This window comes from Lissotriton helveticus, chromosome 6 (assembly GCF_964261635.1).
Source record: "Lissotriton helveticus chromosome 6, aLisHel1.1, whole genome shotgun sequence".
Taxonomy (NCBI): domain Eukaryota; kingdom Metazoa; phylum Chordata; class Amphibia; order Caudata; family Salamandridae; genus Lissotriton; species Lissotriton helveticus.
The window spans coordinates 1,691,971,233-1,692,043,321 of record NC_136067.1 but is presented as its reverse complement, the minus strand read 5'-3'; positions in this window follow the sequence as shown (position 1 = coordinate 1,692,043,321).

The window sequence follows — 72,089 nt, the reverse complement described above, 5'->3', positions numbered from 1 at the left end:
ACTCGTGCAAAAGCACGTGAATACATTTTCTTAAAGCAAAATAATAATGCAACATAACACAACAGTCCTCTTTCATAATGTGTGTGATAGTGTATGGTGACACATCTATAGCACTAGTGAACTGCTCCTTTCGCTGCAAAGAATGCTGGATCTCTGAGGATTTTGAAAAAAAACCTGTTGTGCCATTCAAGGAATTGTAGGCAAACACCTAATAAATGAGTACTTACATGATTTGTGCGATTGGGTCCTCCATGCACTTGTCCCCTCCTCACATGCACTGTTTACTGCTCCTGTTCCTCTAACACAAGTGCGTGCACTGGCGTGGAATTAAGTGCATCAGCGCACTGTTTGTAGAGCAGCTACAGCCACCGGGCCCGGAGCTGCTGAAAAATGGACATTGCCAAACCAACCGAATTAAGACACGTGAGTATTCTTCTTATCTGCGCGATGTCTTGTGAGGCGTGAACAGTGACACTTCATGCCAGGGGTTGGTGGTCTGGGGAAAGGATGTGAAACCATGCGCGGCCCGGCGGCGGGGTGCTGCCCTGCGGGCCCACCCATGCCCCTTCGGTCTCGTTCCAAGTGGGCCTCTCTGCTGAGCTGCATCCAGCACATCTCAAAGGCTCGGTGACCTCAGCTTCACCCTTTGTGGCGGGGGGACTCTGTGCAGCTCGCCGGCTCAGCGCCAGTCAGCAGGAAGGGTCCAAGACCCCTTCAACCCGCTGAAGCCCCTCGGCTCCTGTCAGCCTACGGGCTCACTTCCTGCCCAGTGGGTCATTCCTTCTGATGTGGGTGGGCTCCGCTTCAGTTCTTTTGCTCTCTACGGGCTGCCAATGGGTCAAAGAACCAGGCTCTCCCCCCCCCATGCCGCATCCTCACTTCACTCACTGCGCGGGATGCTGGAGATGGTGCCGGAGACTGCTTGCATTCCGGGCATTCCGCAGCACCCGTGACATGGCTGGAATGATCCACGAGGTCAGAGCCGCCGGGACCTACCTGGGCAGGGGTGAATGGGTTCCCGGAGCGCACTCGGTCTCCTGCAGGTCGGTGGGGCTGGCCGGAGCTCCCACAGACGGCAAGCGCTCCTCTGCAGGTCGAAGTGAGGTCAACGAGCTGAGCAGGAGGAGGAGACTGCACGGAGGAGCAGCTGCAGCCTCAGGCCTGAGAAGAGAGTGAAAAAGAAGGCAGCACCCTCAAAACCAGCCATGAGAAGCGAACGAGAGAGAAGGCAGCACCCTCAAAACCTTCCATTCACTGCACCTCATTAACAAGCATTTACAATGCAATAGGTCTCGCAGTTACCCGAGTTTAAGCTAATGGCATTGTAAATGACAATAACTTTTATTTATGTTTTTAAAACGAAAACAAAAATAAAAGGCATTGTTATTTGCAATGTAAAAAGCTGAAACTCACATAAATGCGAGACCTATTACATTGCAAACACTTGTTACTTCAGGTGTTGGGAGATTAAGTGATTTGCCCAGAATCACAGGATGGTTTCCCACTTTCAAGTTAGCCCCGGGTTGGCTGTAACGCCACCTCCTTTTTAGTTTAATAAAAGCTTACTAAAGGTTGCTTCACAGAGAGGCCTATGCAAATGCACACACCCTCCAGGAAGGCTTCTCTTACTTCACAACCTCATGATCCCTCCATAGCCTCAGGGCGAGGGCCTTGCATGGAAGGGGTCAAGAAAAAGGACACAGCTGCTGCTGCTCCAAGGGGGGCTGAGATGTAGAGGGCCATAGTCAGAGAATCCTGGACCCCCAGCTAGGCCCCTGCATACTCCCATCCTCCCTGGCCCATCATTGCTTGAATGTGATGGTCTGGCTGGGGAGGCGTCAGGGGAAAGATGCTGCTTCTGGGTTTAGCCGTCCCCATGGGGTAAGAATGACAAAACAAATGGAGCAAAACAAGGCCCCCAGTAAAGGCGATGATGACACTTACCAGTTACCACCCTCGTCCGCCCACCATAGCCTGAAGTGCTATGGCCTGACATGGCAGGAAAGAAGCAGGGGCCCTGAAAGAATACGACCCACGTATCAACCTTAGGCACTAGTGCTTTGGCCAATGCCTGATTGCCCACATTCCCAATCCGACCCTGGTGGTGACAAAGAGCTGCTTTTTTTGGTTCCCAGGCTGGCGGGGATATGTCCTTGTCACTTAGGTGCTCCCACGTCCATGGCTTTCAGCTTCTGCAGGACATGGCAGTTTGATAAATCACAAGAGATAGGGTGTGTCTGGTCTCCGGGGCTAGGAAGAGAACTTCTTGCATTGGGAGGGAGCCCTCAGAGGAGCCTAGTTATTGGCATAACAGCATCGGTAACGCCCATGGCTGTTCCACAAAAAAGCACACTGATGTCAGAGCACAGCTTGTCAAGCTCGAATTTAATGGATAAGCAAGTCCAACCTGAGGACTGTATGCACGGGCAAAATGGTAGACCCTAGCTTAAATCCGCTTTGAGGAAGCCTTGGCCGCCACAAGGTCCTGGCTCGGGACTCTGTCCAACTTTCCTGATCTCTGGGACTTTTAAAACTGGAACTGCGTAGCTTGTTTTTGACACCCTCTGCTTTTTGCTCCACCCGCAACCATTTGTCATCTTGCTAACAACTCAAACAGGCAAATGAACACTATATGGGCATTATACTATGCGACAGTGCATTTAACACTCACACAATTGAATCGCTATTGTTTCAAGTACTTCAATAACATACCTGATAATTAATTACATTCATATTTTATAACATATACATATAAGCCATACATTGATTTATTAATAGAGGACTTTGGATTAATTCTGCATTGGTTGCTAGAGTGAGGTCTAATATTGCTTCACCTCCCTCTTACAGATTCACTCAAATATTTTCATCACCTAAGTGTTCAGGCTACTCCTTTGGGAGCAACTGTTTATGTTGCCACTCCAGAAACCGAAACCAGTGATCCAAGGGCAGAGGCCCTGCAGATGGCACACGAAGTGGGGGAGCCCAGTCATGTGCACCGGGGGGCAGCGAAGTGACAAGCACCACAAAAAAGGTAACAAGGGCACTGAATAACACAGGATCTTCTCTTTGTATCTGGCAGGAACAACAAAGTTAAAATGCCCTAGTTCCAAAATCTAGAATTAGTGCTACAAAGAACTTCAAGAGGACCTGCGATGGATGGCGCTTCTGCCTCTCGTTCCCTGGAGGCGGCACATGGGTCACGCGGTACAGTCATACTGAGGTGGGACGCACACTCGTTGACCTCTCATGGCAGTGCTCCACACTTCGGGAGGACGCTTTCCATTAGCTGTGTTTTCTGATGACGTGTCACGCCGGCCCAGTCCAACAACAGAACTCCTTTAGATCCAAACAGACTCTTCCACTCTCTCACCAGAAGTGAAACCAGGCCATGCGGACACTTTCACAATACAACAACCGGGAATGCCCTTTTCGGTAAAAAAAACACATTTCTACCTCCTAATTTATCAAATAAACGACTCACTGAAGAACAGGGGCCAGCTTTGATCGGTAAACAGCTGTTACAATGACTTTTTTACTTTGCGATACCACGAATGCGTTGTACATCACAAAGTCATTACTAAGCATTTTTTTAGAACACATGGTCATTTACCACGCATGCCTTTACAACAAATTTTGTTGTAAAGGTATTTATGGTAAATGACCATGCGTTCCCAAAAAAATGTAGACGATCCACGTTGTTGTAAGGAAACAGATGCTGTTCTGTTTCCTCAAAAAGACGTGCACCGCCCCTCAGAGACGACGTGTAGCAGGAACCACGAGGAAAGAGGAACCACGAGGAGTGAGAGGTAAGGGGAATTGGGCATGGGGTGGGGGTTACTTTTCTAGGGTTTAGGGTAGTGCAGTGGGGTTTGGGTAGTGGAGGGGTTGTGCTGGGGGTAGCGTTTTAGGGTTGAGGGTAGTGCAGTGGTGTTTGTGTAGTGTAGTGGGTCGTGTTTTAGGGTTTAGGGTAGTGCAGTGGTGTTTGTGTAGTGTAGGGGGTCATGCTGGGGTAGATTTAGGGATTTAGAGTAGTGCAGTGGTGTTTGTGTAGTGTAGAGGGTCCTGCCGAGGGTAGTGTTTTAGAGTTTAGGGTAGTGCAGTGGTGTTTGGGTAGTGTAGGGGGTTATGCTGAGGGTAGTGTTTTAGGGTTTAGGGTAGTGCAGTGGTGTTTGTGTAGTGTAGGGGGTCGTGCTGGGGGTAGTGTTTTAGGGCTTAGGGTGTGCAGTGGTGTTTGTGTAGTGTAGGGGGTTGTGTTTTAGGGTTTAGGGTAGTGCAATGGTGTTTGTGTAGTGTAGGGGTCGTGCTGGGGTAGTGTTTCAGGGTTTAAGGTAGCGTAGTGGTGTTTGGGTAGTGTAGGGGGTTGTGCTGGGGTAGATTTAGGGTTTAGGGTAGCGCAGTGGTGTTTGTGAAGTGTAGGGGGTCATGCTGGGGTAGTGTTTTAGGGTTTAGGGTAGCGCAGTGGTGTTTGTGAAGTGTAGGGGTCATGCTGGGGGTAGTGTTTTAGGGTAGCGCAGTGGTGTTTGGGTAGTGTGGGGTAGTGTTTTAGGGTTTAGGGTAGTGCAGTGGTGTTTGGGTAGTGTAGGGGATCGTGCTGGGGGTAGTGTTGTAGGGTTTAGGGTAGTGCAGTGGTGTTTGGGTAGTGTAGGGGGTCGTGCTGGGGATAATGTTTTAGGTTTTAGGATAGTACAGTGGTGTTGGGGTAGTGTAGGGGGTCGTGCTGGGGTCATGTTTTAGGGTTTAGGGTAGGGCAGTGGTGTTTAGGTAATGTAGGGGGTCATGCTGGGGGTAGATGTGGGTTTTAGGGTAGTGCAGTGGTGTTTGTGTAGTGTAGGTGGTTGTGCTGGGGGTAGTGTTTTAGGGTGTAGGGTAGTGCAGTGGTGTTTAGGTTAATGTAGGGGGTCATGCTGTGGATAGTGTTTTAGAGTTTAGGGTGGTGCAGCGGTGTTTGGATGGTGTAGGGGGCCGTGCTGGGGGTAGTTTTAGGGTTTAGTGTAGTGGAGTGGTGTTTGGGTAGTGTAGGGGGTCGTGCTGGTGGCAGTGTTTTAGGGTTTAGGGTAGTGCAGTGGTGTTTGTGTAGTGTAGGGGGTCATGTGCACATCTGCTGTCTGGGCGCGTGCACATCTCCTGTCCCCCTTCAGAAGAAAAATCGACTACAAAAGATCTCGCCAAGCCGGCAGTGCATGCGTTGATCACTAGACGAGACCTAAAAATCATTGCACCAAGATGGCTGCCAACACTTCCTGGATTGAAGTGTTGGCAGCCAAGCTTGCGCTTGTGTAGGTAGGTCTCGCCCAGATATATGAAGATTTTTTCCTTTAATATCTCAAAAGCTACTGAACGGATTTACACCATTTTAAAAAAAGGTCTCTTTCCGAACCAAGGGCTACCTTTTTGCCCAATTTTGTGTAATTCCGTTTAGTAGTTCGGGCTGTAGCTGTGTCTAAAGTTTCCTATGGAGAATAACATGGGGAAAACAAATTTTTGGACCCCCCCCTTTTTTCTCAGATCCCGCTTGTCGAATCACCCCGAAATTTTCAAGACACAAGCTGACCGGAGCGGGCCACTAGTTTTGAAGATTTTGCGAAAGTTCGTCAACCGGAGCCAAAGTTATTGGGAAAACAAAAAACGATTTTCCTACGGAAACTAGGTCCTAACTATAACTACCTACCGGCAACCGCCAGTAGTATATGACCTACTGGCAGTTGCCAGTAGATAGCTATAGGTAGGTCTCCATAGATGGAGTGTGGTTTGATTTGACAATAATTTTAGCCCTTGTCAGAAATGTGATTTCTGGTTGACTAAGGCTAAGGCTTGCACCAAAGCCAGGCAGAAACCACCACTATAGTCAGGGCAAGGGAGTTACACGCTGAAGATAACCCCTGCTCAACCCTTTGGTAGCTTATTTATTTATTTATTTATTTAAACAGTTTTATATTTTGCGCTGGTTAGACTCAAAGGTATCAGAGCGCTTTACAAGGGTTGAGAGAGGAACAAATTGCAAAATAACATTAGTGTGAAAAGGTAATATGCTAGACAATAAGGACAATATGCAAAGGACCATAATTACATGAACAAGAAAATAAGGCAAACATTTAGGCCGAAACCTGGACATTAGTAGTTAAGCTAGCGTGGGTGGTCAGGGATGAGGGGGGGACAGTGTGGAGGTAGGGGGGAAGTGAGGGGGTGGTGGGAGAGGTGATAACATGTGGGATTAGACGGTGAATATAAGAGAACTAGTAGGGAGAGGGTGGAAGTATATGTAAGGAAAAAAAGAGGAGGAGAAGTAGGTCAGGTCTAAAGTGGCGAGAACATAGCACCATCTTGGGCAGGATGTGAACCCCTGTTTGGTGGCAGGATTACGGATCCCAGTATTTGTTTAAAAGGTGCCGCTTGAGCTCTTTTTTGAAGCTGAGGTAGGAGGGATTGCAGCGTAGATCTTTGGGGAGTGAGTTCCAAACAGTGGGAGCATTTCCAGAGAAATAGCGAGACTGGGTAGCTTTCTTTTTTACCAAGGGCGGTACTAGCACAAGTGTATTTGTGCTCCTCATTTCTCTAGTGCAGCCCGCTTTGTGGAGTTTGTCAGACAGATACAATGGGGTGTGATGATGCAAGGCTTTATGCGTAATGCAAGCATTCTTGTAGGTGGATCTGCCTTCAATGGGGAGACATTGGAGATCTTTGAGGATGGGAGAGATGTGGTCAAACCGCTTGCAATCCGAAATAAGCCTTGCCACAAGGTTAAGGACAGATTTGATTGGAGCTAAGTGGGCTTCCGGTGTTCCAGTGCATTACCATAGTCCAATCTAGAAAGTACTAGTGATTGAACAACTAATTTGAAGTCTTTAGCAGGAATGAAGGGTTGAACTTTCTTGAGGTGGTGTAGAGTGACGAGAGCGCCTTTGGACGTGTTTCTTATGTGGGGAGAAAAGCTGAGGTTGTGGTCAATGCTTATTCTGAGTGATTTAACTGAGTTAGAAGTGGACAGAGAACAGTTGAGAGCTTTAAGATCAGAGATCCAGAGTTGGATGGGGAGCCGGTTGTTTTTAGGAGCAAAGAGAATGACTTCCGTTTTTTTAGGGTTGAGCTTAAGGTGATTATGCTGGAACCAGTGTTAAATCTTAGTCAGGGTATCATTGAGGTGCAGAATGTCAGCTTGAGATTTGATCCTGTAATACAGCTAGGTATCGTCAGTATAGAGGTGGTATTTAATTCCTGTTTGCTTGAGAATGAGGGTGAGGGGTGCCATGAAGAGTTTAAATAGGGGGGAGAGAGAATAAGCCCTGGGGCACACCCAGGGAGACAGGAATAGGTTTAGAGAGGCAATTGCTGATTTTAATTTGTTGGGTTATGTGCGGAAAGAAGGAGGTGAACCATTTAAGTACTAGACCATTGAAGCCAAAACGAACTTTGAGGGTGTTGAGTAAGGCGGAGTGGTTAACGGTATCGAAGGCTGCAGAGAGGTCAAGAAGAATGAGAAGGGAGGCCTCCCCTTTCTCGAGAGAGTGATGGATGTCATCAACAATGTTGAGCATAGCAGTTTCTGTACTGCAGCCCTTTCTATAAACTGACTGTAATGTGTCAAAAAGGCAAAAAAAGTCAATGTGCTTGTCCAGTTGGAGCAAGGCGCATTTTTCGAGGGCCTTGGATAGAAGAGGAAGATTAGAGATAGGATGCCGATTGTTAAGGTCGGTGGGGTCGGCAGTAGCATTTTTGAGGAGAGGAGTGATTTGGCCAAGCTGGAGGGAAACAGGGACACACCCTGTGACCAAGGAGGAGTTGAGAAGTGTGGAGAAGTGTGGCTCTATGGTTAGAGCGGCAGACCTTGATGCAGAGCTCTGGCCCGGGACCAGGGTTCGATTCTCGCCTCGGCGGGTCTCGGGCTCAAATTCCTCTGACCGGATATTCTCGCCTCAGGGCCTATTCTAATCATGGGTCCCACTCTGCAACTCTGGGCAATAGCTTGCTTAATCTCCACAACGGCCCCAACAGTGCGAGGATGCCTGGTTTCACCATGGGGGTGCCCAGGAGTGGACGCTTCACAAGGAAAACCAGGAAGGGTTCCTTAGTGGTATGAGTACAAGCACCAGGAGACCCGGTCCGGGTAGCTGCGCGCTATACAAGTACAAAAGCATTTACATTTGATGATGGTGGTCCAATACGGAGCAATGATATGCTTTAAATCTTGAACAAGGTTAGCAGGGAGAGGGTCCAGGGTATGAGAGGAGGGTTTAAGCTTGGTGATGATGTTGAGGACTTCACGCTCTGTAAGTGGGGTGAAGTTAAGCCAAGATGCATTATTTTTTAGCAGAGGGCAGGTGAGGACATGTTCAGGAGGGGAGATAGTGGGAGGGAGATGAACAGGGTCAGGCGGGGACAAAGGTGGAAAAGGAGACTTGGATGGGAGGTCAGTGAGGGATGAAGAGCAGTGTGGAAGGAGGGATAAGGCAAAGGATTGGTCAATATTGGAGATTTTTTCAGAAAAGAAGTTAGCAATTTCATCGCATCTTTCGATTAAGACCAACATTTTGGGGGGGAGCAGATGCTATTTGATTTTTGATAATGCTGAATAGTTCCCTGGGTCGATGTTTAGCCCGGTCAAGTTGAGTGCTGAAGAAGGATGCCTTTTCGTTGAGGATGTGCTTTTTGTAGTCAGCCCTTGCAGTTCCGAGGAGGGCAAGATTTAGGGGGGAGGGATGATGTCTCCACATGCGTTCGACCAGCCTGAGTGAGCGTCTCTCATTGTTGTGATCAGCATTAAACCAGGATTTTGGCGGGATTATTTTTATGCAGTTTTAATTTGGCTGGGGCAATCTGATCAAGGAACTCGATGATAGATTTGTTGTAGTGTTCGGTAAGGTCATTCGCATTTTGAGAGGGAGGAATTAGTAGAAATTTTGCATTAATCTTAGTTCCCAGTTCGCCAGGAGGAATAAGGTGAAGAATTCTGGTTAATTTCCTGTGTTTGCTGTTTATAGGCAACGGGGGTACTGAGCAGTTAATCGTGAAGAGGATAAGGTGATGGTCTGACCAGTCAATGGGGACAATGCGGGAAAGGGAAGCCAGGTCTTTGCTAGTAATGATAGTGTCAAGAGTAGCCCCTTTGGAATGAGTTGGCAAATGGCAGAGTTGATTCAAGTCAGTAACGTCGAGTAGGTCATTGAGGATGTTAACCGAGGGATCATCCTTATTGTTCGAGTGAACATTAAAGTCGCTGAGGAAGAGGTTAATGGAGTAGGAAATCGAGGCTTGGGAAAGCATGCCAGACAATTCCTGCACGAAGGGCAAAGGGTCACCAGGGTATGGTAGAAGCACAAGCAGTCAGGCTTATCCCAGAGGCAATGTGTAAAGCGTTTGTGCACCACACAAACAGCAGCAACAAACTAAGCACACCACAAAAGAAACTCCACACAAGGTTATATAAAAAATAGCCTTTGTATTATCATAAACACATTAGAAACCTAATCACACATTTACACTGTGCCAACTGGCATGGGCAATATTCACAGGAGATTATATACAGGACCAGGCCAATCGGGCTACGGTCAGAACCATCAGAACAGGTAAGTAAATGTAAAACACAACCAATAACTACTGGTACCATAATGATCTAAGCATTATCACATTAGCATTAGACCCGATCCTGAAATATCATAACATGACTTTAGGCAAAAAATCATATTAGGCCCAAACCTCCTAAGCATAAACACATTACGCACTAGGCTTTACCAGCATGAACATAAGTCACATTAGGCATCACTCAGGGTGCATAAATCACATTTCCTGCGCACCACATAAATCACATTAGGGCCTTGCGCCCTATCCATCTAACAGTCCCCCTGGCCAACTGGCCTTCTCAGAGGACTCAAATGCCCTATGTCCCAAATGTCAGGGCTTGGGCTGCCAACATCAAAAAGGGTGCATTTGCTCAGGCGTAAACATTGCAGCTGTCACTAATTGCTGTACAGCTGTGAAGGTACTGGGGACACTGGCACAAATCCCAAATGGGCACTGGCACCTCTGTGCCCTCTGGACCCCCACTGGGGCCCTGCAGACGATGTGCCACCCAAACGTTGCAGCTGCCTGCACTCTAACAGGACAACTGGGATCAGCAATGCAAACACAGGCACCACTGTGCCTCTGGACCCCCAGTAGGGCCCTAAGATTAGATTATGGCCACCGTTGCAACTCCCCGCTACTGCGTTGCAGCTGTGAGCAAACAAAGAGCAGGCACAGGCACCTCAGTGCCCTCTGGACCCCCACTAGGGCCCTAGGAACAAATATGCCCACGTTGCAGCTGTCTGCTATGGCGGCGCAGTTGTGAAAACATCTATAAAGGGCCCGGAACCATCATGCCCTCTCTGGACCCCCACGGGCTCTAAAAACGAATATGCCCCCATCGGTGGGGCGGCCCACTTTCTCTCGGGACCGCCCTGACACTAGAACTGGCACTGTGCCTCGCATCGATTCAAGCCCCACTCACCGGCTCTCGGTGAGAGTTTGCGCTCCTCTTTGCCCGGTCTGCACTCAGGGTTCCATGCTGCGCGCGGGGCTCTCTCCTCCAGTCCGGGAGCCCCGCCTCAAGTCAGGCACTGAGTTCCCTGTCTTCCGCTCTGGTCGTGCAGCAGTTGCCAGCCGGAGCAGCTTCCTCTTCTGGCCCGTTTCAATTGGTGGGCCTGGACTTAGGCCCGCCCATAATCAGGTAACGGTGCCTGTCTACCGGGTCGCGATAGTAGCGGCCCGGTGGATCCCTCAGGCAGCGGTGTAATGCGGGGTGGGCACCTGCCATCAGAAAGACACAACACAGTGGGGTAGGTTCCCATTAATCTCAAAATAAAATTACCAATGCGGGGTGGGCACCCGCTCATCGGCACCATAAGTGGGGTGGGCTCCTGCTCGGTTACAGGAGCACAGGGAGTAATCCCCATGCCGGCAATTTCCTCAACACACAGTGCTGCAGGGGACAGATGCTCCTCACCTCCTGAGCAATATAAATATAGCGCTCACGAGGAGCTGGGGGCAACAAAAAAAATCCTTAGTTATCAATGGGTATAGCGGGACCCAGGAAGGCCAGCACACAGGGCCCTCCAGCAGGGAGGCAAGCCATTGTGGTGGTTACTCCTGGGCCCCCAGCAGCAGCAAGCCCCCCAGCAGGTCGAAGAACAGCACATTTTCATGGGGCCACAGCCCAAGTGTTTATACACCGAATCTCTTTGTCTGCAGGACAGGGTTTTGGGGTAAACCAGATGCAACTGGTTCAAGGCGGATTTGGAGCACTCTGTTGACAGGGCTCCTCTTCTCTAATTTTAAGTGGGGGCTCGGCATCAGACACACCACAGGGGGGTGGAGCCAGCATTCACTAGGGCAGGCACAACCCTATTCAGGGACCAGGGACTTCTCCTCCCACCACTCCAAATGCAGATGTCCAATTCAGCCTAGTGCTGACTCATTCTGCCCCTCCTGGAGCCACACACACCTCCCAGCCCCTGCACTGAAAGCAATCAGCGCTGCAAGCCCACCAGAAGCATTTAACTTACCAGCCCTGGGTATGAGATACCACTTTACAAGGGACTGACAGGTCACTTAAATAGGCCAAACAGGTGTATACCAATCTTACCATATTTAAAACAGAGAGCACACACACTTTACACTGAACAGCAGTGCTAATGTGCCCAGAGGCCTGAAACCACCAACACCATGTCAGAAAAAAGGCTAGGAGAAAGTCAAAAGTTTAGGGATGACTCTGCAAAAAGTGCCAAAGTTTAGGGGTGATCCGACAAGCTGTGGGCCAAGAAAACAAAAGGGGGGGTTCCAAAAATCGAAAATCTCCAGGCATTTTCCATAGACTTGTTTTAAGACATCTTTTAGGAAAAACTGCTGAACCGAATTACAGCAAATTTGGTAGAAAGGTAGATTTTGGTCAGCATGTTGTGCTTTTTGTAATTTGATATAAATCTGTTCAGTTGAGATACTAAGAGTAAAAAAATAATTATTTTAGCAGTTGGGCTAGTGAGAGTCCTCTGAGCCTCCTGCGACAGGGCAAACCAAAAATTGTGCCCAGTGTTTAGTCGAGAGGCCAGTCTTTCACATAAGCCTTCACGCTCTTGTGGGAGTGAGAGGCTCCTGTGAGGCCTGTGAGAGCAAGCGCTCTGATTGGCTGGCTGTTGGAATGTTGGAAATGAAATGGCAGCCATTACTGTTTACTGTAAAAAATTTGAGGTGATTTGAAATAAAAAAAAAGGCTATATAAGGAGGCAGTAGAAAGAAATGCTATCTCCCTTAGTTTAGAAAAGAGATGTTTAAGTGATAACTACTGTGAAGGAAATATATGTCAATTTTTCTTTACTAATTTTTGTGATCTTGCGGGGCTCATGGTGGATTGTGAATAGTAAAAAGGAGTAGATGAGTTCTGAACACACTGTATTCATAGGAATGCATATTGTGGTCTTTGTTCTTGAGAGGAAGTGTGTAAGATGTAAGTAGTGTGATGATTAGAAGGTTAATTCTTTTCTAAAGAATAATGTTTCTATCTTGCAAAACTCCAGTGGGACTGTGAAAAGTTGGAAGGAGTAGATGATGTTTGAATACACTCTTGTATGTACACTAGCAACTCTAGAAAGTAGTCTTACTGGAGATGGTGTTTATCAGACACTTCTCTTTATGTTCATTGGTTTGAGAAGAGTTGTGAGTAGAATTAAGGCACATGCAAACATCCTAATAATCACGCCCAACACGTGAGATAGAGATCTTAAAGGAAAACTCAATCCCTCCCCACACCCTACTATGCACACCTATCATTACAGAGAGAGGTCCTACCGGAGAGGCCAGTCCCTCCACATACCTTACTACACACACTTTTGTCACCTAAGAGAAAGGTCTGAAAGGAGAGGGCAGTACCTCCCCACACCCTACTATTCACACCCATCACCTGAAGGAGGGGTCTGCAAGGAGAGGCCAGTGCCTCTCCACACCCTACTACACACACATCTCATTAAAGAGAGAGGTCTCACCAGAGAGGACAGTACTTCCACACACCTGACTACACACATCTGTCATCTAAGAGAAAGATCTGAAAGGAGAAGGCAGTCCCTCTCCACACCCTACTACGCATACCTATCTTTAAAGAGACAGGTCTCACCAGACAGGGCAGTACTTCCACACACCTTACTATGCACAAGCGTCATCTAAGAGACAGGTCTGAAAGGAGATATATATACATTGAAAAAAATGCATACCAATTGCAGTAAAAAAGTGAAGAAAAGTCAATACAACCAAATACAGTACAAAAAATGTATGAAAAAACTAGAGATAATAATCATCATAAATAATTCGGATAAAGGAGGCAACATAGTAATCTGATCATAGAAGCAATACATGGTGGAAGCCTATATACAATTGAATGAGGAATCATGTTATGAAAGAACATCAAGCAAACTATATACCACTGCAAAGGAGAAATTAAAAAAAGACTTATGGCACTGGAAAAGAGGGGGATTAATTACAAAGGAAGAACTGAACTTTCTTCATCAAGAACATACTGTTCTCCCTATTTTGTATTTATTACCCAAAATACACAGAGACCCTTCCAGTGCCTGGTGGGCAGATTATTTCAGCCCGTATTAGTGTGTCGGAGAACATATCTCGATATGTTGACTTTTTCCTGCAAGATTTTATGAAAACTTTGCCTTTGTACATTAAAGATACTGGTGATTTTATTAATAAGCTATGGCATAGAATGGCAGGAAGATTATGTTCCCATGACATTGGACATCACGTCACCCTATACGAGCATTGAACATGCAGTAGGTCTAAATGCAGTACAGCACTTTCTCAATATGCAATCTATTGGGCTGTTAAAACATAGTCTCATAACGTGGCGTTTGTACAACAATTTTTTTCTGTTTGGTAAAGACCCCTTCAGACAGATCAAAGGTGTGGCGAGGGGGGCCTGCTTCTCTCCCAGATATGCATGTCTCCAGATAAGCCTGGCAAAAGGACACTTTTGCCAGGTTTACCTGCCATCTACATTTTCAAGATCCTCCCGACCTTTGAGGCTGGAATCGATATACTGGAACCCTTATTGTGGGGTTTCCAGTTGGGACTCTTTTGACATACTTTTGTGATTTGACCTCGGAATGTCTTTTTCATATTACTAATATAACCCTGAAGAAGTTCTTTTGTAAGGAACAAAACACATTGGCTGATGTCTGACTGCATGTTTTACTATAAAGAATAAAAGAAACTTAAAGGACAAGCGTCTGGACTCTTTTCCTGGTGCATCTTCCATTATAGAAAAAAAAGTGAATAGTTAGTACCTGGATGATTGGATGAGTGCATGGGTAGTGCCTGCGTTGTTCAATGAGTACAGAATTAGTGTCTACGTGGGTGGATGAGTGCATGTGTAGTACCTGGGTGATTGAATAGGTGTGTGGATAGTGTGTGAGTGATTTTATGACTACCTGAGTAGTGGCTGGGTGATTGGATGAGTGCCTGAGTAGTGCATGGGTGACTGTAAAAGTACCTTTACTGCAGTTAGATATAAACCAGTTGTGACTATGGCTGTTACTCATTGCTTAATAACTTCTGTCAGTATCAAACTACCTGTTTTAGTGTATCTATCATTTTCTACTGACCTACGTGTGAGTGAAGTCTACATATTACACTTGATATATAATTGGATCCCTGGCTCTCTCGGAGCATACATCGCTACATTACTCAAAGTGCACATGCATCAGTAAGTTTCTAAAACTGAAAACAACAATTTTCACTTTTTCAAAGCAAAAACCCTTTCCTTAATGTCTTATCTGCATCATTTCTCAAATATTTCTTGTGTTTAAAAGATATATTCAGCATTTCTCAAAGAAAAGTTACATGCCAAGTGAAGCTAGCACAAGAACTCTCAAGAGACATTCTGCACTATTAACCCTCCACAATTTTAAACAGAGCATGTATAAAGAAATACTCCACCCTTGCCATACACATGAAATGTTTAACAGCCTTAAAGAACATATAGCCATATGCATAAAAAATCGGTATTACATGTCCTTAATAGCGAAAAATAAGGAATCGCTATTAAGGACATGCAAACCGCGATGCATCAATGACTTCGGTATTAATTACCGATTCGGTAAAAATCGCTATTAAATAGCGAAACAACGTCAGCGAGACTAGCAAGTACCGATGTAGCAAATACCGAATCGGTATTAGTGAATCCGGTATTTGCGAAATCGGTAATAGCGAAAACGGCAAATATACGCGACGCATCGGAAGCAGGCTGATGACATCACAACCAGGAAGTAGGACAGTCCATGCTCCATTCTGTGCCCGAGGAGCTCAGAGGAGGAGGCAGAGCACAGGAGCGGAGGAGCCAGACTGAACCAGCAGCAACCAGGACTAGGCAAGCAGGTCAAGACGGAGAAGGAGGCCCCCCAGCAGGGAAAGGACACACACAGAAAGAGGAAGCGCAAGTTCTCAGACAAGGAACTCGAAATCCTGATAGAGTGTGTGACCAGCAACAATGACAGACTGTTTGGGAAGTTGTGGCTGAAGGTGCCTGAGGCTGAAAAACGAAAGATGTGGCTGCGCATCAAGGACAAGGTCAATGCCTGCGGAGTCACCCACCGCAGCATCGACGATTTAAAAAAACGCTGGTATGACCTGCGTAAAAGGGCCAAGGAGAGGATTGCGCAGAGGGTCAAGGATGCTGCAGGCACAGGTGGGGGCACATCCAATGTGACACCTAACACAGCCCTGGAGGACCTAGTGGAGTAAACCATAGAGCCGGAAGCTGTTGTGGGGGTCACCCATCTGGACACCTACGGTGCTGCGGAAGGAGGAGAAGGTAAGATTCATGGCAGCGTAGCAATGCAGCGTGTAGTCAATCCCTGCCCACTCCCCCATGCCAGACCCAGTGCACATGTAGCCGTGCCTTAAACACATAGCCTCACCACAGTGTTGCACCATGGGAGTTGTAGTCAATACATGAATGAGTGCATGTCTGACCCCAGAGGTGAATCAAATGAATACAGCAGCAAAGGGCCAAATGTCTGTCCAAAAAACAGCTTTATTTTGAGACAACAATGCTATATCCACATACAATACTTTTATATTAACTATGCACTGTTTCACACACAGATGCATCCCCCATGGATTCTGACGGCAGTGACCGCCTCGTCATCTTGGAGTCACCAGTGTTGACCGATGCGGAGTGCTCACAGGCACATGAAGCCATGTCCTCCCCTTCACCACCACCGCGGACAACACCTCCACCATCCATGTGGAAAAAGACACCACCACCACCGCCATTCACACGGAAAAAGACACCACCACCAGTGCGGTCAACTCTGCAGAGCGGCAGGGCAGATGTTCCCTCCCTGGTCGAGATGGAGTCGGAGCAGAGTTCAGCACCCCAAAATGTTCCACGTCAGGCTGTCGTCACTCCAACCACCCAAACTGCAGCACGTCAGCGGGTCAGACAGAGGGCTGTGCCCCTGGTTAGGGCAGCAGCAAGACAAGTGGATCCGACCGAAGTATACGGAGTTGTGGAGGCCCGGATGCTGCGTGTCCAGCGCCTGCAGGGGAGACACATGGGTGCAATGAAACTCTCAATTACAAAACTGTGCAACAAAATTGGCAACATGACTGACGCTGTGCGTGAGCGCACCACTGCCGTAGCTGTGGGCACAATGAGATCAAGCTTTGCCTGCAGGAAATGACACGTGCCATAGTCACAGGCCAACAAAGTGAGCGCCGGCGTCACAAGCAGGTCATGCTCGCTTTGAATTCCACCAACAAGGCCATCAATAAGCTGTGCAACAGCACAGCTGTGCTGTCCCGCAGGTCTGTGTCCCTGCAAGTGGACCTAGGGCATTATTGTGGGGATGTGGCAAAGGCCCTTGAGAGGGTGACCACTGCAGTGGAGCAACTGCAGCCTGGGTCAGCCAGTGTCAGCAGTGTGGGAGTGGATGAGGGGAGTGAGGCAGCCTCCAGTGTGTGCAGCGTCTCCCTGCCGGAGACTAGCGGGAGGAGGCGCAGTGTGCGCAGTGCAACTGCCACTGACACCCATCGTGGAGAAGCTGAGGAGTCACAGGACAAGAGACTGGGGGTATGCGGCAAACGCAAGTAGACATGTGGCAAAGTCAGACTATCCATGGTGACGTAACCATGGCCCAACTATAGTGCCACATGCATCACCCGTGTTGAGAAGGGACAATTTACGTTTAACTTCTACTGCAGCTGCATCATGTTTGAGTTGCATATTTCTGCACCTGTCAGGTGTTCGTTTCCATTAAACCCTTCCAAATCAAATACTGTTGTCAAGGCACTCTCTTACCTGTCTCAGAAATGATGCTGTGTGATGTATGTCCGCCTCCGTTGCCCTTCTGCTGTGTTGGGCACATGCGCCTGTTGGTGTTGGGGGGGGTTGCTGTGCACGTAGTTCATCCTCTCCGTCCACCTCTATGGGTATCCCCCTACGGGTGGCGATGTTGTGCAGGATGGCACAGACTGCTATGATCTGGCAGCAGGTCACTAGGTCGTACTGCAAGGCACCTCCAGTCTTGTGCAGTATTCGGAAGCGACTTTTGAGGATGCCGAATGTACGCTCAACCACATTCCGTGTGCTGATGTGTGCTCTGTTGTAGCGCTGCTCTTGCAGTATAGCTGGGTTAAGGTAGGGAGTCAGTAGATATTCACGCAATGCGTAAGCGCTGTCACCTGCAGGATGGGGAGAGAAAGGTCATCAGCATGATTGCAATGATACATGTGGGGATGGAGTGAACGATGCTGCATCAATATGTACCTAGTAGGTGTCCCTCTCCAAATTCACCGTTGATCAGGCGCCTGTGGAGGCCACAGTGACGGAATATGTAAGCGTTGTGTGTGCTCCCGGGGAATTGGGCTACAAGGTCCGTAATTATGTACTTAGCATTGCACACAACCTGCACATTAATAGAATGATAAGACTTCCGGTTGCGGTATATGTATTCGGTGGCTGATGGAGGACAGATGGGGACATGCGTGCAGTCAACACACCCTATCACATGGGGGAATTGTGCCACCTGGTAGAATTCCCGTTTGGTGCGGGTCAGCTGCTGGGGGGTTGTGGGGAAGGTGATGTGGCGATTCATGAATGTCAGCATGGCCTCTAGGAACCGGTGGACGTAGCGTGATAATGCGCTTTGCGACACGCCTCAAGTCTCAGCTATTGCCCCCTGGAAGCTTCCAGATGCCAGCAGGTGCAGGCAGCATAGGACCTGGACATGGGCTGGTATGGCGTTGGTCCTACGGGTCTCATGCTGCAGTAATGGTTCCAGATCAGCTATCAGGCGCATGATCATGGCACGGTTGAGTCTGTACTTATCGTACACCTGTTCCTCGGTCTGCCCCAGCAAAGTGATGCGCACCCTGAAGACCCTGTCCTGGATCATCCTCCTGCGCTGAGCCTGGGCGTTGATCCTCCTCCTCCCTTCAAGCACGTAGAGGGCAGCCATTTTGGATGACTTGTGGGGTTTCCCAGGGCATATGTGAAGGCTTACTGATTGTCAGCACCTGCTGGGACATTTTTTATTTTTCTTTCTTTCCTTCAAATAACTTTACCTACTGATTCAGATTCCCCTTATTTTGCTCATGCTAAATAGCGATTTTTGCGTTTTTCGGTATTAGCGATTGTTCATGCATTCCATTGCGATTCTTTAATAGCGATTCGGTATTACCGAGGTCAGCTTTGGTGTTCGTTATTCCCAATTGTCTGATTAGCGATTCGGTAATTTACCTAGGGGATGTTGTTAGCGATTCTTTTTTTTCCGATTTTTGGTTGATGCATGGCATTTTCTGGTTTACCGTTCGGTAACGGCCTGTTTTACCGATTCGGTATTTTACCGGGAGGTATTTTGCTTGATGCATCTGCCAGATAGATCACTGTGTAAACATATATGTGATTTCATAATAGATATGCACCTTCAGGCCATCTTTCAAAAAAGATATAGTTCTCTACATCTTTAGGTAAACTCAAGAGTATCATCGTACATATAACTATCTGCAACCACAAAAACATATCTAACCATCTAAGCATATGTAAACAGGCCATTTAGGTTAAAAACTACATTGACAAACACTTCCTAATACATACCTAACAAGTATTACTGCTATATAATTCTTATACAGGTACAGCACATTCTCTTAACTTTTATTTATGACTGCACTATTCCGGTTTAATTGTGTAAATAAAAGTACTACAAGCCCACAATGTGAATAATATAGATGTATCTATTCTGCACATGATGCTTAGACATTTAAAGCATTCTTAGTTTTAAATACATTCCTCATTGTAACTTTCAACAATACTACTCTGTTGTTTTTCTATAAAATACACAATTGAATAAAGAGGCACTCATTTATTTTCCTCTTACTTCCCAACACATTCAGTACTAACTTCTTAAACACATACAACCTGCCAGATACAGTTTATCTGATATTTTTTTTTCATATCACTGTGGTGCTCTTTTTCTTTTATCAAACTCCCAAATACATCTTAATTTCTAATACAATTTTTGTAAATCATTAAAAAGTTATGTACATATCCGAGAATTGAGTTCATAGATTATATTGTTGTTTTAGCTATTTTTAGATAGTTTTGACACTGTTAGGATTTTTAAAAAATACACACGAGAGATGGACACCCCTCTCATACAAAGCAACCATAAAACTACAACCTCTTCGACTTTACACTCTGTGATCATGAGAAAGGCAACAAATTATAAGTGTGTCTTTCATTTTAAACTACTGTATCTCCACTTGTGAATGGTAAATATCTGTTAACCCTTTCCCTCTTTTTCAAAAAGAGATTTCGGTCTAAGTGTGATTGCGAAGACAACACGATCATTGTGGAGTAATCATGAAAGAAACAGGAGTCCAAACCTATATTTATCTTCAGTTTTTATAAATTTAAATACTGCACAACAGTTTATTACATAGTCCTGAGCTGGTAATTAAAGTGTATCATAAGTTAGAACCCTAGTGTATAAAATACTGTAATATGTGTGCATATATATGTTTTACGTTTCATGATAAAAGGAGCGATCATAATGATTAACAACGTCATTGCAATGCCCCGAATAACCGTGAAAACAGAAAGTAGGTTTTAGGGATGGTTTATAAAGACACTTAGTACAAAAACATGAGTTTAAGTATGTTTTTTTAAAGAGCCATGTATATAGTAATATCTGTAGTGCAATGTTTCAAATGGATTATTTTTGGTTTTTATTTTTGCATATGCTGATGGCCGTTGAATGTCTGTTTTTGGCTGTTTTTGTTTTGCGTTTTCAGGGTGTATAACTGCTATACTTTAAAAGAATTATTCAATCTAACACCATTCCCCCCTTTACACTCTTAGCTCAGTGTAAATAGCAATCCAGTGGAACCAGTAGGTAACAAGTTCACAGCATATTCTAGAAGGATTATGCTGCTTCCAAATGAGGTGCCACAGGTGTGGTTTACTCCAAAAATTCAAATGCATATCAAGGTCTGTGTTACATTTCTTTATTTAAACAGCCAATAATAGGACTTCTTGCTAATGCATACAAGACACTACCTAATAATTCACTTACATGCTGATAGCATCCAATGAAATATATCTTTTAAAAAAAATAAAACACCTCTATTTTAACTGGTTTTTATTTGGATAACTACCTTATTCAGCTTCAGCCCTCTCCAGACTACTATTCCTCCTTCAGTTCAAAATGCTTAGAGTGTGGATTGTTGGCCACAGCTATGTCTATTGGGCTAAGGAGGCTGCAAAAAAGAAAGGTATTGACAAGGGCTTGGGTTTGCCAAATGTGGAGATTACTTGGTTTGGCCAGAGAGGGTTACAGTTTATCAGTTGCTGGCTTTGGCTAAAACCATTGTAGATTGCCGAGCTCCTCAGCTCATGATTGAGCACAGTGGTGAAAATGACCTAAGCACATTAACTGGGGTAGGACTGGAAATCCTAATGAAGGATACCTTTGTAGAACTAATGTCACTTTTCCCTCACACTGACTTAGTGCACTCTAATATATGCCAAAGAAAGAAATGGAAGTGGCCAAATCAATTCTGTCCACAGATTGACAAAGCCAGGAAACATGTTAATAAAAATGTTCCTGCATTCTTCAGAGACCATAGCATAGGCTGTATCTATTATAACAATCTGCTTTTTGACAAGAATGAAATCTACAGAACTGATGAAGTGTACTTTACAGATGAAGGCATTAGGGTATTTCTGTGCAACCTGAAGCTCTGCATTAAGACTTATCTGTAGCTGGAACATACTGAAAATGGGCTCTTATCAGAGCCACTTTAGTACCCCAAATATATTTTTACATTTCCTACCAGAAATCTCTGTCTCTTTCTCTGGTTTAAAAATATCTGCAAATACACCCTGAATACGCAAAACAAAAACAGACATTCAACGGCCATCAGCATATGCAAAAATAAAAACCAAAAATAATCCATTTGAAACATTGCACTACAGTTATTACTATATACGTGGCTCCTTAAAAAATATTTAAAGTCATATTTGTGTACTAAGTGTCTTTATAAACCTTCCCTAAAACCTACTTTCTGTTTTCGCGGTTATTCGGGGCATTGCGATTACGTCGGTAATCACAATGATCGCTACTTTTTCATGAAATGTAAAACACATAAATGCACACATATTACAGTATTTTATACACTAGGTTTTTATTACTGTATTCTCAAAAGTCATGTTATTCTGGTGAGTTTTTCTTAAAACCATCTTTAAAACCTATTTTCCGTTTTCACAGTTATTTAGGGTGTTGTGATGATGTCATTGACCACGACGATTGTGGCTTTTTCATAAAGTGTAAAACACATACTTGCACACATACTACAGTAGTTTACGCTCTAGGGGTTTATTACTACATTCTCTAAAGTCATGTTTGTCTAGTGACTTTCTCTAAAAACCATCTCGAAAACTTATTTTCTGTTTTCGCGGTAACGTTGGCACCCGCGACGAACAGAAGGAATTCAATAGTCACCACCACATTTCAAATATAACTAAATAATTCAAGCTAACCATCAGACTTGATGAATCACTATCTAAATAACGCAATAAAAACATTTATAAGTCTCTCAATATCTATGAAACAGTGTGTATTAATGATTCACTGGGCAATGTGAGTGGGTGCATAAGTCTCTGAGTGGGTCTGTGATTGGGTATATAAGTCTGTTAGTGGGTATGTGAGTAGACTCATGAGTCTTTCAGTGAGTCTGTGAGTGGGTACAAGGGTGCTTGAGTGAGTATCTGAGTGGGTGTATGAGTGTCTGAGTGGGTATGTAGAGGGGTGTATTGGTTTTGAATGGGTATGTCAAAGAGTACATGAAGGTATATAAGTGTTTCAGAGGGTATGTCAGTGAGTACATGAGTGTGTGATGGATCTATGACTGGGTGCTTAAGTATCTGAGTGGGTTCGTTAGTAGGTGTATGAGTCTTTGACCAGGTCTGTCAGTGGGTGCATACGTCTGTGAGTGAGTGTGTGAATTGGTGCATCAGTGTTTGAGTGGGTCTGTAAGTGGCTGTGATAGTCTCTGAGTGTGTCTGTAACTGGGTGCATAGGTCTCTGATTGAGTATGTGAGTGGGTGCATCACGGTCTGAGTAGGTATACAAGTGAGTGCATGAGTCTCTGTATGGATATACAAGTGAGTGCATGAGCCTCTGAGTAGGTATATAAGTGGGCACGGAAGTCTCTGAGTGAGTCTCTAACTGGGTGTATTAGTCTGTGAGTGGGTAAATAGGTAGGTATATGAGTCTCTTACTAAGTCTGAGTGGGTGCAACAGTGTTTAAGTGGGTATGTGACTGGGTGTATGCATGTCTGAGTTGATATGTGAGTGGATGTATGAGTCATTAAGTGGGTATGTGAGTGGGCCGATGAGTTTTTGAGTAGGTCTGTGGGTCGGTGTATGAGTCTCTAAGTGCAAATATGAGTAAGAAGATAAGCTTCTCAGTGGGTCTCTGACTGGGTGCAAAAGTGTCTGAATAGGTATGTGAGTGGGTGTATGAGAAGCCGACATTAAAGAACTGGGGCGGGACTCTTTACTTAAATAATTACGTTCTTTAATGTCGGCTTCTGCCTCATTCCTGCCAGTGAACAAGAGCTCGAGGGAGCTCGAAACGCATATGGCCTGAAACGCGCGCAGCCTGTCACCACTGCTGCCGCCTGCGGAGTGTGTGCGTGTACCCCATGGTGTGCGACCCCCTCTTTTGGGCAACCTTGTTTATGATATATATATATATATATATATATATATATATATATATATATATATATTCACTGAAAAAACCATAGGTTATAGACCATATATAGTTAGGAATTAGCATTTACAAAACCTTGAAAATTCACTGAAAAAAACATAGGTTAGAGACCATATATAGTTAGCTGGACATTTTATTGACATAAAACCAATGAAATTCCATATATAGTTAGTTGCACTAACTATATATCGCGCACCCGCAATCCACTGCTGATGATGTCACATATTACATCATTCATGACATGGTCAGTGACATCACTGATGACATCACTGATGACATCTCAAATGACATCACTGATGACATCACTGATGACAACATCCAGTGACTGTATGTTTCTGTAAAGTTAAAATGTGTCTTACATATTGAAGAATGAGTGGAAGTATAAGTGTCTGGACAAAGGATTTAGTAGGTGCATGACTGAATGTATGAGTGAGTGATTAAATGTGTCTCACTGAGTGCATGGGTTAGTGACTAAAGTGTCTTAATTTGTGCATCATTATGTCTGTTGTTCTGTAAACTGCTGCATGTGTTGATTAGTAGCTATATGATTAACTATATGGGTTACTGATTGATTGTCCAAGTATTTGTATGGGAGACTGAGTGTGTGTTTGGCTGGCTGGGAGGTGTGTGACTCTGTGCAGATCAATGTGTACTTATATCAATGATTGTATAACAAGGTAAGTATGTGTTAGTATATGTTTGAAAATGTAAGGTGCTCTATGTTTAACTGTATAGACAAGAAAATGGAAGTGTGATTGATTCTTTACAGGACTGACTAGGTGTGTGAGTAACTCCATGGATCAGTGGCAGAGTGTGAGTGTCTGTATAGGTGTATGAGTGCATATGATAGTGTTGTAAAGATGAGTGATTGTATGTATGAATGATTGTATGGGTGAATGAGTGAATGTGTGTGTAGACGTAGGAATCAGTGAGTACATATGTAGTAACTAGTATTGGTGTGTCAATGGTTTCAAAAATTATACTCTGTATTTAACACTGGGTGAAACAGAGATTATATTAAAATGTGAGGAGTTGCATTGTATTGTCACATGAATGATATCATCAGTGATGTGGTCATTGATGTCAAATGAGATGTCATCAGTGATGTCATCAGTGATGTCATTTGAGATGTCATCAGTGATGTCATCAGTGATGTCACTGACCATGTCATGAATGATGTAATATGTGACATCATCAGCAGTGGATTGCGGGTGCGCGATATATAGTTAGTGCAACTAACTATATATGGAATTTCATTGGTTTTATGTCAATAAAATGTCCAGCTAACTATATATGGTCTCTAACCTATGGTTTTTTCAGTGAATTTTCAAGGTTTTGTAAATGCTAATTCCTAACTATATATGGTCTATAACCTATGGTTTTTTCAGTGAATTTCAATGGTTTTTTAATAGCAAATATCATAAGCTGTCGAATGTCAAGTACGTGGTAAGTGAAAACATTTTCGTGTTTATGCACACTGATCTGCTTTGAATGGTGCCCCCCCCCTCATTTCTATTAGGAGTACTCTCTCTTTGCACATAGTGAAGGGTAGTTAACGCAGGCCTTTGCCCCCGTTGTAATACGTCGTGCCTGCTTCTCTCTCCATTTGATTGATTGTTATCCAAGTATTTACTGTTTTAGAATTGGTTCTCTTTGGTTCATTCTCTATTTACAAACAAACACAGAGTCGCAATACTCTGTTTAGTCTTTGCAGATAACGAAAAATCGTGTAAAAAAAAAAGAAAAGGAATCGAGCAAAATCAGTAGGCCACTAATGGGATCTCTTTTTGACCTTGCTAAAATAGAAACATTAGGAACAACCCCTCATGACAAATACAAAACTAGTGAAATGAACTGAACTCCACACAATGATGGCTGCAAAACAGCTCGGCTCCGCCACCCACCCCGCCCAAAATAACGATAAAGAGCGGCTGCCATGATTGGTTGCGGAATGGCCACGACGGAGCTACGAAATTGTGCTGCTCTCATGCTAACCCCAGCTTCAGTCTGAAACATCCAGAAACACTGTAGACTACCAATTCGATCAGTTCCGGTAGCGCCCCAATGTAACCCGGTAGAGAAAAACTAGCCCTCCCCTCTTTGACTAATGGTTCTTGTTGCCTGTCCCTTCTGTTGTCATTTAACAGAACTATTTAGCCTGCTGAAAGGGGTTGTGTTCCGACCGCTGGTTGGTGGAGACATTTTGACTATATTCTGGACCTGCGTTGTCGCGTAATGCGTCATATGACGCGCCGCGTTAGCGCATCCGGAAGTCATCCGGGGCGCGCGTAACGGAAGCATAACAAGTCATGTGACTTGTTAATAAAACTTTTCATTGGTTCATTTTACTTTTCTTATTCTAATGATGAAAGGCTTGGTCATATGACCTAAAAATTACGCTTTTTATTACTTCCGAACATTATTTTTTCTTAAATATATGTTATAATGTTCCAGGCTAATGTACTTTCCCGGAAAATTTACAACTGTCCTGCAAGTAAAATATATTCTTTTTTCGAGAAAAAGAGCGTTTCTTCGTCCCATGACGGAGCCGTTGAGCAAAAGAGGGTCGACCTGCTGTCTTAGTCGCCGATACGCCTGAATATGAGATTCTTATCGATCACTTTATGTTGCAGGAATAGAAAACACAACAGCCCTTGACCATTTATCTTTACTGCGTTCCTTCGTATTATACCTTTTACCCTTCATGTAATTGGGGTGCTTTATTTCACTTGCCTTTTAATGATTCTAAAACAGTGACTATTATTAAAAACTTTACCAATGTATATACTACTACCATGTTTTCTTTTAAAAACCTTTATTGTGAAAATTTCATTATACAAATACGAGCCTATAACCACGTGGGCCGGCCACGGAGCAAACTGTAATCGTATATGATGAGTAGACATTTACACTGTAGAGGAACGTAACGGGCGGGCCATTAGGTTGCAAGAACTAAGGTGTTTAACAGTTACGGAATCGGTGGACGTACATTTTATAATTAAAATACGACAGGGCCAGTTACAATAAAATTATCTAGATATACATTTGCGGGCAAGTACCATGGGTGACGTTAATTCGAACTTTCAATAGTACAGTAATCAATAACACATCAGAACTTAATATCAATAGGGATGTCGAAATATTCAATCAATTCTCGTCCCCGCCCGCCATGTGCTTCAAAACTGCATATGTATCTCGTGATATCAAGGTTCTGCAACCAGTACACAACAAGGAGTTACGAGTCCCATTTATTCCGGCGCCATTTTGGGCGAGGACGGGCAGGTCCAGGATATAGTCAAAATGTCTCTACCAACCATCGACTATGATGATGTTCATATGCTGTATTTATTAGAGTAACACTCATCTGTCCACATGAAATTAATTTGCCACAATCTAAACATGTCATTTTAATCTTTCCAAAGTTCTTCTAAATATTTGGGACCGTTTCCCTTGCCTCTGATGCTGTCAGTGCCACTTCTTTGATGAATGTACTAGCAGGTCAGGGGTTCTCCTCCAAATCTCTCTTTTATGCAGCACTATAATTAATTGGTGCCACCTCTCCATATGACGATGCATGGTATAGTTACCATAACTATATTTTTTTTCGGTTCCTCTGGAGAGTTCATCGTGGCAGATGAAGCGTGTAACGTACCGGGCATTTACCTTTTTTTGCATGTACAGGAAAGGAAAAAAAAATCGAGCGTCCGAGTTCTAAGGTGTACCAGGGCCATTTTAATGGACCAGGCCCAAATCCAAAGAACAGGCCGCCATTTTGAGAGTCCTGTTGCAGCCGCCTGTCGCTGTAGCATCAAGAGCAGCCGAAACTCAGCTGAATGGCAACTGAAACGGTAAAGAGGCGCCCCACTACAGCAGACGAGCCTCCACCTAGATAAGGCCTGTTCACGCCGCCTCCCCCCCCCCTTCGGGCACCCCACGCCGTTATTCGGAGCAGTATTGTAGGATGGCCACACCAGTGCGGCAACTTGCTAGACATCACCTCGGTGGTAACCGAATCTCAACGCCTTGTGGTGTCTTCTATTCAGAAAACATTGTTATGCTGCCTTCGACCTATTCGCCGCAAGTGCGCACGCAACTCAGCTGCATAGCTTGCTAGACACCACCTCGGTGCTAACCGAATCTCAGCGCCTTGTGGTCTCTTCTATTCCAAAAAAATTGTTGCGCTGCCTTTGGCCCCATTCGCACATCGGTCCGCTACTGACGCCATCTCACAGGCTAATGGGGCGCCCCACGCCGAGTTTCAGCATTGTAGGATGACCACACCAGTGCACCTTACTAGACACCACCTCGGTGCCATCCGGATCTCGGCGCCCCACTGCAGATGAAGTGCCTCTCAACTATGAAACCACCACGGTGACATCCGGATCTTGGCGCGTTGTGCTGCCTTCGGCCTATTCGCACATCGGTCCGCTACTGACGCCATCTCACAGGCCAACGGGGCGCCCCACGCCGACTTTCAACATTGTAGGATGGCCACACCAGTGCGGCAACTTACTAGACACCACCTCGGTGCCATCCGGATCTTGGCGCGTTGTGCTGCCTTCGGCCTATTCGCACATCGGTCCGCTACTGACGCAAACTCACAGGCCAACGGGGCGCCCCACGCCGACTTTCAGCATTGTAGGATGGCCACACCAGTGCTGCAACTTGCTGGACACCACCTCGGTGCCATCCGGATCTTGGCGCGTTGTGTTGCCTTCGGCCTATTCGCACATCGGTCCGCTACTGACGCCGCCTCAACGTATTTTCTCCGCATTTTATACCCTATGCCGCATAACAGGTCATGTGACTTGTTTATAAAACTTTTCATTGGTTCATTTTACTTTTGGTTTCCTAATGATGGAAGGCTTGATCATATGACCTAAAAACAACACTTTTCATTGGATGAAAACTTTTTTTTTTTCCCAAACGATGAAAGCCCCACCTTGTTTCTGGATGTTTCAGACTGAAGCTGGCGTCAGCATGAGAGCACCACCATCTCGTAGCTCCGTCGTGGTCATTCCGCGAGCAATCATGGCAGCCGCTCCCCACCAGAAGCCTACAGGAGTCGGGGGCCCCCAAAACTTTTGATGAATCCTCAAGGCGGAGGGGACGCTTTCGAGAATGGGGTCCAAGACCTAGCAGACAAGCGTCCGATTTCCAAGGTGTCCCAGGGCCATTTCAGTGGACCAGGCCCAAAAAGGAAACAGCCTGCCGCCATTTTGAGAGTCCTGTGACAGCCGCCTATCGCTGCACCGCAAGAGTGGGCGCAACTCAGCTGAATTGCGGCTTTTGACACAGTGGACCAAAAACGGACGGAATGGCAACTGAAACGGTAAAGGGGCGCCCCACTACAACAGATGAGACTCCACCTGGAGAGGCCCGTTCACGCCGCCTCCCCCGGGGCGCCCCACGCCGTTATTCGGAGCAGCATTGTAGGATACCAAAACCAGTGCGGCAACTTACTGGACATCACCTTGGTGCCATCGTTCTGCTGCCTTGGAACTATTCGCACAACAGTTTGCTACTGATGACCCACCCCCCGCGACGCCCCACGCCAGAAATCTGGACGATGTGCTGCGTTGGGACTATTCGCACAGCCGACCGCTACTTCGTTGTTTTTCCCTAAAAATGTTTATATGTTATTACTGTTTTTGTTTTCTTGTATATATTTATAAGTTATTAAAGTTTTATAATCTTACTACTTTGTCGGAGTGCTATATATTTTTAATGTGACACATAATTGTAAAAACTTTGATGTACAAAGAGTCATCCCTGGAATCTTCCGCTTCAGGCTCGGTCCCCTCCCCAATCACAATACAGAATGGTTTTCAGATAATAGGAACGCGTCTGCTGTGACGGATCTCATCGAGTGTGGGCCTTGATCTACTATAACTCCTTTGAAGAGGGGTGATTCTTTACAGCTGGGGCCATAAACTACATCTGCAGGGCTAGCTGATACCCTAGGACCAGCCTGGACAATCGGACACAGAGGAAAAGGAGTGTCAGAGGGTGCGGTAGTGAATAGGGCGAAAGGGAGGTGTCGGGCGGGCACAGGGTGTGATTCTCAGGGAAGAGCAGCGCAGATGGGGGGAGGTTTATTATCCATGCATAAGACAGAGAGCGGGGGTAACCACTGCCTGGGGGAGATGCTTGCGAGGGTGGGGAGCCATGCTAAGGATCGACAGCGTGCACAGAGTGGGTCTGGTCAAGGCATCTAAAATGACTGCCGTGCACGACAAAAGTGTGGCATTTGAAAAAAGACAAGATGGCGCAGACAATGTTTTTCAACACTTCCTGATTTCCTTCGAATCGAACGTTAACAGACGTTGGGGCATATTACCAAAGTTAAGCGATATTTATCCCTAACGATGCTTAGCAACGATTTTTTTACCGCTAAGCATCGTCAGAAATTATCGCAGATAAACCTTGCTATTATCAAGGTTTATCGCAAATACGATAAAAAACGACCGCAATGCATTAATATCGCTGAAAACTCAGCGATATTCATGCATTACCGAGCTAATGCTCTTAGCCATGTTATCCACCTCCCATTGGATAACATGGCTAAGAACTGCTCAGGGCAGGTGCTAGCTTTTGGAGATATTCGCGCTTATCGCGAATATTTCCAAAAGTTGATAATAGGAGATTGCGATGTTAGCGACTGTTTCCAGTCGCTAACATCTTGGCATGCCCACTTTGCATGTCATTAGTGATAAATACCACTCACATGCAAAGTGGGGCCCAAGATGGTCGCTATCTCCTACTAGCCGTCGCTAACTGGTGTTAGCAACAGCTAGGTAATACAGATATAATTTTATCTCCGCGAAGCGGAGCGCTGTTACAGATATATATCTTGTTTTTGAACGTTAATTTCTCAAAATCCACTGAAGCACATATATTGAGACCTAGCAAAGGCACATCGAGCTACCAGTCCCTACAATTTTGCCAAGTTTCGTGCAAATCCATTCAGCCGTTCGATTATTATTATTATTTTTTTTTTTGCCCCGCGGGGCCCTTTTAAAACCTCCACATCAAACATAAGAGGTCAAGGAGGATCTACTATGCCCCCTTATGGTCATTTGCCCCTTCGCTTTGGCCTCCTCTTGTCTCTCGATCCTACCGAGAGACAAGATGGCGGCCGCTACGGACTGTTTGCAATGTTTACAGACGCCGGAGAACCAATCAGCTTCGCAAACCTCCGTTACGCGAAGCGGAGCGCTGTTACAGATATATATCTTTTTTTGAACGTTAATTTCTCAAAATCCACTGGAGCACATATATTGAGACCTAGCAAAGGCACATCGGGCTACCAGTCCCTAATATTTTACCAAGTTTCGTGCAAATCCATTCAGCCGTTCGATTATTATTATTATTATTTTTTTTTGCCCCGCGGGACCCTTTTAAAACCTCCACATCAAACCTAGGGGGTCAGCGAGGATCTACTATGCCCCCTTATGGTCATTTGCCCCTTTGCTTTGGCCTCCTCTTGTCTCTCGATCCTACCGAGAGACAAGATGGCGGCCGCTACGGACTGTTTGGAATGTTCACAGACGCCGGAGAACCAATCAGCTTCGCTTCACAAAGCTCCGTACCGCGAAAAGTCCGCGAACCGGAGCGCTGCCCGGTCCGCTGTTACAGATATATATCTTTTTTTGAACGTTAATTTCTCAAAATCCACTGGAGCACATATATTGAGATCTAGCAAAGGCACATCGGGCTACCAGTCCCTACAATTTTGCCAAGTTTCGTGCAAATCCATTCAGCCGTTCGGGCTAAAAGTGAGGCCAACCGCCCTATGGAAAACTCAATGTTAAAAACACGTTTTGGGACCCCCCTTTTTTCTCGGCCCCCCCTTGACGAACCCCCCCCAAATTTTCAAGGGCTGCTCAGAAACAATATGTGCCATTTTCCTGAAATTTCAGCCAATTCCGTCCACAAACGCCAAAGTTATTAGACATAGAATTTTCAAAAATCCCATAGAGAAAAAATCCTAACTATATATACCTACTGGCGACCGCCAGTAGGTAATATATATATATATATATATATATATATATATATATATATATATATCACAAACTGCAACTCCTGCTACTTCCACTGCAGCGGCGAAGAAGGAGAAACGGACCACTTAATCAAGGCAAGATGTTTTATTAAAACCATTACATCCAGGCTACAGTAGATGACACAAGGGCAGTCTGCTCTTGAGATTTTGTATTTTCCAAAGAAATCATAGGCAACAGACTATTTTTAGATCTTAATTTGGCTTTGGACGTAGCATCATTTAGCATTTTGTCTGAATATCCACGCACTTTGAGTCTTTGCATTAGTTCTGTTGCACATCTTTCAAAGTCGGTGTCTACACTGCAAATTCTTTTTAATCGAAGCAACTCTCCATAAGGGATGCTCGCGATTAGATGCTTGGGATGAGCGCTAGAGGCATGGAGTGTCACATTCCCAGCTGTAGGCTTCCTAAATAGTACATTTTGACATCTAGAAATTCTATACTAGTCTTGTCTATGTGAGATGTGAAATGGAGGTTGAGATGGTTAACATTAATTGCTTCAATGAAATTGAGTGCCTCTATTTCACTTCCCCTCCACACAATAAAAATGTCGTCAATATATCTGAGGAAGCACATCATATGTTTGTCGAAATGGGCTTTGTGTTCTTTTTTGAGTACCTGTTCCTCCCACCAGCCTACGTGCAAGCGCGCGTAGCTGGGAGAGAAACAGGCTCCCATTGCCACGCCTCTAAGTTGTCTGAACAAATCCTTGCCAAAAAGGAAAAAAATATCATTCAGACACCACTCAATAAAGGCTGACAATCGCCTTATTGTGTTGATAGAATTTGATGGGTCTTTGATCCCAAAAATATTTGACTGCCGCTAGACCTGCACTGTGATTAATACTCGTATAGAGCGACTCTATGTCTAGTGCTATTAATAGCATCTCATCAGACCATGGTACATTTTTAGTTTTAGACAAAAAGTCCCCCGTATCTTTGATGTAGATAGGTAAAGTTTTAACCAAATCTTGCAAGAAAAAAACTATGTATTGGCCAACCTGTTCTGCCACACTTTTCATGGCAGAAATGATTGGTCTACCAGGTATGGGAGAAAAAGCTTTATGCACTTTAGAGATTAAATACAACAAAGGTAGTACTGGACTGTCATTGTTCATGAACTTGAATTCATCTTGAGAGATGAGTCCTTCCCTACGCCATTACATTAGCTATTTTTTCAGGATCTCAGTTGCCTTTATGAGTTGTTTTTTCATAGCAAGCAGAATCGTTCAATTGTCTTTTCGCTTCTCTGATATAGTCCTCTTTGGGCCAGATGACCAAGTTACCCCCTTTATCAGATTTTTTAATTATGTTCTCATTATTATCTCCTAACTTTTTCATCAGGTTGGCATATTCCCGCTTTTTCTGTTGTATATGCTTCTTTTTTCTGATATGTTTTGATTTTACTTGTAAGTACAATTTTTTAATATCTTCAATGACACAATCGTGGAAAGTGTCCACAGCATCTTTAGACATCGTGGGAATAAAGCTGGATTTGTTCTTGATGGGGCTGATCCCAGCCCCTTTCTGAAGTAGGTTTATTCTAATTAATCTGGACTGTGTGGCTTCATCAATGTCAGGTTCTGATATTTGGGACTCAGTTGGATTTAACTTGGGCATAGTTAGCAGTGTGGGAATGTCTGCTGCTGCTAGAGTGGGGTTATGCTCACCACTGTTCCCACTTTGCTCAATGTTGTTTATTACCTTGTCTTTTTTTAGCACAAAATATTTTTTCAACTTTAGTTTCCTGACAAAGCGAAAGATATCAATTCTGGTTGAGGCATAATTGAAGGGTTGGCCAGGAGAAAAGTTCAATCCCAGGGATAGAAGTTGTTTTTCAACTACCGACAGTTCTACAGAAGAAAGGTTAATAATAGATTTGTCCAAATCTATTTCTTCCGTTGCCACGTGTTTTTCTTCTTTTTCCTTTTTCCTTTGTTTACATCTTTGTCTCCTTTCCCTTCTTCGTTTGTTATATAAATATATATCATCATATTTCAATTGACGAGCTCAGAAACAGAGAAGCCACAGCTGAGGCTCGCTTCGACAGTCTTCCTGTAATCACTTCAGGTTCCACCAACACGAGACCCATTGCTGCCGACAGCAATGTGAAAACACTATTGAAAGCACTGGAGAAACTTTTACGTGGTGAAATCTCAAAATGGTGGGAGAAGAAATCCCTTGAAAAATACAGGGACGCTGACAGAATACCACGCGGTCTGCGAGTTCTCCTTGTTCCCACTTATGATAACCCAGACCCCGAGATGCTTCAAGAATGGGCAGATAACAACTTGAAAAGTTCGATGAATATGCTACATATACTTATTAGGTATGCAGAATCGGACCGGAATAAACTATTAATGGAGATTGATCGCATTAATGGTCTGCTTGAAGCATCAGGAGAAACTGATCTCATCACTAAAACCAAAGCAGAAATTGATGTTCGCATAAAAAAGTTGGAGGAAACGATCATTGAGAGGAAAATCACCAAATTTGCTCGTGATAAAAACGACTATGCCACTGGCAGGATTTTTACTTTCTCTCGAAAGTATGATAATCTAAAACGTAAAGCAATTGGAAACAGTGGCATTGCCAGTAACATCCAACCATCATCGTCTACTAGCACTTTACTAACAGACAACAGTGACATTCTGTCAATCAATTCTCTTACCTCTCTCACCTCCACAAGTGATGATGACAATATATCAGCAAGATCCACTGCGGGGATTGCTGTACGAGAGAATTTTTCACTTATTGAGGAGCTAAATTTTGTAAGCGAGGACCGGCGTTATTCCCTGCGCTCCCGGCAACCTCAAGTAAAATCAGGCAGTCAATCTGCCAGCGCAGGCGCTCAAGGAGGCGAATCTTCAAACGTAAGTTCCTCGCGAGGAAAAACAAAAAGGAATTGGCGAAGAAAATAAGCATGGTAGAGAATACTGTCATCAATCTCTCTAATCTCACTTTGACCACAGCTGAACAACAACTGCTTTCACTTGGGCTTTCTTATTGTCCACCAAACAGGTTCTCTTACAACCAGACACGTATCGACATTTACAAGTTTATCCGCAAAATCAAACTGATCAAATATTTTAAGTTGGAATCCAAACGTAAAAATACTAATATTGCGGAAACTGATGAGGTGTCATCATCTTCCCTCCAGGTACGTGATATTCTGGGGTTGCAGAACCTGTTGGATTTGGCGTACGACAACGATTCACAACTTATTCCTAATGTGAGCCTGGACATTGATGTCAGGCGTCCAGCTACTACGCCTTTTCGTCCCAAGTCTACCTTCATACCTATCATGCCACGCGATGCAGTGGATACTTTCAGCGATAGGGTGATCACGGAATTGAAAGCACTCAACAGAGAGATTATGAATCAAAAGAAACAAATCAACTACAATGACGATCAATACCATCGACTTGTCAGCAAATTGCAAAAAAATAAGGATGTCATCATCAAAAATGCTGACAAAGGAGGAAATACGGTCATATGGCAAACTAAAGATTACATCATTGAGGCAGAAAGACATTTATGCGATACCTCTTGCTATCTGTTGACCACACAATTTGCCATGTATAAGAGCCATGACACAACCCGTAAAAAAATTCAAACATGGAAAAGACAAGGCTTGTTAACGAAAGATGAATGTAATTTCCTCACTAAAGAACATCCTATCACACCAGTCCTTTATTTCCTCCCTAAAGTGCACAAGCAACAGTCTCCTACCCCAGGACGCCCTATCATCGCTGCCATTGGGAGTATGAACGAAAATCTATCTAAATATGTGGATTATTTTCTACAGCCCCATATGATCAATCTTCCATCATTTTTGAAAGACACCACAGACTTTTTGACTAAGATCTTGGAGGTCGAATGGTGCGATAATTACCTGTTTTTGGTCATGGACATTGAGTCGCTTTACACTTCGATTCATCATCAACAAGGAATGTCTGCGTGCGAACATTATCTGGGCAAGCGAGACATCTGTTTTCGGGATCACAATTTAATGCTAATGGAGATGATCAAACTCTGTCTCACTACTAATTTTTTCCATTTTCAGGGCCGGATATACCAGCAGCTGCGTGGTGTGGCGATGGGCTTGTGTTTCTCCCCCAGCTACTCATGTTTACATGTGGGCTGGTCGGAGGAGCACGAGCTCAGGACCACGCACCGACGGTGGTTATCTAACATTGTACATTACTGGCGTTACATCGACGATGTTTGTATAATTTGGAATGGGTCAACAGTGGAGGCCAATGCATTTGTCGATGATTTGAATACCAATGTTTTCAATCTTAGGTTTACATCCGCTATTACAACAGAGACTGCGGAGTTTTTGGATGTACACATTTTCATTAAGGACAATAAAATTGAAACAAGTTTATACCGCAAAACTACAGTGGGCAATGCAATTCTGCATGCCCGCAGTGCCCATCCTGCTCATACTATTAGCAGTATCCCCTATGGGGAATTTATAAGCATCTGCAGGATTTGTAGTGAGAAAGATTCCCTTAGCATATGTCTCCAAGAATCTAAACAACGCTTTATCAGTAGAGGTTACTCTGACCACATTTTGGAAAGAGCCCTTCAAAAAGCTTACTCATTTGATCGCAAGGCATTATTAGCGCCTAAGACTCCTAACACTTCCATCTCTGAATGTACTGTGAGGCTCATTACCAGCTTCAGCTCACAGGAAAGAAGGATTAGACGCATTATCTGCAATGAATGGCCCATAATTCTGACGGATGTCATTCTTGGGCCGTTGCTTCCTAATTCACCCAACTTAACATTCAGAAGGGCGCCATCCATGCGAGATGCACTTGACAGACCTATGCCAGAATGTTCCATCAAAAAGAGTCTTGTCCATAAAACAGGCTTTTTTAAATGCACCTCATGTCGTGGTTGTACTTTTGCCGAAAACAGCACTCACTATCAGCCTGATTCATGTAGGTAAATTGCACTCGCAAAGGGCCAGATTCTCAGAATCTGGCCCTTTGCGAGTGCAATTTTTGCATTTGGTATTCATGATACCAAATGCAAAAATCGCTATGTAAGAATTCGCATATTTGCGTGGAATGGCATTTAAGGAATCTCTAATAGAGATTCCTCAAATGCTATTCATGACACAAAACAAAATAGCGATTTTGGACTTTTGGGGCCGCTATTTACCGAGAGGTCAGACCTGTCGGTAAATAGCAAAAACTCAGAAAAATGCTTTTAAAAGCATTTTTCTAAGTTGCATGTTGCACACACACATGTCCTTTGGACATGTGTGCGCGCAACACCTGTTCGAATGTGCATTTTAGGGGTGCTACAGGGTGTCCTTTGGACACCCCTGGCACCCTTAAAATCGCTATCTGATTTGCGAGTAGCAAATTGCTACTCGCAAATGAGGGATACTCCCCATTCATTCCTATGGGCCTTTTGGCCCATAGGAACGAATGGGGAGTTATACCTTTTTTTGCGAGTAGCAATTTTCTACTCGCAAATAGAGATCATGTAGGAATCGCTATTTATTTAGCAATTCCTACATGAATGCCGTTTTGCGTGTCCTCAATAGCGAGTCGCTATGATTCGCTATTAGGGCCACGCAAAACGGCTCGTACATGAATCAGGCTGTATGTTACAGCATTCAGCACTACACCTATTCCCATCCGTGAATACCTCACTTGTAGGTCTGAGTTTGTGGTATACAAATTGAAATGTACTTGTAACCTTGAGTACATTGGAAGTACTAAGCTTCCCGTACACAAACGTATTTTGCAGCACATTCGTGCGATTGTAAATAGTGACAACAGTTATCCTGTTGCCAGGCATTTTCGTACAGTGCATGACAAAAAGCTTAAAGACTTTGAATACACGGTTCTGTGTTCAGTGCCTCATCCCGGCCGGGGTGGGGACCGCATGAAATTGCTCAGGCAGAAAGAATCTCATCTAATATTGTTGTTAGATACTAAGTCCCCTAATGGGTTAAATTTAACAGAAGACCTAAGCAATTTCCTATGATTTATTCATGACTACTGTGTACCTGATCTTCATCTAGTTGTATTTTCTTCTCCAGTTTTTACCATATCAAAGATTTCCTTTCGCTGTTTGTTTCTTTTCACTTTGCTTTCATTATTTGTTTGGCCGCTTGGTGGCTCCATTCTGTTGATTCAGTTTCGTCTGGTGATTATCTTCTATCTATACCATTTGGTATCTATGTGTCTGATATTGATTTTCCCTGACTGCTGTTTTCTTTACATTATGAGATGATCTGTCTATTTGTCGTTCTTTTGGCTGTGGCTTTTTTCTTATTTTCTTGTAACTTTTTTTCATTTCTTGTTTTAAACATTTTTCAGCTTTTTCTTTTTGTCCAGCTTCTATATTTCTGTTGCACTATTAATACTACTCTATGTTATTATATAATGTGGTCACTTTTATAGGCTGATTTTTTGACACAAGGGTCTCTTATGAGTCCTGCTGGTTCCATCATGTTTTGGTGAACACTCATGACTTTGGTTGACTTTACGGCACTATGTCGTTATTCTGTTGATTTTTATTACCTGACATATATTTGATCTGTAATATGTCTATTGGAGATATTATATTCATGTACAGGATTTGATTTTTGATGAACTTTGCATTTATCATTAATTTTCTAATAATGCACTTTTACATCTTGTGTCTGTCACTATATAGATGTTTTGTGATCACATTCCTTACAATACCATGCATTCGCAGTTTTTTAATCTTGTAAATAGTGGTTTGTTTTGCACTTAATGAATTTCTTTTGATACTTGTCAATTCAAGTAGTCTTTTCACTATGTTTATGCTGTAATGAAGAGAAGGCGTTTACACACTGTTTTTGTATTGTCCTATCTTTATTTTCACTATATAAGTTCCTCTGTGTTTTGGGCGCGATATGTGAACAAGCTCCCTTGTGGAGCGAAACGCGTCATCTCTTATGGATTAAACCGTCTCCCTGCTAACTCACCTTGAGTTGTGATTTCTTTGCTGGCTATATTTTTGCTGCATTTTGTGAGAGCTCCGAGGTCCAGACCTTTCATATTCCGCCGTACTTGACGGAATTGGGACTGCTTCTTTCATATATATATATATATATATATATGTGTGTGTTTATTTATTTTATTTTATTTGAAAAGTTTTATATAGTGCTGGCTAGACCCAGAGTTATCAGAGCGCTTTACATGAGTTACAGCGAGTTACAGGTTACATAGTTACATCACTTAAATCAAAGAGTCTCAGGGGGAGGAGGAGGGGGAGGGAGGGAATTCACAACATGAAAAACGAGGAAAACAATGTCAGATGTCCGGCATGGTAGGTGATGGACGAGGGGGTGAAACCAGGGCCAGACCCCTCTTTAGCTGCATGTGACAGCTCCACCAGGCATTGGCCAAGGTTGCTCGTGCATCAAGGTGAGTACAATCAGTTTTGACGCCCATGGGGCGTCGTCAAAGGTCCAACAGAAGTTCAGAGGAACGTTATTTATGAGTTATATATAGTGCTAGCAAGACCCGTAGGTATCAGAGCACTTTACATTAGGCAACACAATGTTACAGAGAATGAAAACAAATACACATTACGTCAAAAATTAGGCAACAAATTGGGAGATGAAAGAAAGGTGAGACAAATAGAGAGGAGGGGGGATGGGGGAAGTGTGAAGGGGAGGATGAGGGAAAAGACGGCAGGAGACACGAAAAGACGGCAGGAAAGATGAAAGAAAGTCTGCCCAAAGACGGACTGGGTAGGTGACATCCGAGAAGGGAATCCACAGCCCATCACCCCAATAGCTAAACAGGTAGCTCCATCGGGCATCAGTCAGATAGCTGGGTCTCAACTGACAAGTGTAAAGTTCACAGAAGAAAGTCCAGTGGATAGACAGGGTGGGAACTATGAGCAAGGGCGGGTGAGGGCGAACGTCAATAGCAGGAAAGAGGAGAAGAGTAGAGAGGAAGGGGGTAGGGGGTATGGTGAAGAGGAGAAGGGAGAAAATCCAGTAGAGAGACCCAGAAGAGTTTGCTCAAAGACCGGCTGGGTAGGTGATGGTCAAGGAGGGAAATTCATAACCCATCTCCCCTTTAGCTTGCGAGGTAGCTCCACGGGTGTCAGTCAAAATGTCTGGGTCTCATCTACTGATGGAAAGATCACTGAGTCAAGTGTCGTGGAGGGTGAGCAGGAGCGGGGTCAGGTGAGGGCTGATTCAGAACAGGACGAATACCAATGATTTTAGATCAGGAGAGATACTTGATCCTGTGGTACGTCCCACCAGCTCAGTTTGGGAGTGCTCCGGTACCTCAGGAGTTCCCCGCGGCGGTAGTCAGGACTGGCCCCAGTCGCCATCTTGGGGACAGGCACTGCAGCAAACTCCACCTCCGCCTGAGATGCAAGCATTGTGAAAGGCAGAGGGGAGGGGGCCAAGAACTCATGGTAGACTTTCCACCATGATAGGTGAGGTGGAAGAGAGAGCTCCTAAATCTGTAGATCTTCGCCATTCCCCAAAGCGGTAGTGAGTGTTGGGCAGTTGTCCAGGAACACAGTGGTAGGGAGCCATGGGCACCTATGTGTCGAAAAGTGATGCTTGGAGAGTGGTAGGACACTAAACAGAGCCTTATAGCCTCAACCAAGAAACCGGGGTCTCCAAGCTTCCAAAGGACATAGGGAGAAATCGCTGGCAGCGGTAAAGGAAAGAAGGTTCCCTGGCGGTGATAGCACAGTCTTCCCGTAGAGCACTGTTCTAGAGGCTCATGTGCTGCATTCACCCAGATCTTACATATGGCCAGAATGCCTCAGCCCCTCATCTCCTTGCAGTCACGAAGTCCAGAATAAACCACACCACCTTGGCACAGCTCTGTAAAGCCCAGCGAGGGAACAAGATCAGTTGTGCAGTGAACCGCTCCCCACAAGACACAGACGCTCTTTATCTTCCTAATACATCATGTTCAGATAGAGAAATGGAAGCGGGTCGCGTTGTCTTACACGGTCGCGATTTTGAAGTCAGGCACCATTCCTCCGGAGGTCGTCATGAGACCTATACTCGCACATATACTCGGATAGGCAGACGCGCTGCTGACTACTTTTAATCCTAGCACGTTGTTAATAGCAGAATTGTAATTTTAATATCGTCGTTTGCACTGATGTAAAAGTTGACATTTGCACAGTATAATTTTTAAAAATGTGGACACTGTAGTAAAATTGTACCTTGTGTGGGAATTCACCGCTCATCTCCCCGTTCCACCGCAGCTTGTGCTGTTTGTTGTGGAGGGAGTGGACCAGCGCGGGACAGAGGGAGTCTAGCACCCTCACTTCCGGTGGCCATTTTAGAGAGGTGACGGTCTAGTGGTTTCACTAGGACCGTCAGGAGCCTCCTACTTAAAGCTCACATGGGGCTGACGCGCAGCGGACGCGCGCAGCGGGCGCACCGATGGCGCGCCGGAGGTGCGCCAGAGGTAAGCCCGTCTGTGCCCCTCCGTGCCGCGGCCGGGACTAGGGACACTGCCCTTGGCCATTCCAATCAGGAGTCACACTTATCCAGGGACAAGCTACTTATACTGCAGGGCCAGAACAGCTGCTGTCAAAATACTCTGAATGCAGACACCTGGAGGGGACCTATACGCTGTAAACACTGTAACGTTGAGCTTAGCCCGCTGATACATGCCAATACACCCTCCGGCTTAAAAATCTTTCAGGGTGGACTCATTAACGCTAGGTCAATGGGTAAAAATGGCGCTAATGTATACGACCTAATTACTGAGAATGACCTTGATTGCCTGTTCGTCACTGAGACGTGGCTTAAAGACTGGTCCACCCCTGATGTTGTCCTAGCGCTACCACAAGGGTACCGCATCCAGCGATTGGATAGGCAGATACAACGCGGGGGGGGGCTTGCCATTATCCATCGCGACTCGATCAAATGCACTACATTTGATCTTCCAGATATTAAGGAAGCGGAAAGTCTAGGTTTTAATCTTAATTTACTCAACACCACAACCTTCACTCTGTCCGGAGTACTGATATACCGACCCCCCGGTCAACAGAAAAACTTTCTAGCCAGCCTAGCTGAGGTGATTAGCAACCTCGCCCTCAAATTTGCGAACTTTACTGTCTTGGGCGACCTAAATCTACATCTTGATTTTGACTCCGACACTAACGCATCCTGTTTTAAAGATCTTATAGATGTATTAGGATTGACCCTACTGACACGGGACCCCACGCACAAGGCAGGACACGTATTGGACTGCGTATGCTCTAACCTTACATGTCTAAAGGTAAAACCGCCTCGTCCCCTAACCTGGACTGACCATATGTTCATTCCATTTGACTTTTCAGTAGAAGGAAAGGGGATTAAAAAGGGTCTCCCTAAAGTAAACACTAGCAAGAAACACGACTGGAAGAAAATAAGCAAGGACCCAGATTTGCAGCTTAGAGCTATGGCACTTAAACCCATTCAGACTGGCATCACGGAGGCAGATAATAAAAATTTTAATTACTGGTTAGAGGAAATTCGAGGTCCCCCTAAGGCCACAAACCCCAGCAAACTTCTCCATACAAAAAAATCAGCACCCTGGTTCTCACTCTCCCTGAAGGAGAAACATTTAGAAGTTAGAAAATTAGAGAGAACTTGGCGCCGATTGTATAAGGAAGAAGATCTCTGCCACTACAAAGAATCTAGGAGGCAGTACCATGCCCAGATTAAAACTGCCAAAAAAGAATATTATTCAAAAGCAATTGATTCCTCGAATAACAAACAGAAAGAGATCTTTAAAGTGGTGAATGATTTTATGAAACCAAAGTTCCTCCTATCAGAGATTCCGCCCTCTCTCACCTTATGCAACTCGATTGCGGATTTCTTTGAGCAGAAAATACTAAACCTTACTAAAGGTTTCTCTGAACAGCCTGCTGTCATAGCAGTAGAGGACCTTGAAATCGCCCCTGTAGTAGCACAATTTTGTGATTTTCTGCCTATTAATTTAGAAGACTCACGTCAACTGATCCTGTCTATTAAATCTGGATCTCCCTTTGACCCCTGCCCCCCTATGATGCTACATGTCCTAGTAGATACAGTTAATCCTTTCATAAACAATATCATAAACTCATCTTTATCCTCTGCGGATATCCCCTCGGACTGGAAATTAGCGGCAGTGAAGCCCCTGCAAAAAAAATCTCTGCCAGATCCATCAACACTCTCCAACCTCCGTCCAATTTCCCTGCTCCCGATGCTTTTTAAAATGACCGAAAGGGTGGCGAATAAACAGCTCACCAAATTCCTAGAGGACGAGGATATCCTGCACCCTAATCAATCTGGATTTCGGGCCTCACACTCTACGGAATCCGCCCTTCTGTACACCGTGGAGACACTGAAGACCGCCATGGATCAGGGGAAGAAGGCCGTCCTTATCCTACTTGACCTATCGGCGGCCTTCGATACGGTGTCCCACTCAATACTAATCAGGCGACTGAGGGCAGCAAGGATTGGGGGCACCGTGTTGGACTGGCTGAGGAATTTCCTCGACCACCGTAGGCAGGTCACAGTGTTAGGAGAACACCGCTCTGAGGAAAAAATCTTACAAACAGGGGTACCGCAGGGCTCTAGCCTAAGCCCGGTACTGTTTAACATATACATGATCCCTTTGATTGAGCTGATTTCGTCTTTTAACATCAGCACTATATCATACGCTGACGATACTCAGCTCATCCTAGTGCTAGACAGGGAAAATGGAAAGGCAGAGGAAAATCTAAAAGCCTGCCTCACAGCAACCTTCATTTGGATGCGTGACAACCACCTAAAATGTAATGCTGGGAAGACCGAAATTATACCTTTCGGCCCCCAAAATCCCTTCTCCCCCAGCCTATGGTGGCCTTTAGGGGTGGAGTCCCCTCCGGATACCATCACTGCGGCCCGGAACTTAGGGATCAGATTCGACAGTGCCCTATCTTTCAAACAGCAAGCAGGGGCAGTGGCAGGGTCTTGTTTTAACATCATCAGAGGGCTTAGAAAGTTTTTTGACTTTCTTCCTCTGACAGCTAGGAAGACGGTGACAGTAGCACTTGTAACATCTCGCTTGGACTACTGCAACAGCTTATATGCAGGATTAAATCGATCTGTCCTGCATAGGTTGCAAGTTGTCCAAAATGCTGCTGCCCGTCTGGTCCTAAAATGGCCGAGGAGGTCTTCTGCCTCTGCCGCCCTCAAGGCCCTACACTGGCTACCTATTCATAAACGCATACTTTTCAAAATCCTAGTGATTACCTTTAGGGCATATCACCACAAAGGACCTAAATACTTCCTTCCTTGGTTCAAACATTATGCTCCAACACGCTCCTTAAGATCAGCCAACAAGAACCTATTACAGACCCCTAAATTCAGACTTTCAACTAGAGGAGGGAAATCTCTCGCAACGCTGGGCGCAAGAGCTTGGAATAAACTCCCTTCCAACCTGCGCCTAATTTCCGAGGAGAAGATTTTCCGTAAGGCTCTGAAAACCTGGATTTTCAACCTTCCAGACTCGGTCTGTATGACCCTGGTGTAGACACAGTGCCCTGTTCAAATGAGATAGATGTGTGAGCTGATTCTCCGGCCTTCCATCTGGCTACGGGCTATAAGCGCCAGGATGCTCCTTGGAGTGACAGTCGCGCTATAAAAGTGCACACTTACATTACATTACATATGAGACGTCAAAAGAAACTTCAAATCACAGGCATTGCTTCTTTACGCTTGACTAGCGTTTCGTTAGCAGGACACCAAAACTTAAATCCGCAAAGAAAAGCTCCGTATTGTGCGGGTAGCTGCCATTTTGCGATCAGGCTGCATAAGTTAAACAAACACTGCATAACCCTCTAATAATGCCAATAATGCTACAAATACCTCATCGAGTGTGCACCCAGACTCAAACTGGCGTATCCGATGTTTGGTGAAGAAAATATGGTCATTGGTGACTATTAATCCCCTCCGTAATCAAGTCGACCAAATCCGGCATTTTAAGTTGTCGGGTCTCACAACCAGCAAAGTTATAGGCGACATTAATCCTTGACCTGCACCGGGTCCCCGCCGCAGGCCTCCCCACTACAGTCAATCCCTTTACCCCTCGCTGGGTGTGCAATGGAAATGTAGGCCTCCACTGTTATTGGGGCCACGTGGGAGAGACTCATGCAGAAGGGGGTGCCTCCTACTGCTCCCCTCTTAAACAGACAACCAATGCCACTCCCCTGCAGCTGGTGCCTTTATTTCCTCCAGCTCGAGCCCTCTCTCGGGCGCACAGACTCCAATGCAGGGTCGCCGCTGCCCCTTCACCTTCGTTTGGGGCCGTTGGGTTCCCGAAGGGCCTGCAAGTCCAATAGATCTCCTAAGCCGGGAAGGTCTTCCCAGCACGGCGCCTCGCGGGATTTGCCTCGGCAGCGCCTACAGCAGCCTCGCGGACCGTCAGCGCCACACCCTCTCAGTCTCGGGAGGCAGCACTCGGCCATTTCAAATCCGCCAGGCAGGCTCGTGTCCCACCACTGCTCGTGGCGCTTCTCTCTTCCTGCGGCCTCCGCTGCTTCAGAGGTGTCTGGTGCGATGCTCCAATATCGCGGCTACTGCAGATCACCGTCTCTTCTCCCGGGAGCGGATCGAGCACTGGGAAAGGAAAGGGGGGGCCGCTTGGCCCCCTCGCACGTATGGCGGGGCGCAGCCCCCCTTCCCCAGTATCCTCGGTGGTGGGGCGTGCCCTTTCACCGCGTCTTGATGACACGGCGGGTGCGCCCCACCACCGATTGGTGCTGGCTCCAGCTGTGACCCGGAAGCAATCGTATTGCTTCGGGGTCAGAGGGGAGGGGCCAGGAGGGGGCGGGCTAGCTGGAACTGGCCTGCCTCTATGCGGCAGTAGTTAAAAGGCCGGGAGAGCGCGGGAGGTGCCCTCTTGTCCCCACGCACTCCAGGCCCGCTCCGTGCCCCCATCTAGGGGCTGAATAATTTTTTTGTTTGTTTTACAGGTTGTTTTTGGGCCCCGGAGGGTTGCAGAAGTTTTTGGTCCCCACGCAGTGGATTTGGCGCGAACACGGGAGTTTGCGATATCGGAATATCGTTTGGTGGTGTTGGACGTTTTTTCCTCATGGAAGCAGGCGAGGGATCTATCACGCGCTCGGGCGGTGACGGGGGCAAAGAGCGGGCACAATTTTAAGTAAGGCAGCAGGAGCTGGTGTGGGAGACCCGCAGTGGTCATTGTGTTGGCGGCAATAGCGGGGGCAATTTACCGAGCTACCGGAGCGGAGCGCGGTAGCAGGAGCAAGGTCACGGGGTGAGACAGTGCCAGGAGCTGGTTGTCATGCATTGTTGAGCGCAGCCTTGTTGCGGGCGGGGGTGTTTTCTGAATGGGTCAATTTTCAAAGTTGAAAGCTCCCTTTGTTTCTTTTGCAAAACGCTGGCAAGTTACATTGTGAGTTCCTTATGTTCAGAGAGGCATGCACGCCCATTAATTTAAGAGCAAGCTAGTTATAGGTTATTATTGCGCTGTCCCTGTAACATAGCACAAAGCAAGGGCGGAAGTTCAACTGCGAAGTCCAAGTTCCTTACAGGGGGGAAGTACTGTGTTCTAACATTCCTCGCAGCGCGGGCCTTCACTCCGGGGTGGCCCTGTTCTAATTTTGTGGACAGAAAGGAGGGCTGGGTTTCAGCTACAAAGGTGTAACTTTCTTTCTGGAAGTGACAGTACTGTGCGCTAACTTTCCTTTCAACCTAGGCCATCACAAAGGGGGCACTGCGGATAAAGCTGACAGAGAGTGGCGCGGTGGACAACGCTATCCGAGGACACAGGCAGGCCTGCATTTCACTGCTTCTGTCGGGCCGCCGGGCTAGAGTGCGCTCGCCCAAGCACCCAGGCTAGCTGGTGTGTTGCGGTCACAGTTGCGTGGTGCTTACCACCAGCCTGTGAGCCTCCAACTTGCATACAGGTACAAGGCACATCGTGGCCATAAGTGTGTCATTGAGTATTGGTTGTTTACCAATCGCAAAGAAAAAGCAATGTCTAGTGGGCGCGGTGCTAAGCGTTCCCGCATGGAGCTTATGCTAAAAGGGCATGATGCGCAAGATGTCAGCTATGGACAGGAGAATGGGGAAAGTGGACCAGTTGGGGAGGAATGTGGCAGAGCTGAGCCAGAGGGTAAATGATCAGGCAGGGCCATCGGGGTGACCCAAGCGAGTTATAGTGCCCCCTCAACCCAGGGGGGAACTAGATTCTTTGCCTAAGCGGGGCAGAGCGAAGAGGAGTAATGGTCGTGCCCCCAAGTCACGAGTAGTATGGGGGTCACCTGGGTAGTCCCCGACGGAGTGCCCACACCACAGGTAGTACCCATACCTCCTCCACCAACCCCGATAAGTTTACTGGGTGCAACGGCTCCGGCCTCACCACCGACACCCGCAATCATAGCACCCCTGGTGGTCCCAGCGGCAATTACAAGGGTACCAGTGGTGAACCCGGTACCTGCCCCGGTACGCGACATCGGATCACCCCCCCAGGCATTTCACCTCCCGGTGTTGGTCAGGGGCCCCCTGAGCTGACAGCACAGATAGCGGCAGTACTCCCCTGGCTGGGGATTGCGGGGATGTTACCTTCCGCAGAAGATCCCTCCGCAGAGGCGCAGAAAATAGTAGCAAAGATCATGATGGCCAGGGGTGGCGGGGGGTACCAAGCGCACCGATTTCTCCTCAAGCAGCATGTTCGGGCAGCGACGCGGGACAAGACAGGAGTGTTGCACCAAAGCGAGATGTTGAAAGTGGTAAGGAGGTTGCCTTGCCGGTACTAGGGATAGGTTCAATACCCTCCAGGAGAGAAAGCCTGGCCCAGCATGTTGCGCAAGGGGTGAAGGAGTTGATTTGGGTGGGCAAGTATGTTAATATGTTTTCACTGTTAATTGATAACAGGGAAATGGAGTATGCCAAGACAAAGAAGGACTGGATGTTTCCCAATGAATGGCGGTCTCAATTGGCAAAATTCAGTGTGGAGGAAACATTGATTAGTTGGATTAGAGCCTTCTCTGTATTTATGGCAGTCACGGCCAAGCGTTCCCCCAACTTGCAGGCAGAAATTGCATGTTACCAGAGTAGAATTACAACTTTCAGTGACAAGCATGGGGGGATGGGTGGAAGGAGTATGACATAGCCTTCAGGAAAGCCAAAGAGTTTGACCAATCATTATCCTGGGATAGGGTCGATTCTATTTCATGGTATGGCCAGTTTACAGTTGGGCAAACAGCAAGTGCGGGCACAAGCTGGAACAAAGGCTATCCCACAAAACCCCAACAGCCCTTTCGGCCAGCGCAAGGGGGTGACGCGGCTGGTAAGGCCAGAGGCAGTGGGGATCGCAAAGGCGTGTGTTGGGATTTTACCAGACATACATGCAACAGGGCAGCGGGCACTTGTAAGTTCAAACACGCATGTTACATATGTGGCCACTCTTCCCACCCAGAAACAGCATGCCGCTCCAAAGGTAACACCTCAGGTAACAGGGGAAGAAAGAAACAGGACTAGGGGGGGAGACCTGCGGGTCGCTCACTCACCAATTGACGTGCTGGCTATGATTCCTTGGCTGAACAGGTACCCAGACCATGCCTCTGCGAGGATGCTACAGGAAGGTTTCTCACAGGGCTTCAGGATCCCAGCGGTGGGATATACCGGGATGCCAGAATGTAGGAATCAACTGTCAGTTAGGCACAACCCAGTTGTGGTGGCAACAATATTTGATAAAGAACTGCACCTGGGTAGGATAGCGGGTCCCTTTAATGACATCCCTGTGCCTAATTTTGTTTGCTCACCCCTCGGAGTGTTCCCAAAGAAAGAAAAGGGCGAGTACAGACTCATCCACAACCTCTCAACACCTAGGGGTGCATCATTAAATGACGCTATCGATGAAGGCATTTGTAGTGTGAAGTATGCGTCTTTTGACCAGGCAGTGGATATGTTGAGGATGCTTGTGCCTGGGGTCCTGATGGCTAAATCAGACATTGAATCTACTTTTCGGCTGCTGCCAGTGCACCCCCTAGATCAGCATCTGCTGGGTTTTTCCTTTCAAGGCAAATTCTATATGGATATGTGTATGCCCATGGGTTGCTCTATTTCTTGTGCCTACTTTGAAACATTCAGTTCCTTTCAGGAATGGGTTTTGAGGCAGGCAACGGGACACCACCATGTCATGCACTACCTGAATGACTTTCTTTTTCTGGGTGCACCGGGCTCACAGGAGTGTGCATGGGCATTGCAGGAATTTTGCGTGCTTCTGCGGACTTTTGGGGTCCCGCTGGCTCCAGGAAAAAGGGTGGGGCCAGCAACTTCCTTGGAATTTTTGGGCATAGAGTTGGACTCAGTGGAGGGTTGTTTCAGGATACCCAAAGAAAAAATCAAGAAATTCTGAGCAGCCCTGCAACAATGTCTGCTTAAAGAGAAGGTGACACTACAGCAGTTGTAACAGACCGTGGGTCAGCTGAATTTCGCACTGAGAGTAATAACCATTGGCACGCCCCTTCGCCCGCTCAATCTCGCAGACCATGAAGGGCCTGTGGGAAAAACACCATTGCACTAGGTTGTCGGTCGAGGTTTGCCAGGATATGCGTATATGGATGGCATTCCTGGAGGATTTCAGCGGCGGAGTAGTGTGGTGCGGTCCCCCCACTACGTTGGAGGACTTAGGTCTATGGACTGACGCTGCGGGCAGTGTGGGGTTTGGTGCCATACTTGGAAACAAGTGGGTGGAACAACGGTGGCCGGCTTGGTGGGAAGAAAGCTGTTTGACAGCGAACATCGGCTTTTTGGAGCTGTTTCCTATATGGGTTGCCTTAACGGTTTGGCCTGAACAGTTGCGTAATCAATCTGTGATTTTCTAGTCAGAGAACATGACCGTAGTTGAACGTATCAATCAACAGGCAGCGCGGTGTAAGTTTATACTCCGCCTCATGAAGGAGATTCTGCTGAGATGCTTGAAATTGAATGCACAGTTTAGGGCTAAACATGTCCCAGGGGTTTTGAATAACGCAGCTGATGCACTCTCTCGCTTTAAGATGCAGGTATTCAGGGGACATCTACCATCTGCAGAGGCAACACTGGCACACTTCCCAACAACACTTTGGCAAATTTGTGCCCCCAGCTACAGAACCTCGTGGCAGCCAGCCTAGCCCCCAGGACCAGGACTGCTTACTAAGGGGCGTTTATGTCTTATTGCTCATTTTTGGGTCAGGACTGGGCGGAGAAGTGGGATAAGGAGGGGAATTTTACCCTGTACATGGACACATTACATAAAGAGGGGCGCTCAGCAGCGACAGCTAGCAGACACAAGGCGGCCGTCTCTTTCTTTGCGCAGCTAAAAGGGGCCAAAGATCCAGTGCGGAAGGCATTGAGGGGGTGGCGACGCCTGCAAGTGACTACCACTGATTCCAGACAACCAATAGGTTTGGAGCGGCTTGCAGCAGTATTGGATGCCTTGTCTGACACTTGTAGCTCCTCAGGGTAAGTACTCCTATTCAGAGCCGCCTTTTCATTGGCCTTTTGTGGGGCATTATGAGTAAGCGAATTGGTGGCTAGCAGCAAGCTGGACATGCTAGGGGGTCCGATTCGAACACACAAAGATAATGGACGATACACTGTTGATAACCATACTTAAATCAAAAACAGATCAGGAGGCCCGGGGGGATAGTTTGATACTCCACCGGGCATGGACTAATCCTTGCTGCCCAGTGTCCCATGTTGAGTCATTTATCAAGCAACGGGTTGTCGCGGCAGTTGAAGCATTGTTAATACATGCGGACAGTACCCCATTGACCAGGTTTCAGTTCCAAAGAGTTTTGGCAATGGCAATCAGCACGGCGGGTTTAAATCCTAAGGATTTTGGGACGCATTCATTCAGAATAGGAGCAGCCACTGAAGCAACAGCGAGAGGGTTGCATGCCAGCAGTGTAAAGAGGATTGGGAGATGGTCTTCCAACAGTTATAAACGTTATGTGCGGAAGCACATGTTGTGAGATACAACTAAGTCACGCTGACACCTGTCTTAGTGTTTGTTTATGTTTCAGTTTCTCGGGCCTGTGACGCAGGGCGGAAACTATTACCAGGTCATCAACAGCATCCATCCTCATCACGGCGGACTCAAAAACACAGGAAGGAGACTCAAGTAGTATGGGTTGTTGGTCACTCGTATGTTAAGCGCGCTAAACCCGTTTTCCTTTCAGGCAAATGTAGACAGAGGGCGGAGCAGGGGGGTTTCAAGGTTTCCTTTCATGGTAGGGGGGGCTCTGCCTCAGCCAGCTTAGGGGGTTCTTTTCAGAATTACTCGACAAACACACCCCGCCGCCCTCAGTGGTTATCTTACATGTGGGTGGAAACGACTTGGTAACACTGGGCAGGAGGGTCCTGATGGAAGAAATCATCTCTGTAGCGGGTTGGTTAGCAAGAATATGCCCAGGATGCACCATAGTGTGGTCTCAGTTGATACCTAGGATGCAATGGAGTTGGGGGGACTCCGTTAGGGCGTTGAATCACTCGGTAAAGAGGATCAACAATAAGATTGAGAAATTATTTCGATCACCTCAATTGCAGAATATTCCGCATGGGTGCATCTGGGGGGACCATTACTACTTACAGGATGGAGTCCACCTGACTGGGGCAAGTAATGAATTACTGACAAAGATTTTTTTGGCTTTGTTGGAAGGTTTTGCTAGGTAGGTATGACCTTTCAGAGAAGGAGGTTTGGGGGGGCCAGATTGTCGGTCAACTATGCTGGCCTGTGGCGGTAAGGTCATGATCGGTGAGCAGTCAATTTAAGGTCCTTAGGGGGCGTCACCATTCTCGAATGGGGTCGCCCAGGGGGAGAGGCCAATGATCTCTCCTAGAACTTCAGGGGCAGGAAATCTGCTTGGTTGGATAGGTGCGGGGGAGGGAATCACACTTTCTTTGGGCTTTTAGCCACCCCGCATGTACACTATGACGTCATTAAACGGCGCAGAGTGAAAGGGCCCTCCTTTGGTTTAATGGAGTTCACGGAGCGTACAGGGTAACCGGGAGAGGGGAAGTACTCGCCCGGTAACCGGGCCCTGTGGCGCATGCACACTCATACGTGAGTCACGCTTTCTTTGGGCTTTTAGCCACCCTGCATGTACACTATGACGTCATTAAACGGCGCAGAGTGAAAGGGCCCTCCTTTGGTTTGATGGAGTTCACGGAGCGTACGGGTTAACCGGGAGAGGGGAAGTACTCTACCAGTAACCGGGCCCTGTGGCGCATCCGCACTCATACGTGAGGGCGTAGCTGGGTAATAAGGATCTGACACCGGTTAGCGACCTTGCCGTAGGCCCAAAATGCTAGGATGCAAAATTCATACGTAGAATGTTAGATTCGGTTAGGAAACACGCTGTATTAGACATTTGTTAAGGTTAGCTCTTTGATACCTGTCTGCATTGCTGTAAATCTAATGTCAGAATTTTGCATATTAATGATTGTGTAAATATTGTTTTATTTCAACAATTTTTAATTTGTTTTCATGTTTTAATAAATACGGCCGGGGGGTCGTGAGACCCCCTGACTTCCAAAAAAAACTCCTCGCATGGCTAATTACTTTAAGGGTTGATGTGGTGGTGCACAGGATGGGGAGGGGGTGGTCGGTAGTCCCAGACCATACACCACACCCCGCTTATAGTCTCTGGGATCCCCAATAGCGGTGTGAAAAGCACTTTTGTCAGCCACGGAGAGCGGAGCTCCTCAGGCTCGATGTTGATCCGCTGCCATCATCATTTAGAAGGCCTGGTGTGTGTGTGTGTGTATGTATATATACATATATATATATATATATATATATATAAAAAAAAAAGAAGAAAGAGTTGCCCCTAGGTGGGATGCACTTACAGGTAGGAAATGTTGCCAAAGCAGGGGCACGAGCCGTGAACAAAGTCCTTGTCGGTTTTCCTACCAGACGCGTTTCGGGCCAACGCCCTCTTCAGTGGCAGACCATGTGACATGACGGCAAGCAGCAAACACCAGTAAATCCCCACAATAATTGTGCTCAGGTGTTCCACCTGAAGCAAAGCTTTCTGGCACTGGTGGTTTAGTAAAACCCAAGTGGGTCGCCGCCGCCACTCACATTCAAAAAAAGTTTTTAAAAGGATTGCCTATGGTCCCGCAAGCACCCTGCAAATAAGGGGCACCTCCTGTTCCACAGTTAGCTGCCCAAATTAGGTAGCAGTGGACCCGCAATTTTTTCACGGTAATGCAATCCCGCGACCGGGCTGGCCGCTATCAAAAAGAAGAAATAGTTGCCCTGTACTGTAGTCATCAGTGATGTCATCAGTGATGTCATTTGAGATGTCATCAGTGATGTCATCAGTGATGTCAAATGAGATGTCATCAGTAATGTCATCAGTGATGTCATTTGAGATGTCATCAGTGATGTCACTGACCATGTCATGAATGATGTAATATGTGACATCATCAGCAGTGGATTGCGGGTGCGCGATATATAGTTAGTGCAACTAACTATATATGGAATTTCAATGGTTTTGTGTGAGTAAAATAAGGTTTTGTAAATGCTAATTCCTAACTATATATGGTCTATAACCTATGGTTTTTTCAGTGAATTTTCAAGGTTTTGTAAATGCTAATTCCTAACTATATATGGTCTATAACCTATGGTTTTTTCAGTGAATTTCAATGGTTTTTTAATAGTAAATATCAAAAGCTTTAAAATGTATTCTTCTTTAAATCGAAAAATATATTTTATATGTTTTTAATACAATTTTTTATGTATATTTTTTTAATATTTTTTTTTGTTTCGCTCCCGGTCCGCGAACCGGGTTGCTTCCCGTTAGCTCAATTTGCTGCCGCGACCCGGTCCGCGAACCGGTAAACGTTCCGTTTGCGCAACTGCCGCGTTAGAAAACAACATGGTGACGCGTCGCGTAACCGCGACGTATCGAGTTGTCGCGTAATGCGTCATATGACGCGTCGCGTTAGCGCACCCGGAAGTGCTCCGGTACGCGAAGCGAGGCGCGAAGCGCAGCTTCCCGGAAGCGATCCGGGACGCGGCGCGGAGCACGTAACGTAAGCATAACAGGTCATGTGACTTGTTAATAACACTTTTCATTGGTTCATTTCACTTTTGGTTTCCTAATGATGTAAGGCTAGGTCATGTGACCTAAAAATAACACTTTTCATTGGTTCAGAACTATTTTTTTTCCCAAATGATGAAAACCCCTCCTTGTTTCCTCACTCTGACTTTCATCTTTGTGAGAGGAAGACCTTTTTTCATCACTTAGCAATGGCAAGTGTTGTAGCTTCAGCTGGTGCACCCCCACCACCACCACCACCTCCTAGGAAGAGAGGACCACCTCCTCAGGTAATCCTCAATCAAGAGGAGGAAGAAGAGGAAGAAGAGGAAGAGGAGCAAGAGAGGAGGCAGTTTTTGCCAGAAGAGCCTAGGAGGTCCCGTGTCAAAGAGAATTTCATTTGGCAATTTTTTAAATATCACCGGGGCCCAAAAAAAGTGAATGCCCGGTATGTAACTTGCCTTATCTGCAAGAAAGATCTGTCCAGAGGGACAGATAAAAAATATAGTTATGGGAATTATACGATGCATCGCCATATGGAGAGGTGGCACCCTATCAACTACAGTGCTGCGCAGGTACGTGACCTGCAGGATAACCCCCCTCCTGTGGCCAGAAGATCAAATGTAGAGGAAGTGACGGGACCAGAGGCGAGGGAGATGGTCCCAAATATACAGATGAGGTTCGGGACAATCAAACAAGTGTGCGTGCGTTGCGGTCAGTTGAATTGCTACAGAGAAAGTAGCATCAATTTAATCAACTTAGCAATTGACAATCATGATTGTCCAAAACGCCCCAGAGAACAAATTATCTTTTTTTTGTTGCTCCTGTTGAGCCCTTTACAATGAATCGTTTTCGTTTCCCCCCCAAAAAAACAAAAAATATATAAAACCGTTCAAAAATACAAAAAAAGTAAAAAAATGTTCAGAAAAATAATAAAAAAATATAAAACAACAAAAATAATTTAAAAAAAAGTTCTTTTCAGAACTACCTCCCCTTTATAAAAAAATTGCTAGAATGTTTAGCACTCTGGCAACCTCTATTTCTTTTGGTTCGCTTCCCGGTTCGCTCGCCGGTACGCGAACGGGAAGCAAACCCCCAAATTTTTTTTTTTTAAAAAGAAGAGTAAGTATAAGGGAAGGAAACAGAGAGTAATGTTAAAAGAAAGACAGCTATAGGGAGTAACACAGAGATACTGTTTAATGGATCTATTTACCGAAGAAAAGATGGAAGAGGGTATAATTGTGAAAAACAAAATAGATAAGGAAGTGAAAGAAAAAAAGGAGAGTAGAAGAATAATAAACAAGAGTTTCTTGGAGAATGTGAGTGAATGTTCAAAATAAGATTAAAACATGTGGAATAACAGAGAGAAAAAACAGAAAGCAGAAAAGAAGAAGTAACAGAAAAGGAATGATTGAAACAGCAAAGAAATGTAAATAACATAGGGGCATATTATCAACATAGGTGATAAAATTATCGCTGCTTTTATCGGCAAAAATCTGCCGCTAAAGCCGCTTTTGCGGCAGAAAACTGCCGCTAAAGCCGCTTTTGCAGCAGTTTTCTGCCGATAAAAGCAGCGATAATTTTATTGCCTGTGTTGATAATATGCCCCTTAGTGTGCTTGAACTACAGGGAGAAACCATAATGAACAAGTAGTGAAAGAGTGATCAGTCAGAGACAGTGAGAGTAATAGAGACGGAGTGAGTGAACAAGAGTGAGGAACTATGAGAACAGAGGGACTGAGAAAAGGAGTGGAAGGAGTAGAGTAAGTAAGTAATAGAGAAAGGAATGAGGGAAGTAGCAAAGGCAGGAAACTGAGGGTTAAAGAAATGAAGCAGTGGAACTAATAGAAGTTAAATGTGATAGAAATGTAACGAAAAGAGTACAAAACATTTACCTTATAATTGTCGTTAACTTAGTCACTTGTTATTTTTATACTTTCAATCTGTGAAAGAAAGAACAAAAATTTGAAAAATATTAAAACATGTATTTAAAAATTAGAAAAGACAAGGGAAAAGATTAAAGGACAAACAGTTTTTCAACAACTTTGACACTTACAGAAGCCTCTGCTTCTCCATGCCCCCTACACAGTCCTAAATATATACATTTTAAACTAACAGTATCTTGTTGCAGATGAAGTGAGGCCTATCTTGCAACATGGTGCATCTTTTGCATCACTGCTGCATCACAAAAGTGACGCAACAGCGGCGCAAAAGAGGCACACGGCCATCATAAATCTGCCCCTAACATTTTAAATGATTGATTCAGGATGACGATAAGGTGTGGCCTATCCAGAGGTTTGTTTGAGGTGAGGCCTACTCAGGGTTGCAAATGAAATTTAGGCTTGTTGAAGAGTACAGAGGAGATAATACATGTGCAGGCCTACCAATGAAGTGAGTCATGTCCACTTCACTCTTGAACAAAGGCCAGACCTCTTCTGTGTCCCTGGACAGGCCTAAACCTCAACTGCACAATGTGATTCATAATGTTAGGAAACACAGGTGATGTAATTGAAAAATGTTGAATTTATTTTCCTCATTTCAGAATCACATAACCTGTGTTTCCTTTGCTTAGGTATCTCATTGTGCAGATGGAAACTAACATATCAAAGACTACGCAGAAGTTGAGCACTGTATGCAACAATTTTGACATTTACAGAAGATTCAGCTTCTCCATGCCCCCTACACAGTCCTAAATGTTTACAGTTTAAACTGACGGTATTTTGTTGGAGATGAATCGAGGCCTGTCTTGCAACATGGTGCATCTTTTGCATCACTGCTGCATCACAAAAGTGACGCAACAGCGGCACAAAAGAGGCGCACGGCCATCATAAATCTGCCCCTAACATTTTAAATGATTGATTCAGGATGACGATAAGGTGTGGCCTATCCAGAGGTTTGTTTTAGGTGAGGCCTACTCAGGGTTGCAGATGAAATTTAGGCTTGTTGAAGAGTACAGAGGAGATAATACATGTGCAGGCCTACCAATGAAGTGAGTTATGTCCACTTCACTCTTGAACAAAGGCCAGACCTCTTCTGTGTCCCTGGACAGGCCTAAACCTCAACTGCACAATGTGATTCATAATGTTAGGAAACACAGGTGATGTAATTGAAAAATGTGGAATTTATTTTCCTCATTTCAGAATCACATAACCTGTGTTTCCTCAGCTTAGTTATCTCATTGAGCAGATTTAGTCTATCATATCCAAGAGTACGCAGAGGATGAGGACTGTATCCAACAGAGCAATGTACATTACTCACCTCCTTTGACACTTACAGAAGCCTCAGTTTAATATTTCTCAGTTCAATATTTATTTAAAGAAGCAGACACCAATATGACCTTCTCATAAATGTGAAAAGCGTTTAAAAAAAAAAAAAAAACGATTTTCTGGTCATAATTTGAAAACACAACACAGGTCCTATGTAGAAGCACATCCTATCAGTACTTAAATTAGCCAAGCACACATGGGGGCGTATTTACAAGGGCCTTACACCTCGGGGAAATAACTTAAATTAAAATGGGGAAAATAACATCAAAGGGACTCAAAGGCCTTTTAAATATGCCCCAAGCAGCCTATGAAACTCTAGCAGTACATATCAAGAAACTTAAATGACCTCAATAAACGTTTTTAAACACATCAAGTAAAGCAGTTATTCAACTACATTCAAGGGGAAGTGACTTAAAATGCCCTAACACACATGAAAGCGTATTTTGAAGGCCCTTGCACCATTTTTCCATCACTTTTAACATGGCTATGTAACTCAAAGAAACAAAATCTAAATTTGCCAAGCACACATGGGGGCGTATTTACAAGGACCTTGCACCACGGGGAAATGACTTAAATTAAAATGGGGAAAATAACATCAAAGGGACTCAAAGGCCTTGTAAATATGCCCCAAGCAGCCTATGAAACTCTAGCAGTACATATCAAGAAACTTAAATGACTTCAATAAACGTTTTTAAACACATCAAGTAAAGCAGTTATTCAACTACATTCATGGGGAAGTGACTTAAAATGCCCTAACACACATGAAAGCGTATTTTGAAGGCCCTTAAACCATTTTTGCATCACTTTTAACATGGCTATGTAACTCAAAGAAACAAAATCTAAATTTGCCAAGCACACATGGGGGCGTATTTACAAGGACCTTGCACCACGGGGAAATGTCTTGGGAAAAATAATATCAAAAGGACTCAAAGGCCTTGTAAATATGCCCCAAGCAGCCTATGAAACTCTAGCAGTACATATCAATAAACTTAAATGACTTCAATAAACGTTTTTAAACACATCAAGTAAAGCAGTTATTCAACTACATTCATGGGGAAGTGACTTAAAATGCCCTAACACACATGAAAGCGTATTTTGAAGGCCCTTAAACCATTTTTGCATCACTTTTGACATAGCTATGTAACTCAAAGAAACAAAATCTAAATTTGCCAAGCACACATGGGGGCGTATTTACAAGGACCTTGCACCACGGGGAAATGTCTTAAATTAAAATGGGAAAAATAATATCAAAGGGACTCAAAGGCCTTGTAAATATGCCCCAAGCAACCTATGAAACAAAGCAACATTTTAAATACACAACTTTCTTCATAATTTTCTCCCTAAAGCATACTATTCTCTATCTAAATTAAATGAATCTTTTCTCACCTTAGCAAATACTTTTTGAGTTTCAAAACAGTCTCATACACACACCAATTTGTCTTCAGCAGAGCAAAAGGTATGCACTCCAGAGGCTGCAACCAACAATGGCACAGAAATGCTGTAATTCATCACACATATCTCTCATGTCACCCAATCAAAACTCTTCCCTCACTTTTTTCAAATCAACACCCTTCCCCCTTCTGCCCTTTCTGCCTTTTTTCCATAGCAACCACCTCCTGAAAGACCTCTCATGTTTGCAAGTTCACACAACAATGTTTCAATTGAACTCTGAACTCTCAGTACACCTGCGTATCCAGTGCAATCTTTCATAAAATGATTTTTTCTAGACCATTCAAATTACATCTTTCAAAGAACTCATCCATGCACCCTAACTTTCTGTTTTCAGCAATCAAAATCCACCAATCACTGCTACTGATTAATTACCACAGAAACTCCACAGTTTTTTTCATTACATACTCCTACTGTTCCAACTGCCATTTCATTCCCACACTTCATCTGACTGCAGCAGAACCTCCTCTCACCATGTTTTCTGTCTGGATTGTTGGACATAGTTATATCCACTGGGCTCAAAGGTATGCTGATAACAGAAATTTACACAACCTCAATTTACAAAATGTGGAAATAAACTGGATTGGCCACAGAGGATTAAGATGTCACCAATTGATACCATTGGTGAAAACCTTTTTGCATTTGCCAAAACCTGACCTGTTAATTGTGCACTGTGGAGGAAATGACTTGGGCACTTTGACTGGGGTAGGTCTGGAAATGCTTTTAAAAGACACCTTTGACCAATTGATGGCACTTTTTCCTCAAACTGCCTTGGTATATTCAAATATATGCCAAAGACAGAAATGGAGGTGGTCCAACCAATTTTGTCCACAAATTGAGAAATCGAGGAAGCATGTAAATAAGTCTGTTTCAGCTTACATGAGAGACCATGGAATGGGCTCCATCTACAACAATAACTTGCGTTACTACATGCAAGATATCTACAGAAGAGATGGAGTTCACTTCTCAGATGAGGGGAACAGAATTTTCATCCTGAATTTAAGACTGTGCATTGGTACCTACTTGTAGGTACCTAAATCAGCCACAGGACCCAAAAGCTCTTTTCAGAGCTACCCTACATCTGATCACTCACAATTATTATTTTACTCTAACTTTTTTCACAAATTTTCACCAAAGTACGCTCACCGGAGCGCTACCCGGTACGCGCACCGGACGCCAACCGTGCAAAAATTTGAAAAAAAATGGGGTTTTTTCGCACATATGGGCCTCCTCAGCCACCCTCAGAAAACCTAGGGGGTCAGGATACGTCTACCGTGCCCCCTTCTACCCATTCTCAACATTATTTGCCCTCCATCTTGTATCTCAAATCTACCGAAACACAAAATGGAGGACTCCCGTAACGCTGCCGGTTCGCGTATCGGGGCGCGCGCACCGGGAAGCGCTTGCTCAAAAAAGGTGGGAAAGTAATATACAGAAAAACCACTGGAGACACTTTCACCAAATATAGATTAGCTCATACTACATACCAATCCCTACCATTTTCACAAATTTGGTTGGAATTCCATTTAGCCATTTAGCCTGTAGACCTCTCTAAATACCCTGAGGTAAATTACTTCACAAAACACATCTGAAGTGTTGGAATTGACAACCAATTAAAATGTTACTTTCATTTTCTACTTTTTTTTACCTGACATTTGATTGGTTATGTACCTGAATATATATAAAGAAAGAGAGAGAAACACAGCCATTTTGACTACTACTTCCTGAAGTACATTGCAAGAGCATTTTCACTGACAACTTAAACTTGTTTTTAAAAGGTAAGATGTTATTTTGTAAATTTGAAAGGAGAACTATGTCATGCACTTTAAATTAATTTGGGAAAACATTTTAGATAGTTATATACTGTCCCTCTGTAAGAGTTAGACATTGAGAAAGGCTTGTTTATTATAATTATGGATTGATTTAGGTTTCTGTGATATAATTATGAATTTACTTAGGCTTCTTCACAGGCACTTTTTAATAGTACTACTTCACGCCTGAAACCATACAGTGCCCATAGATTACTTCTCTGTTATAAACTCACAAGTACCTGTCTGAACTTAAACCCAACAGTGCCCTATCTCTACTGATATATTTATTTTTTATGCAAATTACAGCAAGAAAATGGAAGGAGAGCAGAATATTTCCTTCAAAATTGTTCTGGAGAACAACACAGAAAAAGATATTGAGGACAATGATGACTCAGATTTCATGGATGAATCACAGGACCATGAATTAGTTCAATGTGTAGATGCAGTAGATTCGCTGATTGAAAATGAGGACATTTCCGACAATGTGTTGTTAAATGTTCTGTTAAATTTGGAAAAAGAATCACAAAAATTAATTTATATTTAATAAAAAATAAAAAAAATTAAAAAAAAATGAACAATCAATAAACATACAATATTTAAAAAGTCTATCATTCTTTTTTCCTTATAGTACGCTCCCCGGACCGCTTCCCGGTGCGCGTACCGGGCGCTCCCCACGCAAAAAAAACGAAAAAAAAAAAATTATTTTCCCCCGCGGGACCCTTTTAAAGCCTCCACATCAAACCTAGGGGGTCAGGGAGGATCTGCTATGCCCCCTTATGGTCATTTACCCCTTTGTTTTGGCCTCCTCTTGTCTCTCGATCCTACCGAGAGACAAGATGGCGGCCGCTCCGGACTGTGTAGAATGTTGACAGACACCGGAGAGCCAATCAGCTTCGCTTCGCGAAGTTTCGTTACGCGTCAGGTACGCGAACCGGGGCGCTGCCCGGAGCGCGCTTACAGATATATATATTTTTTTGAACGTTAATTTCTCAAAATCCACTGGAACACATATATTGAGACCTAGCAAAGGCACATCGGGCTACCAGTCCCTACAATTTTGCCAAGTTTCGTGGAAATTCATTCAGCCGTTCGAGCTAAAAGTGAGGCCAACCGCCCTATGGAAAATTGCATGGGAAAAACGTGTTTTGGGACCCTCCTTTTTTCTCGGCCCCCCCTTGACGAAACCCCCCCAAATTTTCAGGGGCTGCTCAGAAACAAAATGTTCCATTTTCCTGAAAATTTCAGCCAATTCCGTCCTCAAACGCCAAAGTTATTCGACATAGAATTTTCAAAAATCCCATAGAGAAAAAATCCTAACTATATATAGCTACTGGCGACCGCCAGTAGGTAATATATTGCAGCACATTTCAACTTGGTGTCGTCGAAAAAACGGCAAGCACGCAGGTATCCAATTATTCCAATGTTTATTGCAAACCCCCTCACCCCTGACAGACGCGTTTCGCTATTCCAGCTTCGTCAGTGGAAAAAAACATATATATATATATATATATATATATATATATATATATATATATATATATATATATATATATATATATATATATATATATATATATATATATATATATGTATATATAAATATATATATATATGCACACACACACACACACATTACAATCCAATCTAGTCTTAGATGGAGTATCAAGGTTTGAGTTAGATATGTGAAGATGGTTTTCACCCGCTAAAATTTCTGAAGCATCTATCCTCTGATTTTTCTGATTTGTATTACAGTTCATCGCTGAATCAGCTGCTCTCTTTTCCAAACTCAAGGCTCCACCCCTACACATGGAAACACAGGAAGAGGGTGATGGAGCTGGGTGGAGACTTAGGTGGGTATGGAATCGGAAACCTTTGATCTGATGGGTCAACTCAAGGGCCCCCATGAAGAAAAAAGAATCTCCCTAAATATTACTGCTATTGTTTTGTTGTTTTGCCCCCCCCCCCAAAAAAAATATCAGATCGTGAGTTTGTTTTCAGACAATAAAAATCTTTTCCAACAGCATGACACCGACTTGGGAAAGCTTCAGCTTCAGCAGTAAAGCAGCTGAACCAGCAGTTCTACTGAAAGGACAGGGATCTCCATCTCCCTGGCAGAGATTTATATATATATATGAAGAGCAGTCTTCAGCAAAGGAAACAGAGAAATGCTGTGCACTGCATGCCTTCCTCTCAAAGAGGGGCACCAGTATTTCAGTGCATATTTATAATTTTCTATACAGTCTCTCCCGAGTATGAAAGTTTGATGTAACAAAAAAACTACCCATTCAGTTAGATTGTAGCATCTGCAAGCACTAAAAAAAGAAAATTCTGGTCTGCATTGATGGACCAATGAGGCTCTCAACTCAAATGTGAGATAGCTATGTGACACATTTACATTCACTTTGCAGAACAGAGTAAAGTGCATTTCAGTTTTGAATGAGCATGCAACTTTAGTAAGCAGAGAAATTTCAAAGTATATCTTTCACAGCATCTTGAGACTTTTTATTGGATATATAATTGGGATGGCACTTTATTGAGTTGTAAGGACTTGCTTTCCTCAGGTGAGAAGTGTGCATAAACCATATTTTTGACCCAGTCTTAATGTTATTTTAAGGACACGTTTGTAATTTTTTAGAGCTGAGACATCTCTTCAAAGATGAGATACCCTGAATGGGATAGCTTTAGGGGAATAAACTGGCCTTCTTCATTAGCTGTGCAGCAAAAAAAATCCACTGATATTGAGGAAGGCACATAGGCAAAAGTGGTCCACAAAATAAGTATCACTGAACAGTTACTACTGGGAGGACAAATTGTGCTGGTAGTAGGACATAGAAGAATGTCCGTCTATGGTGGTGGAGACAAAACCTTTATCCCAGGAAAGGATTCAACTAAATGACACTGGTAAGTTATTATAAATTATGTTATATAGATTTTATTTTGTTCACATCTGTCTTTGATCTGGCCTAACCTCAAGTACTGTGGGTTTGTGATGAGGATGTATCTTCAATGGGATGTGCTGTGCCCTGTCCCCCTGAAGTCCAGAATTAGATGAATTGTGAGCTATGATTTCCCCACGTCTCTAAAATTGCCTCAGTCATTCTCAACAATTGTGCCTTCATTACATAGTTTGTGTATTTCCTATTTTCTGTGCCTGTGCTTTAGTTGCCCTGTCTTTTTGATGTTGTGGTTCATTCAACACTTTTAACACCTATTTAGAAGACAATGTGATGAGTTAGACATGAACCATAGAAACACATATGACTTTATTGTAGTGATGATCAGGTATTATTGTCACATTTGACAATCACGAGCATATTTTATTTGTTATAGGACAATATCTATCTTGATGCAAGAACGTTCTGTCGGTCAAGTATGGCCATGGAGTCTCCTTCAGTTGGGTAGGCGGTGTTACTGTGAAGTTCTCCATCATTAATGGATGTTTCAGTCATTTTGAGGAAACATGGTGCAATAAGCAAACAAGACCAGATTATGGCTGAAATGCATATGATTTAAAGTATTGCCTGGTTACGCAATGCTTGGAGCAATGAAATCTATGTATGAAGGGCACCAGTGGAGAAGAATAATATGATTATGTCTGAGCTGATGCAGCACTAGAAGAGATGAATGTATAAGTCATTTGTATCTGTTGGGGCCTTGTAATGGCCTGCAAATTCTGCCAATAGTCAGGACATGCAAGCTTATCCCCTCTTGGGACCGGAAAGAACACAACACTCCACAATACTTACCCACAAAAGGAACACCAACACTAAGAATAAGTCTATAGCTCTTGCAGAGAGGCTTGCACACAATAACAACAACAAAATATCACAAAGTACCACAATGTATCACAGCATATTACAACATATTCTCAAACCTCCTGGTGACAGGTGCTGTACAGGAGGCTATTTCCCGCTCCTCTCCGATTACAGAATACTCACCCAGGTAGGATTACATATATACAAAGCTTACCTCTCCTAACAAGGCTGGGCGTGGAAGAATTAGAATATCGCTTCTTGCTGGGAGCCAGACAACCTTCTGTATCAACGATTACCCATTGGAAGGGAACTTACCCATCCATCCATAAGCATTTGGTCAAAAAGGAGCCCGTTCTCCCTCCACAAGGAATACAGACAAATAATCATATACTCTGGGGTTTCTTTTATTACACAATGATAGGATAAAAATAGGTATAAGTCACGATAGCCCTTCTTCACATTAGCTCCTAAGCAATTGCTAAACGCAATCAGTAAAACATATATAGAACTTATATGTATATAAATGTATTAGATCTGAAAACAGGAAAAGATACTTAAGCAAGAATTTAAGAATTAGTGGAACACCTCACCAAATATCTACACATCCCACTTCGCCAGAAGGGAGTCCGTTTCTCCAGCTGAATTGGGATTATTCACTCCACCGTCACAGCTGCACGTCTGCACTGCGTTGAACTTCCGGTGTTCGAGACTCAGACACCCCCTTTAGTACCAGTGGAGACATAAGACGAGGCTCCTGTGAGCCGCGCCCCCTTTTCCCATCAGATTCCGTACAACCTCTGCACCAAGGCCACAGCTTCGGCTGGCCAAGCGTCTGTTATGACTCCGGAGCAGAGCGAGCCCATTCCTCCGACAAGAACCGGTTTCTACCAGCATACAAAGTGCAGAAAACAAGTGAAAAGCATAACATGGCTTCTCACCTAGAAAGGCTCAGAAGATGGCGACAGCTTAGAAAATGGAGTTGCTTAAGCATAGGCCACTACTCTCGTAAATGAGCAAAATTAGTATGCTAGACGGCATAAGAGTATGCCAAAGCCGATAGGCAAGCACAGCCATGAAGCAAGATAAAGTCGGAAACAGAAAAGGCATAATCGAGCCCTATTCTGTGGCTTGTTCATACAATGCAGGCCTACACATCACTATATTAGATCAGAATATACTGAGATGGTGATGGGCAACGGTCATAATTGGGTCATTCAACCATATAAATGGCACAATCACTACAGGCCTTAAGCAAGGGTGAGTAGTGGCAATATCAACCGGTTATAACCACCATGAGGAATGAAATGCAACAAAAAATGTGTTTATCGAAGGCATCATGTGGCACAATCACTTTGTGGATGAATAAGTCAAAATTTCTGCTGCTGCCTCTTGTGCCATGCTTTGCAACATTTCTGCCTTTTGAAATGTTGTTTACAAGTAGCTTTGGTATCCAGTATATATTTCTAATTTGTTCATGTCCAATGGCATAGAGTTGCCATCTGACTTAATATTACAATAGCACTACCTCTCTTTGGCAGGGAAGCTGGCTTGGAGAAGTGGCTGGGCTACGTGGCTTTAGATCTTGGGCCCTTATTGGTATCAGACAAGTGGGAGATGTGTGGTTGGAACCATTCTTATTCTGCTTCCAGGACCTTCAACAGACGCATACTCTTGCACGTACCCAATTCTACAAATACCTCCAACTCAGACAAACTCTCCACGCTCATATCAAGTCAACTGATGCCCTCCAAGAGTTTAACCCCTGGAAGCTAAGCTACTCATGGGTAATTTGGGCTGCCGGGGAATCTCTCAGATGTGTCACACCCACGTAATTCACTCCCCTGGTTTGCTAGACCACATTATAACCCATTAGTAGAAATGGGAGGGACCCATGGAAGATGAGGATTGGTGGGATGCCCAATGGCCCGCCTGTCCTCCTTGTGGAATTGGCTCAGCAGACTTTTATTACATGGTGTGGTCTTTTCCAGTGGCACATCTTTATTAGATCTTTATTGGATCGAGGTACCCTGAGATTTGTCAGATGTCCTTGGGTGGGAAGTCCCACCTTCCCCCTTCTTGATTCTTCTTGGTGTGTTTGAGGGCTCTCGAGGCACAAGGGCAGAAAGAGTATTTCTGGGCACAGCCCCTTAAGCTAATGAAACCTGATATTGTGACAGGATGATGGTCTTCTTCTCCCCGACTCGCTCGAGGTTGAGACAGGTTGTGGATTGGATTAGTGTGCACACCAGGAGCGTGTGGTCTTTGAAGCCAGAGGTTGCCCCCAGACACATGGGCATGTATGTGGAAAATAGTTGGACCTCTTTGTTTGAGACTGCTATTGACATGTATCCCTGGTCATTGCTTATGCTCTATGTGATGCAGTGTTTGAGGGTTACTGCCTTGTATGATAATGGTACTTTATCCTATGATGTGCTGTATGTGTGTCATATTTTTTTTACTTCTATTTTGAATGGCTTACATTTATTTAAAACTGTTAAATATTGCAAGAGCACTTTTCTTCCTGTTTTAGGTTTTTTTGTGCCAAATTGATGCAATCTAGGACTCTTATTCTTGGTTAATTTCAATTGATCTGCTCGAAATATCTTTTGAGGGCAAGAAACGATGTGCCCTTGTGATATGAAGTCTGTTGTAACTAGATTAGGTAGGCAGCAGGACACGTCTTCAAGCTATTAAGATAGATTTATTAAGATACACAGCAGAGCAGTAAACCTCACAGCAGACCATCAACTGCCAAGGCTGGAATCCTCACATACTAGATAGAACACTCTTATGTAATATGGGAGGTTGGGAAGATAGAAACACTAAGAAATGACTACTGATACCAAGTAGCCATATTAAATGAAGTACAAATATGCAACAAAGTCATATAGCAATCTCAGCAATGTCAATGCATTCACGGCTCAATACATTGTTTTTTCGCGGCCTCTGATCCTTTTGCGTGGGCCTTTACATCTGCATCAACATTGTAAATCCTGAATATGTTGGGCTACAGCTATTTATAACTTAATATTCAAGTACATGAATATGGTGAACAGGTTTTTGTATTTTGCACGTGCTCAAGCCTCCTCTGAATTGAAAGGTCACATATTTCACGTAAAATGATAATTAATACAGGGTAATACAACAGATAAGTAAGGGTAAACATGTACAACAGTGGTACGTGACGACCACCACACACGTTCTGAACCAGCATTCAGGGGCGTAGCTACCACTGGTGTAGAGGGTGCAGTTAAGCGGGGCCCAGAGCCCTGAGGGGAGGGGCACATTGAACCTTGATAATTGCTGTATTCTACTAAACCAAATGCAGCAAAATGGGGCATTTTTTCATGCTTCCACCAGGGCCCATAAAAGTGATGTAGATGTAATGCTATTTAAATCATGCAGTTCTTTTGACAAATTAAGAAACAGTTTGATAATTTGTATTGGAAGAAATGTAATAAAATAGAGTGAAACCCACTGCGTTATCCCATGCATTATGCAAGGACATACGGAACTTGCAAAGCAGAACCCTGAAATTCAGAACAGTGGAAGGCAACATTTCAATATTTCTTTTATTATTTAGCAATCGTTATAAAACCATTATGCTATATCACCAGCAAAGCCAATATAATTACACTCGGTGTCAGATACCGTAACAAGATGTGCACTGACAGGCGAATGATTAGCGGCCACCAAGGGACAGTCAAATCACTCCCGTGTATGTAACATGCATTTTGTCCTGCACCTGGATTCGGTCTCTTAAAAGCATTTTTGATCCTTCTAAATATCCGACTCACATAAGGTAATATTTGTGCATGAATCATGACTAGTTTTTGTCAGGTCAGCAGCTCCCGTTAATTTACTGCCGGATTCCCGGTGTGACGGACGCCTTGCAACAAGATGCATCTGTTGGTAGAGCCAGCCTGCTGCAGAACAAACAGCTCGTGAAAGCTGCATCCTGAGCCGTGAAAACGGAAATCTATATTTTAAGATCCCAGGCTCCAAGTGCTATTAATATCTACTGGGCTCTTTGGGGAGAGTCATTTCCACATGAAATGTTTTTTTCGATAATCAAATGTTCAAAAGGTTAAGGAAACACAGGCGCATAACCTACATACAAAATAGATGGCAAAGCACCCTCTCAACAGATGCCCAACTCCAGGAGCATATGCTGTTGCTAAAGTAGGCTACAGGCATTCCTATTCATGAACGGCTTCCTAGATTTTATAAGGATTCAGAGCATATGTGCAGAAATTGATATGGTTTGGCACCGAGGCAATTATTGCTTATTAATTTATGTAGCCGCACTGGGAGTCTGCTGAGTTGAACAAACTGAGGCAAAGACAAAAAGGACAAAAATGCAAAAGCACATAAGAATTTTTGGTTTACATATAATCATATGTTCAAGGTTACAGAAATGGGCCCTCTGTTATCTGAGGGTAAATTCCCAAAGGATAGCATGTTTGGCTAATTACTAAAATAATTAGGCCACTACCTACACACTGCTATGATGCTGTTAGGTTCACAACCTCCATGCTGATAATGGGGAGGTGCTTTTATATGGTTGGTCAGCAGGTATGCTTCAATTTGCAATATTTATTTTTGAGGAACACTGGAGCAGATGGCCACAATTTTTGCACATGCTACCTCACCTACCCGTTGCAAACATAAGGTTTTACAATATCGCCCGCGCATACATCTTTAAGGTGGCTTATCCTTCCTTGCGTCCACTGAACTTATAAAGATTCCCCATGAACAACCTGGACAATAAGGAGTGATGGTCAAGTTTCTTCCACAGGGTGCTACTCTACAGAGCACTATCCCACCCACATCAGTCTGTTGCAGTGCATTATCACTACATTCATGTCAGTGTTTGTGAAATGATTACCTTCTACTAGTCCTTTATGTCATGCCTATCCTATAAACTTCAACCCTTCCCTTGCTCCTCCTTATAATCAAATCATGAGGTTTCATGAGATTTATTGTCTTTTTGGTTGAATAGATTTTTTGCTGTCGTTTTTTTTCCGTGTGCTGCTTAACTTCACTGCGTCTAACTCATCTTCCATTTGTGTATGTCCCTTTATTCCTTTTGTGTACACCATCCTTAATGCACCCACTCATGCTAGGCTCATTATGATTTTTTTTAATATATTTGTTCTGCATTGAATACGTGATGCAGTATTAGCGTGTGAATGTTATTGTATTGTAATGGCAGAAAATCTGTGTGGGTGATGATGAATCCTTATCGTGTGTGATCACAGTGGTCAACAGTCTCAAAACCACTTGGAGTAAAAGACAGGCTGCAACAGGTTTACATTGTTGCTTACTAAAGAGGTGATTTGTAGAGTTGTATTTGCTTACTGGTAACTCCATTACCCTAAGTTGTTTTGCCCTTCGATACAGTCATGACAGAACAAGGGGTTTATTTACTCCTACATGCCCCTTTGTGGTTCAACCTTCATTCCTGATAAGGGAATCCAAAACCCCTCCACTTTTTACGGTAACCCACCCTCTGTTCTTCCTGGCAATACCAAGCTGAACATAGACCTGGCCTGCCAATTACGAAGTTCGCAAAGTGGGCGGGACTTAATGATTGTGTCGAGAAATAATAAACTCAGAGCAATGGAATTACCAGTAAGAAATGAAAACATTAACTCCTCATTACTTTCTCGTTACAGTGATGACAGAATAAGGTATTTCAAACTGTAAGGGTAATCCAATAGCCCACATAAAGAAACGGAAATACTTAAACAAATCCTGAAACAACTTATTCACTGCTCTCATAACCAAGTTAAAGTGCTGCACCTTTGTTTCAAAGTTCTAATACCCCATATCCTCACAATCACTTTAATAATGTATTAACATAAGTCAAGAACCATGCCTGGGGTGTTGAATTTTATAAAATATCTACTTGCGCTAGGGGCAGTGCTTAATTTGTAAAAAATGAAGTGCAGGTGCTCAAATGTTTTTCGGAGACCACACCCACTTCCTCAACTCCACCCACTCCTCCACTGGCTCCACCCACTTGCTCTATTGGCTCAAGCCACAAACTCAACTGGCATTGCTGAAAGCCAGATGTAATAATGGATCTGAATTTCAACAAGAGAGCCTTGCTCAAGTAAGGTTTTGATAGGAATTTCCCCAGCCCTGCGGAAAAAAATAATCATATGGTACACTTGAATGAGCCATTTATCACTTCTAGTGGCAAAATGGGTTTGGATCATTAATAGTTGAGGGGTCTGTGAAATCAAACAATTTATCAATTGTGCTTGTTACGGTTACTCACTCCCGGAGCAATATATGTGCATTTATTAAAATTCAAAATAGTAAAAAACATATAACAATGCTCCTGCAGACACACAATTGAGCTCCTGCAGGCACATGAACTCCTGAAGCAACCCAAAGGAGGTACAGCTGCTGCAGGCATCCAACGGAGCTCCTGCTGACACAGACAGAAGCCACTGGAGACATCTAACGGTCCTCCTGCAGACACTCATTTGACCTACTGCAGCCACCTGAACTCCTGCAGAAACACAACAAAGCAACTACGTGCACTCAGCAGAGAAGCAACTGCAGATTATCCAATGGAGCTCCTGCAGGCAACGAGCAGGGCCAATGCAGACACCCAACTGAACCTCTGTACGCACCCCACGGAGCTCTTGCAGACACCCAAAGTAGCTCCAGCAGACAGCCATGGAGTTCCTGTGGACACCCAACAGAGCTGGTGCAGGTGCCCGCAAACCTGCAGTCCCCCAACAGAGCTCCTGCAGACATCCAGTGGCGATATAGCAGACATCCCATGGCAATCATACAGACACCCAATGGAGCTACTGCAGCCAACTGAGATCCTGCAGAATTACAGCAGAACTACAGACACATAGTGGACCTTCTACAGACACCAAAGCACAGATACTGCAAACACCCAACAGAAGTACTGCAGACACCTAACAGATACTATAGACACCCAACGGAGGTACTGGAGACCCCAACAGATACCGGATGCACCCAACAGAGGTACTAGAGACACCCGGCAGAGGTACTGCTGACACCCGGCAGAGGTACTGCTGACACCCGGCAGAGGTACTGCTGACACCCCACAGAGGCACTGGAGACACCCCACAGAGGCACTGGAGACACCCCACAGAGGTACTGGAGACACCCCACAGAGGTACTGGAGACACCCCACAGAGGTACTGGAGACACCCCACAGAGGTACTGGAGACACCCCACAGAGATACTGCCGAACACAACAGAGGTACTGCAGACATCCAGCAGAAACACTGCAAATGATCGCAGGAAAGCTTTGGAGGAGCCCTGCAGGCTTTGTTCAACAATTTTAGGGTCCACTCATTAATAGGGTTTGTTGGCTGCCGCTGTCACACCACATTCACTCCCAGCATATGCTACTGCATATATATGTGCAATCACACCTGGGCCTGTGGAAAATTAGTACGGTTTGGTAAACATTATCTGCGCCATCTTGCCTTTTCCCCCGGATGCCACACTTTTTGTCGTGTTTACCCGCCATTTTAGGTGCCTCGATCAGAACCACCCTCTGCACGCCACTGGCCCCCAGCATAGCCCTTCGCCCTCGCAAAGCCCGCACGCTGACAACCCCCCCCACCCCCCCGCACTCGCATGCCTTGGGTCATAAAACCCCTTCAGCGCAGCTCTGCCTCAGAACCCCATCCTGTTCCCAGCGCGACACCTCCCTTCATTCCTTTTCATGGTCCCAGGCCCTTTGATACCAACCCCCCTTTCCTGTGTGCCCGTTTGTCTTCCTCGTTCCCAGGCCACCACCTAGCTCTGCGGATACTGTTTATTGCCCCCCCCCCGTACAGTAGGAAGCTTCCCTCAAATTGAATCAAAGCCCCCACCCTATGAGATCCGACCAACCCCACACATCCCGTGAATCGGCGGGATGTCTAGCTGCGCGATAATCATCACCTGTTGTAACCGGGGCGGGGACTTCAACTGTAAATGTGTGTGGGAACGGGCCTGTAGGGGCTATTCAGAGGATGTCCTTTCATACTTCAAAGCATTACAAGACTGTGTTACCTGCAATAAAATTCATTTAACTGTGTATAAGAGGCCAGGCCTCAGAGATGCGGTTAGAGCACCTCGTGACGATACTGGCTGTCTGAACTGATGTGTTCTCCTCCGGAGAGAATAAACCTTGTTTCCTGCCTTCCAGTCTCCAGTGCCTGCCTCTTCATTGATTAATATTTTGTGGGTTAAAGAGGCGATACCGCCGGGCAAATACTGATTGTCCATTGACCTAGTTTTTACAATTGGAGTCCCAAGCGTGGGGCCCATCCGTGACTCGTGGATCCAGTGGGAGAGGTCCTGACGACAGAGTGAACGACTGCAACGATC